This window comes from Hibiscus syriacus, unplaced genomic scaffold (genome assembly GCF_006381635.1).
Source record: "Hibiscus syriacus cultivar Baekdansim isolate YM2019G1 unplaced genomic scaffold, ASM638163v2 tig00111213_pilon, whole genome shotgun sequence".
NCBI lineage: Eukaryota > Viridiplantae > Streptophyta > Magnoliopsida > Malvales > Malvaceae > Hibiscus > Hibiscus syriacus.
This window is the reverse complement of record NW_024063022.1, coordinates 6,467,104-6,536,674: the sequence shown is the minus strand read 5'-3', so window position 1 is coordinate 6,536,674 and position 69,571 is coordinate 6,467,104. Positions and strand designations below refer to the sequence as shown.

At 33.7% G+C, this 69,571-nt stretch overlaps 6 protein-coding genes and 1 pseudogene across 6 annotated transcripts in view; 5 read left to right on the top strand and 2 right to left on the bottom strand.

The window, feature by feature from the left end:
- LOC120156140 (APETALA2-like protein 1) overlaps positions 1 to 941 on the top strand; it is a 2,269-nt gene extending 1,328 nt beyond the window's left edge. The window contains exons 5-8 of the mRNA XM_039167550.1: positions 1 to 65; positions 152 to 313; positions 397 to 586; positions 678 to 941. The exon at positions 1 to 65 is cut by the window's left edge and continues 81 nt beyond it. Coding sequence (XP_039023481.1) covers positions 1 to 65; positions 152 to 313; positions 397 to 586; positions 678 to 926 — 666 coding nt within the window. The 3' untranslated portion in view covers positions 927 to 941. The remainder of the gene's footprint in view (positions 66 to 151; positions 314 to 396; positions 587 to 677) is intronic.
- Positions 942 to 11,181: 10,240 nt separating this feature from the next.
- LOC120156072 (nucleolar complex protein 2 homolog) lies at positions 11,182 to 16,128 on the top strand. The gene is made up of 14 exons (XM_039167484.1): positions 11,182 to 11,225; positions 11,305 to 11,437; positions 11,584 to 11,644; positions 11,780 to 11,885; positions 11,979 to 12,030; positions 12,117 to 12,223; positions 12,512 to 12,580; positions 13,141 to 13,656; positions 13,937 to 14,239; positions 14,413 to 14,736; positions 14,834 to 15,040; positions 15,248 to 15,337; positions 15,427 to 15,524; positions 15,699 to 16,128. The coding sequence occupies exons 2-14, from the start codon at positions 11,329 to 11,331 to the stop codon at positions 15,799 to 15,801; spliced, it is 2,145 nt and encodes a 714-aa protein (XP_039023415.1). The 5' UTR covers positions 11,182 to 11,225; positions 11,305 to 11,328; the 3' UTR covers positions 15,802 to 16,128.
- A 9,885-nt stretch (positions 16,129 to 26,013) lies between these two features.
- On the top strand, positions 26,014 to 28,818 carry LOC120156252 (elongation factor 1-alpha-like). Its single transcript, XM_039167640.1, has 3 exons — positions 26,014 to 26,097; positions 27,113 to 27,594; positions 27,686 to 28,818. Exons 2-3 carry the CDS (start codon positions 27,133 to 27,135, stop codon positions 28,565 to 28,567), a joined length of 1,344 nt encoding a protein of 447 aa, XP_039023571.1. The 5' UTR covers positions 26,014 to 26,097; positions 27,113 to 27,132; the 3' UTR covers positions 28,568 to 28,818.
- Positions 28,819 to 30,332: 1,514 nt separating this feature from the next.
- Positions 30,333 to 35,734, top strand: LOC120156145 (annotated as a pseudogene).
- A 1,319-nt stretch (positions 35,735 to 37,053) lies between these two features.
- Positions 37,054 to 48,046, bottom strand: LOC120156034. The gene is made up of 5 exons (XM_039167453.1): positions 47,844 to 48,046; positions 47,475 to 47,764; positions 46,101 to 46,970; positions 43,822 to 44,991; positions 37,054 to 40,264 (listed from the first exon to the last, which is right to left on the bottom strand). The coding sequence occupies exons 2-5, from the start codon at positions 47,659 to 47,661 to the stop codon at positions 37,299 to 37,301; spliced, it is 5,193 nt and encodes a 1,730-aa protein (XP_039023384.1). The 5' UTR covers positions 47,662 to 47,764; positions 47,844 to 48,046; the 3' UTR covers positions 37,054 to 37,298.
- A 13,991-nt stretch (positions 48,047 to 62,037) lies between these two features.
- Positions 62,038 to 63,946, top strand: LOC120156061 (probable serine/threonine-protein kinase PBL7). Its single transcript, XM_039167471.1, has 5 exons — positions 62,038 to 62,188; positions 62,365 to 62,546; positions 62,699 to 62,888; positions 62,983 to 63,374; positions 63,618 to 63,946. The coding sequence occupies exons 1-5, from the start codon at positions 62,041 to 62,043 to the stop codon at positions 63,876 to 63,878; spliced, it is 1,173 nt and encodes a 390-aa protein (XP_039023402.1). The 5' UTR covers positions 62,038 to 62,040; the 3' UTR covers positions 63,879 to 63,946.
- A 923-nt stretch (positions 63,947 to 64,869) lies between these two features.
- LOC120156062 (rhomboid-like protein 19) lies at positions 64,870 to 68,243 on the bottom strand. Its single transcript, XM_039167472.1, has 8 exons — positions 68,135 to 68,243; positions 67,896 to 68,020; positions 66,740 to 66,800; positions 66,482 to 66,648; positions 66,132 to 66,237; positions 65,822 to 66,024; positions 65,599 to 65,736; positions 64,870 to 65,185 (listed from the first exon to the last, which is right to left on the bottom strand). The coding sequence occupies exons 1-8, from the start codon at positions 68,144 to 68,146 to the stop codon at positions 65,083 to 65,085; spliced, it is 915 nt and encodes a 304-aa protein (XP_039023403.1). The 5' UTR covers positions 68,147 to 68,243; the 3' UTR covers positions 64,870 to 65,082.
- Between the last annotated feature and the right edge of the window lie 1,328 nt (positions 68,244 to 69,571).

Here is a 69,571-nt window from a genome sequence, read left to right as displayed (position 1 = left end):
AGAGGCGTATCGTTGCATAAAGGCGGTCGATGGGAAGCTCGAATGGGACAGTTCCTCGGAAAGAAGTGAGAATCCAGTTCACCGTGCCTTTCTTACTTTGTAACATTTTTTATTGTAATTGTATTGTGTATTAATCGGTCACTGAGATTAGGTTTTCTATGATCATAGTATTATGTTTCGAGATATTCGAGTACGGTTGTGATTCGGTTTTTGGATGCAGGGCTTATGATATGGCTGCCATGAAATGTAATGGAAGTGAAGCTGAGACCAACTTTGAGCCAATTACTTACGGAGGCAAGGCTACAGACAGTGTATCTGCAGATTTCTTTTAAGTTTTAAAACAAGTTTTTGATTGTGCTTGATCTTGAATTTTCTGTTTTCTGATGCACTCAATGCAGGCAATTGTCTTCACAATCTTGATTTGAGCCTCGGGATTTCGGCACCTTCCGTTGCTCGAAACGGGAGCAACGATGCCGGCAGTTCTGCTTCTGTGGGCGTACAACCTCAACACGGTCCAACAATTCTAGCTAAGCACCCTCCGATGTTGTCCAGTGCTTATCCGGTCGCTCTTTTCCCACACGACGTGGTACTTCCCTTCGTTTCATCGTCTCCTCTAATCGCTCGTTGTTTCTGTGATCGTTGAACATAACGATTGAACGGCGTTTATGATATGACAGGGAAGGGCAATGCCGAAGAGAGCCGAAGCTGTTTCATCGACCGGATTCCCGAACTGGGGATGGACAATGCAAAGGTATGGTAAAATCGCCCCAACCCCGGTGTTTCCTATAGCAGCATCATCAGGATTCTCTTCTTCCAATGCCATTGCTCCATCGACCACGCTTAACGATCCCGGCCGGAACCTCTACCCTGCGACACCCGCTACAGCCGCCAATAACACTTCCCATTACTACAATTACAGGAGCTGAAATCAGCATGGCTTTACAAACACAAGTGAACCTGTGGCAATTGTGTATTATAACATTTATATGCCTTTTAAAATATGTAATATAAGATTTTCATGTCCTTAGGGTTTATGTTCGGTTCAAGTTCGAGTTGTAACAGAACTCGAGTTCAATCTTCGACCAAGTAAAGTCCGAGAATGTTTCAAGTTTCATTTTTTAAATTCAAATCAAGTTTCATATTTTAGTTTTGAGTTCAACAATTTTAAGTTTGCGAACTTTTTTTTCATTCAAGTCAAGCTCACTTAAAAATTTCTTCGCTTCATACCCGGGGGCATTGACGGTAGAGGTGGCAAGGTCCAAGCTTGATGCCCCAATATACTCAAATAAAAAGTTGGTTCGTTGCAAGTTGCAAAATGGTCCTCAATTTATTTATTTTATTTTAAAAGAGTCCCCTACTCCAAGCTTCCTCATTGATTACTCTGCATTAAATTCAACCTGCATGGCCCAACTTGCATATCCAAAAATCTGATTGTTCAATGAAGATTTGATGGCTATATGCAGGCCTTATAACATGCATCCCTAAACCCAATCAATGCTAATTTTCTAGGATTAATTACCCCATTCACACATGAAGTATACCAAATTCTCAGTTTCATACATAATGTTAAAAAATTCTCGTTTTCATACATGATGTTTTATACCGTTAACAGGTTCATCCATTTCCGTTACAGAAGGTGACGTGGAAACCTTAACAAAATGCCACGTGGAACTTTGGAAATGGGTGACGGGAATGCCATGTGCCACATGGCACCCATTTAAAGTGTCACATCTCCTTCCGTGACGGAAATAAGTGAACCCGTTAACGATAGAAAATATCATATATGAAATCGAGAATTTTTAAACATTATGTATGAAACAGAGAATTGAATATAGTTCATGTATGAATGAGGTAATTAACCCAATTTTCTATTTAGGCACAATGCCAATATGAATATTTAATTAAAACATTTATACTAATAATCAAAAATTGGGTAAAGTAAATTAAATTGCACCATGCCTATAAGACATTTTTTTTGTTAAGTCTCCCGATTATGAAAAGTTACAAAATAATCATATAATTATTCATATGTTCCAAACTCGTCTTTTTTCGCTAAAAATATTGACGTCTGAGCTGTACGTTAACCTCCTATTTGTGATATTGTAAAATATGATCTAAAAATTGTTTGAAATGTATTTAGTGGATCGAGTCTATGTTTACATTATGTAAGCCTACTGACTCGACTCGACAATATAACGTAAACAGAGACTCGATCCACAAGATAAAGCTCAAACAATTATAAGACCATATTTTATTATATTCTAGTCAACAAGTTTATGTATGTATCAAACAATCGTCAAACACGACAATTTTTTGGGTAAACTATCTATTTGATATCCCATCTTTTTTGTATTTCTCATATGCATACATGAATGTTTAAAAAAAATAATATTTATAGCCAATTTCAACTTAAAAGATATTTAATCGATGTGTATGCATAGTTGGTATGTCGAACTAGGACGGTAAATGAGACGAGACAGATCGCAAGCTTCTTCATTTTCTTATTCTTTCTATTCCCTATCACAAGATAGAAAAAACTGTTTACCATCTTTGACAGACCATCAGTTGTTGATCTATCGGTCGTGACCTTTTATCCTCACCAGAAGAAGTAAATCGTCAATCATCACGACGTAAATGTTACCATCAACAAAAATATTACCTACTAATTGCAGAGTTACAAAGTATGCTAAAGATATTGTTTAAGAATGTGTTTTTGAGTTTATCAACTTCATCAACACCGAGTAAGTGTAATATGAAGTTGTATGCTTTACTTGTTCTTCATCAGGAATGGACTGAGAGGAACGTGTGGGGTAGTCGCCCAAACTTTAAAATTATTATATATTTTGGATTTTTATGTATATTTTATTGAAAATCTATTCTCGTTCCCTAGAATTTTATAAGTTCATCATTTTTTTAATTTAAAAGTTCGTCCCCTAACATAAAATCATATGTTTGTCTATGCGCTTCGCTATATCTTCTTGTTGTTCTTGACTTTGCTTTTTGAACACTTGGTAAAGAATCAAACTGAATTATCATGATCTTATGCTTTTGTGGTGATCTAATCCTGAGGTTTCTTTGTCGGATTAAACTCTATGGGCACATATTTTTAATGTATATTGTTATCATAAAATATGATATAAATTAAGTGATTAATTATGTTATGAAAATAATATGGTATTAGAAGTATCATTAAAATAAGTGTATATATTATTAAAGTGTTATTTATAATTTGATGTGGGACATAATTATAAATACAACAAATAATTGATTCTTAAATCATCTATACAAGGGTCTATGGTCCCAAAAAAATAGATTATATCGTATTTTTTCTTATCCCGTGACTCTCGTTAAAGAGTTTATACTCAAGAGAACTTCATTTTCTTGGAAGATCACAATAACAAAAAAAGAATTAATGATTTCAACCTATCGATTAATTCAGGTACGACTTCATAACTAGTAATTTATTTTTGATGATTTAATATGATTAGATAATGATTAATTTTTCATATTTATTATGGTTTGATTCTAACATTTATATCCAATAATGTCAAACTATCATGTATTTTAAATATTTTTTATATTTTATATTAATAATATGTTTTTATCATCTAAATGTTTATAAATTCATACCCTTTTAAAGTTTTAGAAATTTACCACATACATAAAATCTCATCCTCGTCTATGTATACATGATCATACAAGAGATGGACATGGGACCCGAATCCGACGGGTTTCGACCCAACCCGACTCAATAAAATCAGGTTCGGGTTAGGTCATGTCAGATTTGAGTTTAGGGTGAAAAATACCCGATCCGAAAAAAATATAATTTTACCTTATATATATAGGAATAATTACAATAATACACTTCTATATATTATTTTTTTCAATTAAATAATTATTTTTATTAAATAAAAATAATATTTTTTATTATTTCGAGTTGGGTTGGATTGAGTTCGGATTTTATCTAAAAAATTCGGGTCGAGTTAGCCGAAATCCGACCCATGCCCATCCCTAAATTCATACAGGATCATTGAAGTAATCTTAATTCCCAGGTAATATGTTGTTGATTAACGTTTCATTAAGCCATCTAAATCGATCACATGTTACAGAGGAAAGTGGGGCTGTGGGTACTCATCTTGATTCGTATACCACCCAATGCTTGCCAGTCCATTACTTCCCAGTATGACATATGGCAGTGCGCCTGTCCAGACAAATTGATAGCTAACACATTTGATTGTCTGAGACCAACATCATGTCCTTTTACTTGCATGTTTTTATGTCCATGTGTTGGGCATATAAGCAGGCTTAGTTATACTCATATTAAGATGGATACAGGACCCGAATCCGATAGATTCTCATCAGATTTGACCCGATCGGGTCGGAGTTTTTTTTTTAAATTCGGGTTCTGATCGGGTTAGATTCGGATTTATGGTGAAAAATACTCGATCCGACTTTAAAAAAATATAATTTTACCTTATATATTTAAAAATAATTACAATAATACCTCTCTATATATTATTTTTTTCAATTAAATCATTGTTTTTATTGAATAAAAATAATATTTTTTTATTATTTCAGGTCGGTCGGGCTGATTTTGGATTTTATTTCAAAAAGTCGGATCGGATTCGAGTCGGGTGAAGGGCATATATTATATAGGTCTGGTCGGATTTCAAGTAGATGAGTCATTGTTCTCAGATCGGATCGAGTGAACGAAAAAACCCGACCCATTCTCATCCCTCCTATATCCTATCCCAATTATTAGAGATATGCGGATGTGAACCTATATAGTTATATTAAATATTTAAATATGCAAACTTATAAAATTTTTAAAAATGTAAAATTAAATCAAAAAATATATAAAAAAGAATTTAAATTATTAATAATTTGAAATTTTTTATCCAAATTATTTTAGTTGACTCTTTTAAGGAAGTATTTTCAAATAATTCATTTTCAAATAAAAAAATTATATTTAAATAGTAATTATCGACTTAAATTAAAATACTGGAAAAACGATGCTTTTGTGTTGAAAAAATTATTTTTAAGAAAATATTCCCAAAGGAAGTCTAGTCAGGTACTTGGACTTGTTTTCTAAATTTGTTATATATTGTATAATTCATATTTATAAATTCGAAAAATATTTTAGCTCTACAAGTTAATGTTCGAAATATCTATTCTGCTTGGTGCGTTTTACTTACGGGTGAGTAAAATTCGATCCGATTCGAAAATTTTTAAATTTAAATCGAGTTGTAAAATACAACTCGAATAACTCGAAATTTTTAATAATAAGTAAATTGATTTTCATGTTTGAGCCGAGTCCCTTGACTTTGTTTGGTATATGTAAATCAATTGTGAAAAAAACACGAATATATATATAAATCATTATATTGTATCTGGTTATAAAATACCATTTAAATTAGAATCAAATAGTGTGATAATATTGTAAATATTTACAATTAAATTTAAATAGAAACTCAAAAAATTGACTCAACTCGACTCGAAAAAATTTCAAGTCAACTTCGAGTTATAAAATAGGACTCGTTAACCAGAATAACTCAATTTTTTTGACTCGACTCGATTCGATCAAACGCTCACCCTTAATTTTAATATTTTGGTTGGTTGGGGACTGATTGTTCTCTCTAAGGGTGTTTCATGAGTTGAACATCTTGTGAGTTGTTTAAATTTAATTTGATTAAAACTCGGTCAATGGTTATTAATTCAGATTAATTTGATTTGAACTCGACTCGAGATCTTAACGAATTGAGTTAAGTAATGTCCAACTTAACTGAATAAATCCACGAACAGTTGATTAATTTTTTTTATATCTTTTAGTATTTACCAGGTAATGTGCACATATATCCCACGACGCGAGCATCATTTGTTGGATGCACGAGGCAGGGCAGCTCACTCCCTCCCTCCCTCCACACTTGGTAAGCTGTCTCTAAAGGGTAGATATGCTTGCACGGATGGACATGAGATTCAAACCCAACGGGTTCTGACTTGATTGAATTGGATTTTTTTTAAAAAAAATTTGTTTGAGCTGGGTCGGGTCAGATTTTTTTAAGTGTGATATTCGGATCGGTTTCGGTTTTAGGGTGAAAAATACCCGACCTGACCCGACCCGACCCGAAAAAATATATAATTTTACCTTATATATATATTTAGGAATAATTATAATAATACCCTTTTCTATATATATTTTTCAATTAAGTCAATGTTTTTATTTAATAAAAATAATTTTTTTATTATTTCAAGTCAGGTCGGGTTTCTGAGTTATATATCAAGTCGGGTGAAACTTTGTTTTGGTTGGGTCTCGGGTGGAGGCTCCCTTTTTCTCGGGTCGGGTTGGGTGGACAAAAACCCAACCCGACCCATGCCCATCCCTACATGCACTAGCTTAATTTAAGATTAGCGAACGAAAGGAATAGACCTAACCGAAAATATTATAAGAATTTATAATATTTTTTTTGTTGAACGAAACCTAAAATATTAATATTTTTCTATTTTTCTATAACCGTCGTTCCTTAGCCTTAAAATAGACCGTCATTCTTTAGGTTCTCCCTCTCTCTCAATCTTCATTCTCTCTCTACTGTATCTAATCTCCTTTTGTCTACTTGCCAGACTTGTCACCCTTCCCTTCTCTCCTCAATCATATTTGTAGTCGTGGACCTGATCTTAATTCAATTAACATTATCATAAATAGAGTATAATATGGACTCTAGCATCCCAATTCTTTCTTCTAATGATATTTAAGTCCCTAATAGTTTTAGGATTCATCGAAAAATATGAATTGTACATGATTTATGAAATAATGAAATTTTCTGGTTTATGAGTTATGGTTACCTGAAATGTGTTATATGGTTTTCTGTTTTCAATGGAAAGTATGAATTATTCATGATTTATGGAATCATGGAATTTAGTAGGAGTGCAGGTGGGTGTAAGGTTCTGTGGAACCTACACATTATGGAGTGTTGGTTGGAGGGAATAATATGATTTTTGATAAACGTTTTATGGGAGGGTGTTGTTGGAGGAAGTTATTGTTACTGCTGGCTCTTCTGCTTTGTGCTCAGGGTAAGTCCTTACTTGGTGTGTAGGTGGGTGTATGGTTTTGGGGAACCTACACATTATGCGTTTGGTTGGAGGGATTAATATGGTTCTTGAATAAAAAATATGTTTTTAAACTGCTACTGTTTAAAAAGAAAAGATCTGTATCTTTATACAGATTTTACGGGAACACACTAGATAACCTATTCCTATGTCATGAACTCAGTTATTCGAACTATTTATCTAAACTAAAAGCTCGTTGTCCGTTACCATCTGAAATATTAGTAGGATCTCTAATCAACATAAAAATCTGTAGATATTCGGAAACAATAAGACAATATATGTTTATATGTATCTGCACGTTCTTCAGCATCATCTGGTAGTTCTGTATTACTGAGTTTTCCGAAGCTCACTCTATTACTCAACATTGCAGGTTACAAGAATTGTACCAACTCAATAAGAGATCAAGAATGAAACTTTGATTCCAAAAGAAACGAAAAGATTAACATTATTGTAGTAAAGGATAAGAAAATGAGATTGACCCATTAAAACTACAGCAAAAACAAGCAAAACCCACAAAATTTCAGTGAAAAATCATAAATATTCAAAAAAATGAAAGTCATATCTTCCTCCATAATGAAGTCGATTGTCACCTTCTTTCCGATAGCGACACAATCAGATGATCAGCGACGAAAAATGGAGTTGTTTTACATCAAAGGTCGAAGTGAGTCAACTGGTGAAGGCTAGTCTTGATCGGCTACCGACAATGGCGACCGACGCGATGGTCACCGGTGATCGATTAGTGGATCGACCTAGAACCTAATGGAGCAACAATGCCTGAGAGTGAAGAACACATGTAGAAGGGGAAAGAAATAAATTAAAAAATTATTAAAATGGTGATACATATTTGCTTCCAAAACTAAGTAGTTTTGGGTGGTAGAAGAAAGAAAAAAGAAATCACAACTTCAATCCTCTAAAAAAAATCACAACTTTAGTTCTCTGCGTAGAAACAGTTGGTGTCCACATCAGCAGAACATAACAGTTCTGTTAGTCAAAACGGTCAACGGTATAAAATGATGCAATTAAACAACTTCAAGGATAAAATTGATACAAAAATATGATAGGGGCGAAATTAATAAATTTAGTATACTATAGGGGAACCTCTGACCCTTAAGGCAAAGAAAAACAGTTAATTATACAAATAATTTTTAATTTTTACTAGGATTTTTATAGCCGTCTTTAAAATAATATTTATAATTTAATAACGGCTAACCATTTTATCAAAATTTGTAACCATAACCATAACCATAAGCTTAACCATTAATCTTTATTTTTAATAGTTTGGTTAACTGAAACCGTTTAATCTTAACGGTTCGGTTAATTAACCTATAAAATGTGACAGCTTCACCGGTTAACGATTGTTACAAGTTAATTTGCACACCCTAAATATAATTGTTTAACGTTTTTAATGTAGGGATGGGCATGAGTTGGGTTTGGGTCGAGTTTTGGTCAATCCGATCCAACCCAAAAAATTATACATCTTTCATCTGACCCGACTCGACCTGAAAATATACATCCTCCATCCAACCCGAATCTAACATGATTTTTTGAGATAAAATTTTAACACAACTCAACCCAAAATAATATATTTATTAAAAATATTATTTTTATTCAATAAAAAATAGATTTAACTGAAAAAATTAATATATATAGGGATATTATTATAATTATTCCTAAATATATAAGGTAAAATTATATTTTTTAGGTTATCTCCGATCAAATATTTTTCACACTAAACCTGACTCCACCCGAATTTAACCCCCAAAAAATCGACCCAAACCCCATTTTTTTAGAAATATATATATAATTCGATTGGGTCAAGTCGAAACCCATCAGATTCAGGCCCGTGTCCATCCCTATGTTAATGTAACCACTTAAATTGTTTAGTCAATTACGATCATTAAAAAAATTCACTAAAAATCAATCAATTTGTGTTTGACACGTGCTTTAATTTTTAATTTTCTGTAACTTTTTAAAATAAAATTTATAATATTTAAAAAATTCATTTAAATTTTTAAATAAAAAATTTATAAACACATCACATTTTGAGTGGATGACAATATTTTTAATGGCCCATGAAAAATTAGACTTCATTTTAAAAATTATAAAATGAAAAATAGACACCTAATAGGAAAATAGGCAGCACTTTTTTGTAATTAAGCCTTCATTTTATTGATTTATGAAAAATTATAAAATAAGAATAATATTTAGGGTAAATTACACCTATAACCACGTAATTATTGAAGGATTGTATTTTTGATCTTCGACCTTTTATTTTTTTAATTAGACTGTTTAAGAATCAAATCACGTATTATTAATATTTGGTGTGATAGTTACAAATATATATATATATTCAATCTATTTAATCTTTATTTTAATTTAATAAATTTAATTTTCTAATTATACAATAACTCATTTTATTTTTTATTGAAAGATAAAAAATAAGAAGAAATGAGGCCAAGAAATAATACATATTATTTTTTTATTTAATTTTCTAATTATACAATAACTCGTTTGATTTTAAAAATTTTATTTAAAAATTAAAAATTAAAAGTATTATTATATTTTACAAAAACCCCCCAAAAATTTTGAAAAACTTTAAAAAACTCAAAACTTTGAAAACCCTAATTTCAACCCTTAAACATATGCCAAATGTCGTATTTTGTCTTGATGAACTTTCACACGATCTCACCTCTAATCGACGACCGATAACCCCATGAAAAACCACCCGAACAGGAACTAATCGACGAACAATCAACGTGTGTACCCTAAGCATTTTTATAACATTTGATTAAATATGTGTACCCGAGATTCTTGATTTTTAAATATGTGTGTAAATATGTGTATACCCTAAGCATTTTTATAACATACTTTAATCATTAAATCCAAGAACATATTTAAATATAATTTACAACATATTTATATGTTTTTAATTTTTGTTAATGAAATAAATAATTATTGATTTTTTGTTAACTATTATTTACAACTTTTTTGTATGTTTTATTTGTGTTAATGAAAGAAATATTTTTATTTTTATTTATCAATTATAATTTAATAGTTATATATAATATTAAGAATAAATTATATAAAATATGTTGTGATTTTATTTATCAAATAATGTGTCACCACATTATTGGAAGAAATATAAATTGGATTAAATAAATATAAAATTAATGAAAATATCCTCCAATCAGGTAATGGCACGTGTCACTGTCTGATTGGAAATTAAATTTAACGGACAATGGCTTAATTCAAACATTTTAATAGTTGAATGATCTAAATCATTAAATCGAAACATCGATGATCAAAATAAAATCTGACAATAGTTAAGTGGTTACCAGTGTAGTTTAACCCTTAATATTTTGGTATAAAAGAATTTTAGTCACTAAATTTAACAATTTTACCAATTGAATCCTTAAATTTTGTTTTCATCCATATTATTTGGAAACAATTTTTTATTTTAATCCTTTTATGTTGTGACATTCTAAATTGTTGTTTTTTTATGTGTGTTTGTATCATTAGAATGACTAAAAATTAATAAAATATCTATGTTAAAGGATCAACATAAACAAAAGAAGTTGGAAAATTAAGTTGGAAAAATATAAAATTTAGGAACTAAAAGCTACTTTACCCCAGTATTTATAGGGTAAATTATATATTTAATACTTTAACAATCACTTTTGTTTCATTTTGGTCACCAACTATTTTTTTAAATTATACCTAACATCTAATTTTGGTTTCATTTTAGTTATATGCCGTTAAAAAATTAGCGGTGATGTTGATATGTCATCGTAAGTTAATGCCACATTAGCATTCATGTTACTTGGTAGATGATTAAAATGAAATCAAAATGTAACATTAGGTATGATTTTGAGGGGAAAAAAAGAGTTGGGTGATCAAAATGAAACAAAAGTGATAGTTAAGGTACTAAACATGTATTTTACCCATATTTATAAACACTATTTATTTCTCAAATTATAAAATGTCCCCCAAGTAATTTAAATTTAAAATATTGGTCCTTTTATCTATCCGTTTTACTTAAAAGCCCTAGAAGAACTTAACCAACCCTCCGCCCCCGCCCCCGCCCCCAAAACTCAAAAAACACAAGGCCGCCATTGTTGCAGGTCCGCAAAACCCCCCGTTTTTTCTTATTGAATTGATAAAATTGAAAAACAACTAATTTGTATTGCCTTCTAATCTTAGGTGTTTCTCGAAATATTAGAGAAAATGGGGAAATTAGGGAAAAAAGCGAGGAAATTCGCGAAGAAGAATCTTCAATCTGTGTTGAAAAGGAAACGGCAGTTGAAATCCATGTTCAAAAGGAAGGCTTCTAAAAGTAATTTCTGTTTCTTTTAATAAAATAAAATGCGTTGCTTTGTCTATGAATTTTTTTTATTTCGAACTGTGGTTTGCTCATCTAGTATTGAGTGTAATAGTTAAATTTGTTAACGGTAACTCTTAATTCTGGTGAAAATTTTACAGGAGATAAGAAGGAAGCGGCGGAAAACCTTGAAGAAGATCAAATAGGGAAGTCGAATGAAAGGTAAAATTTGGTTATAATCTTCTGTTTCATTTATATTCTCTCCTTTGCTATTTAATTTCTGCTTCTATTAGTGCTTCAACGATGCTGATAAGTGATAGTTTGCATTTTCTTAAAACATTTAAAATACGTTTTCAGAGGCCTCGAAAGCAAAAATATAGAGGATGTTGAGCTTGATGCGGTATTTGGTGATGAGAGCGATGCGGTTGAAGATGATTCCGGCAGCGATGGATATTTATCCGAGGTTTTGAAATATAAAACTCCTTAAAATCTTCAACTGGCTTTCTTTTGAGGGAAGAAAGGGTTTTTCATATTGATGTTTGAATATATTGATCAGGACTCGAGCTGTCCGTCTTTGGATGAAAATGGAACTGAGATTTATCAAGATGGTGAGGCACTATGAACAGATATTCCTCTGTGTTTCCCCCTACTGTTATTGAGAATATTTCCAATTCATTTACCTGTGCTTTCATAGATATGGATGTAGACAACGGTGGTACTGGTGATTTGTTGGAGCAGAACACGGCAATTCATTTAGAGCTTGCACAGAAGAAGAAAAAATTAGAGAGGTTGCAGAAAAAGGTATTAGGCCTTATTGACATCGAACTGCAAATTTTGTGAGATTATATTGTGTTTCGAGAGTCAAAGATTGGTTTGTTATGATGCCAACTAGGAGTTAAAGATGAACTTTATGCTGATATACAAATGAATATCTCATTAGAACTGTATACTGCAAATAATACTCGAATTAGTTACTTCATACAAGTGCTTAGTAGGATGTATTGGCTTGTAAGTTTGTTGTTATATAAAGTTCACAAATTGTTGCTACTATATTTATTTCATTGAGAATTTCTACTATGTTAATCTCAGGATCCTGAATTTTCTAATTTCCTGGAAAGCTATGAGAATGGCCTTGGGAAATTAAAGGACGAGGAATCTGTAAGTTCTGTAATGTCTTTTTTTTGCCAACTAGACTTTGTCTTAATTGTTATTAGATCAGAAATTGCATCAATCTTTTTAGTTTTTGTTTTCTCAGTATCATCTGCTCTTGGTTTGCACTTAGGTTACAATAGGAAAGAACCTACAAGTTTTTCTAACTTTGATTCTACTTTTCTGTGTCAGAAGTTTATGAAATTGTAAGTCTTGGGGTGAAAGCAATACTTACAATTAATAATTAGTGTTGCTTGGTGCGAATTAAAACCAAAAAAAATTGCACCGCCAAGGTTAGATACTGAGATGTATGATGTATCATGTATGGAGAAAAGGGAATATATTGACATATTGTATTTGTGCTCCTTTCTTTGCTTGAGATATTATGGTTGCATGCTAATGTAGCATGTTATTAAAGAATTATGAACTCATAATCATTTGCTTGTATTTCAGAAAAAAAGAAGGAAAAGTAAGCAGTGGAATTCTTTGATTCCTCCCTTATGCCCTTATTTTGTCCATCTGATGGCTGTGCCTTTCTGAACTTTTTATTTTTTGACCTTTTGTAACAGTATTCCGATGAGGACAATACTAGTGAAGATGGCACAGAAAGTCCTGAGAAAGGCACTGTAAATTTAAGAAAGGACAAGTTGTTGACTAGCTCTGCGATTAATTCTTTGTGCCAACTAGTCAGAGAGCATCATAGTATTTCTGCACTTACTAGTTTATTGAATGGGTATAGAGCTGCATGCCATTATGATCTTCATGATGTTGCCTCGTGCCATGGACATCTAGACAGCAAAGCCCTTTCCAAGATTTTAATCTTCATGCTTCAGGAGGCTGATAATATTTTTCGAGAAATGCTCGGAATATCATGTTCTAGTTGCAAAAAGGAGGCCATTTTAGAGTTGAAGAATAGTTCAAAATGTAAATCTATGAAGCCACTAATCAAATCTTATTTGAGAAGTACACTGTTTCTTCTGAATCAAGTTACTGACTCGGAGATACTTGCCTTCTCCTTGGTTAAAATCAGAGCCTCGGTAATATTTTTTGCTGCTTTTCGTCCGTTGCTGCACAGACTAATCAAGGTATTGTAATCCATGAGACATGACACTTGATATATATATATTGGCCAGTTTTGTTAGTACTAGTAGTTTTTGGATATAGAGGAACGTTAATATTGTTTATATTATCCAGTTGGTATATGTGGGAATTAGGAGAATGCAAGACATGAGGAATCTTGTAATGGTTCTTATTAACTTTCATTTTTTGTTCTTATATTTCCATCAATACCTTCTTGCTATTGAATATCTATCTAATTATATTACTTTTTTCATACTCAGCAATAACTCTTTAAATTGATTACAGATTGCAGTTCATTTATGGGTAACAGGTGAAGGGACTCTAGCATCACATTCTTTCCTGGTCATAAAAGATGTGGCTTCTGTGTTTAGCTCAGTTTGTTTCGACTCATGCTTGATTAAAACATACAAGGCCTTCATTGGTCACTGCAAATTTGTCGATCCAGTTTCTTCCAAACACATTCAGTTTCTGCGCAATTCCTTTATTGAGCTATGCTCTCAAGATGTTCAAAACTCATCCAAAAAGGCAATGGTCTGTGTTGAGCACCTTTCTAAGATACTGCAGACAGGTCTACAAACAAAGAATAAGGTATTCATGCTCATATCTTTGGCATCATCATTTAATTTGATGAGACAAGATTGGACATTGTTTCATTGTTCTTTTAATTTGATCCTATGGATATATGTAGTTCATTATTACTCTGATGTTATTAGGCAAGGCCAAGGTTTTGATGTTGCTTCTTTGTTATTGCTTGTAAGCAGGAGGCTGTAAAAAGGATATGCAGTTGGCAGTATACAAACTGCATTGATCTCTGGGTTTCATTTATATCAGCAAACATACAAGATTATGATCTTCAGCCATTGTTATACATTATCATTCAGATTATCAACGGAGTAGCTGTCTTGTTTCCTGGACCAAAATATTTGCCTCTAAGAATCAAATGCATTCAGTGGTTGAATAACCTTTCTAGTGCAAGTGGGGTTTTCATTCCTGTTGCATCATTTGCTATGGATATTTTGGAATATAAAACTGGAAGGGTCACTGGGAAACCTGGAAAAGATTTCAACTTCTCTTCCACTATAAAGGTTTGGATTTATCATCATTGTTACTCTGAATTGAAATGTCCTTTGCGCGCAAGATCTATGTATTCTTGCTATAATTAACCTGGATGTTTTGGTGCAGTTGCCGAAACATTTGCTAAAATCTCGGAACTTTCAAGACAAGTGTGTTTCATCCGTCATTGAATTACTTGCAACGCACTTTGCTCAATGGAGCTATCACATAACTTTTCCTGAGCTGGCTACTATTCCTCTCATCTGCCTCAGGAAGTTTGTTGAGACCACAACGACTGAGAGTTACCGGCGTGTGGTGAAGCGATTTATCAATCAGGTAACGATTTTAGGAACTTTTGAGTTGTATGTTGTCTGAACCAGATCTGCCTTGTTAGTGTTGACTACATAGGAATAGAAGAAAGTAATCTCGAACCTCCCCTCTCTGAAAAGAAAATGCAATCTTTTAAATCGTGCTACGAAAAAAGAAAAAATAAGTGAAAATAGGAAGAAGATAATAAAAGTTTAGTTCTTTCTGGTGTTTTAGGTGGAGCAGAACATTGAATTTATACAGAGGAAGAGAGATGAGGTGGCATTTTCGCCGAAAGATCATCAATCTGTCGAGTCATTTCTTCAGGTTTACCTTCTTTTACCGCAAAATTATACATAATTATCTATAATTGTAGTGAAGGAATTTCCTGAACTTCATAAATGGTTGGGATGCAGTATGAAAAGTCCAATGCCAACGCTCCATTCACACAATATTACGAGAGTATAATCGAGAAAGCTGCTTCCTCAAAACCGGTTATGAATCAGAAGATAAGGTGCCCTTCTTTCTCTCTTTCTTGGCTCTCATCTTTACGCTTCTTCGGTTTTGGGGTGTGGAAAGAGGGGATGCTTTATGATTCTGGTGCCATTTCAAGTTATTGTTTAGCAACATCATGAATGCCGAAACACATCGATGTTCGTTTAGAACTAACTTGTCATTGGTACTGCAGTTCCTTGCCTCAAACGAAGCCAAAAAGAAAAGAAAGACAGCTGCCAAACGATACCATCCCTGTGAGTGTCATTGATGAAGTTTTGGAGGGAAATAAAGTGTAGATGTCCACTACCAATGGAAAAGTCGGGAAAAACGAGCAATAAAAGGAAAACCTAAGATCGACACCATGTCATTGCCTCCGTGTACTAATACTTACGAGTAAGCAAACTTATTCTTCATTTTATAGATTGATTATTCAATGATTTGAGTTTGTAATGCAGAAATGCGAAGGAAAATTTTGTTAGCAGAAGTTAGGTTTGAACATCAAGAAAAACAGGTTTTGTATGCTACATTAGTTATAGGAGAATCAAATCTTGGGTTGTCTGTTGGTTTAGATTCTGTTGCTGGTGTTCTTCATTTATCGGCAACGACGATCGGAGCGGATTTTGCAGTTATTAAGATGAAACCTTTATAATTGATTTATGGTTGGTAAGTGGTGAAAGTTGTGTTTTAGTGGAGACGAGACGACCCGCTCTTGCTTTCCTCGTAGACGAGACGACACCAGTTTTATTTGATATATTTATTGGGCAAATTACACAGATCATCACTCAACTTTTTTTCACTCTTATTTTGGTCATTAAAATTTAAAAAAATTCCAATTTTAATATATATATATATATATATATATATATTTATAAATATAGATAAATTCAAGGCACTATATGTTCAAATATATTCTATAATCATTTAATAATAAGCTCATACCTCTGGTATTTGTAGTGTTTGAACCCGAAACTTCAAGAGATGGCAAGTATTTTTCATAGAATGGTGTGACATGCCATTTTAACGTGGTGTTTTTTCATTTATTTCACTTTTCAACTTTCTAATTATATACATATATATATTAAAATTAATTTACAATTTAAATAATTATATAATATTAAAATTTATGTGTTTATAATATTTGGAAGATATAGATTTTAAAAAATTGAATTCTATATATTCAAATGTTAATATTGATATATCTTTAGCCATATTTAATTAAAAATGATGTTTATCTCTAGAAATCAATTTGTATTATCTATTAATATCAATAATCATTCTTTCATGGTGCGTTTGGTTTATGGAATGTAGTATTTCCTCTTAGAATAAGGTTATCGAATGTAGCATTATTTGACGCATCATTGTGATTGTAGTATTTGGTTAAAAGAATAAAAAATTACTGGAATATATAAATGTATATTTTTACCAAATTGCCCTTGTTATATATTTGTTTTTTAACAATGAATTTTCAAATGAAAATAATTATATAATAATTCATAAGAAAATATATTATTTTATTATTTTTAATTCAAATAATTTTTTATAAAATTTAAATTCATAAAATTTGTATTGTTTTATAAAATTTAAAAGATAAACGACTAGAATAAAAGTGTAAATATATTATATATTGTTTTAATATTAATTTTTATATCAATTATCTAAAAATATATTAAAATTTTACATCAACATTTAAATATAAAAAGATATGAAAATTTTAATAGATGAATCATTTTACTCCTATTGAAATGTACATGGGTTGATTTATTATTTTTTCAGAAATTATTTTTAATTTATTGATTAAAAATAATAATGATTTTATTTTTTAATATTCAAAATCATATAATATCGATATTATCTAAATCTTTCAAAATATTTCTTAAACTTTTATATATGCAATACCAATTTAATATCACCTTTACAGAAATCACTGTTGTTGACAGTAAAACAAATTTTAATATAACAGGTTTGAAAAAAAAAATAAAGATAGCTTGTTTAAAAAAAATAAATTACCATAACAAATATGTGGGAATTGATGAATAAAGAAAAGGGTATTTTAGAAATAATTATTTTCAAAATTTATCAATATTTCAAGGGTATTTTAGTTCATATTGATGAGAATTGATGAATACCTAAATCGTATGAGGGATTAGTATTTCTGGTAAAGTATCCCAAATTTTTACCGTTGATAATATTTTTTTTATTGCGAATCTTTGCAATCCAAACCAAGGAAATAGATTCTGGAAAAATATTTTTACTTCGATAATCATCTTTTCCACCATTCAAACAGTCCCTTAAGAGTATTTATTGTTCAAGATAAGTGACATCACCGAAAGTAAACCAAACTTTCGGTGGAAATTATTTGGTGGCAGCATTTGTTGACATTTAGAAACGGCTGCAGAAATTGTTGATTTTTCAACAATGATAGAACCTCAATTTTAGCCATTGTAAGTTAAGGTATTTACAAATTAGTCCTTAAGTTTCAACTATAAATACTCTAGCTCATTTAGCTTCAATACCATCCCAAAGCATTCTAGCTTTCTTCCAATACTAAAGAGAATTTAGAGAGTTTTTTAAGAGTTGTTTTCTCCTTTTTATCAAGAGAGAATTATCATTGTTTTCTCCTTGGTAGATCGAGAGAGGTTGTAATTCCTATTTTCTCATAGTGAAATTATTCTACCGTTGCCCGTGGTTTTTACCCTATATTATTTAGGGGTTTTCCACGTAAATTTTGTGTCTCTTTTTATCTTCATTTTTATTTTCTCAAATTATCAGTTGCGATTTTGCTCTATCCGATAGCCGTCTTCCGCAACATTTATATCCCCTAAAACGGATTTAACGAGAAATAGGTAATATAAATGATTTAATTTTATATAAATTTATCTAAATAAACATTTTAATTGAATTAAATTGATTCTCATTGAATCCTTGACGAGGTAGGTAAATATTATAGTTTATAAATATAAAATATTTAAAATAAAAAAAAATCACATTGTAATTTTCATAGTTGCACAATATTAAAAATAATATCAAGTAAAAGTAAAAGTATATTATTATAACTATATTATTATAAAAAAATTATACATATTTGTTTATTTCTATTTTATATTTTCCGACAGAAGAAATTATTTAATTAATAATAATATATAAAGTGAATGAAAACTTAAATTTAGTATGAACATTAATAAAGTTAACAATTTTTAATTGTATCAATATTTTTTTTATTTTTTTTTCTAAATTTTATTGCGTTATCGTTAAATATCGTTTTTGAATTTTAATTTTTAAAATAATACAAATCAATATATAAAATCAATATCTCATTAAAATTTCGAATTTTTTTAGAGTTTTCGATGAATATGAATCTGTATCCCATTCCAAGTTAATTTCAATACAAAGGACAACAGAGACTTACCCTTAAATCTGGCTGTCCAAGCAAGCTCCGAGCCCCACCCCTAACACCTCTACACTGCTGGCACAACCGAAGAAGAAGATCCCAAATCCTCTTAGAGCCAAAATCCATCCACATTCGAGCCAAAATCGATGAGCCTATACTTGGTAGGCAATCTATCAAGCACCGCCATCCACGCTATGACCGAGTGCTTTGAAATGTTCCCCGGATGCCACACCAACTTGTCCCACGAAACCTTGTCATTCCTCAATCGGACCTCACCCCAAATCTTCGCAATTGAAGAGAGGGAAGGCCCCAATAGTCCCTAAACAGTAGCAACACTCTCCCTATTATGTAACAAACTCCTCCAGGTCCGGCTACACCCTTGGGTCCCTCTAACATGCCTTGAGGACTCGCTCTTAAGCACGCACGAATAAATCCAAGCAATCCATATCGACCATTCCTTCAAAAGAACCTTTCTGATTAGCCAAACAAAACAAGCCTGGTTCCAACTCGCAAGGCACCTAAGCCCAAGACCTCCCTCCGACCTAGGACTACAAACCACACTCCAGCCCACACGAGCACCCTTGGCAGGTTTGTCACCCCCTTCCAAAAGATGCGATCACACATTTGGTTAATCCGCTTAATGACAACCCTAGGTAAAAACAACTGCCTAGACCAAAAGTTCTGATACTATAGAGAATAGACTGGATCAGCTGAAGTCTCCCAACATATGATAACGGTCTAGTAATTAGCGGAATACCCAAGTATCTAACCGGGAGAGTACCCTGTCGAATCCCCGTGGCCTCATGAACCAGTCGCAAAGTACCATTCTTCACCCCAGACAAGAAAATCTGTGATTTGACCAAGTTCATTTGCAAACCGGAAAAGCCATGAAATGTCCCAATCACTCTCCAAACCCCAAGGATAAAATCATAAGTGTCCTTAGTAAATACCAAGAGGTCATCCGCAAAGCAAAGATTCATGAGCCTAACTTTGTGACACTTCAGATGGAAGCTAAACACCCCAACTCAATAGCTTTATCCAAGAGCCTCGATGGCACATTCATCGTAAGAACAAAGAGATAAGGGGAGTGGATCCCCCTGTCGTACACCCTTAGCCCCTTTAAATAGCCCACCAAACCCCCAATTCAGAGAAATAGAAAACTAGGGTGTGGTAATGCACTCATTAATCCAGCCAATAGACATATGAGGCAGCCTTGACGCCTCCAAAATTGTAACAAGGAAACCCCAGTCAATAGAATTGAAATGCTTATGTAAGTCGATTTGAAGGGCACAACGAGGTGAAAGAGAGGATCTGCCATAAGTGTGTTATCAATAATAGACCTCCCCGGAATAAAAGGGCTTTGACTACTAGAAACAATCTCAGCTAGATAAGGCTTAAGCCTCCCAACAAGGATGCGAGTAATACACTTATACAAAAACAAACAACAAGAGATTGGTTGGAAATCACGCATATGACTAGGGTTCATAACCTTCGGAACGAGTACAAAAGTAGTAGCATTAAAAGCTGGCAACATACTAGACGATTCAAAAAACCATATGATAGCATCAGTAAGATCTTCACCCACAATGCTCCTAGCAACTTTAAAGAAATAAGAAGTCATCAGGACCAGGTGCCTTATCTGAGCCCTGCTCAAACATGGCTTGCTTGACCTCATCCTTCGAAACTCTTATCTGCAAAGCCCGCTTATCATCCTCAGAAAAGGTAAATCCAAGAAGCTCCTTAAGGGGCACCTAGTAACCGAATCATCCCTAGCACCAAGAAGATCCCCATAAAACTGAACCGCCTTCGTTGTTATAAGGTTATAATCCTCCAACAAACACCCACTATCATAAGTGATAACCTGGATAACACGCTTGCTTTGTTGAATATCGATTATAGAATGGATTTTTTTTGAATTCTGGTTCACCTCATGAATCCAAAGTACCCTAGACTTCTGCCGAAAGAAATTCCCCTCTGCAGCCTCCAAAAAACTCAGCAGCCAAGGCTCCCTTCTTCTCAAGAAAGTCATTGGATGGGGCACCAGCTAAAACTTCCAGCTGAACCTTATCCAGCTCAAAACGTTTATCCCTGACACGAGCACTCAAATTCCTCAATCATTTTTCAATTGGCAATTGAAAAGAGTAATAAACATTCGGGAGCTGAAACGTTTTAGAAGAAGGAACACCATTGGAGGAATTAGGAGCGATCGGCCGGTACCGTGGAGGGTCCATAAAGTCAAGGGAGGCGTCGTGAAGTGGAGTAAGGGGTTGAATATGATCAGGGTTTCGTCCAAGCGCTGGACAGCAATGTAGAAGGGGAGAGAAAGAGTGAATCGTCATTAGGAAGAAACTTTCCTGGAAAAAGAATCACAGTTCATCGACGCTATGAAGTCTCAATCTTTGTGGATAATGTAAGTAAGCGAGTCAATCAAAACGCTTTAAAGGAACTCTTCCAAGAGTTTAGAGTAGTTTTGCATATTGGAACCAGAAAAGGAAATCGCGGAGCTTGACTTTTGCATTTGTCCGGTACATAAATGTAGTTGAGGCTAAGTTTGCTGCCAAAATAAGTGATGGAAGATGGATAGACATGCATCGTATAAGGGTATGCTTTAAATGAAACAAGGAAACGAATGTGCCAGTTTCTCGGGAGAGAATTACGTTGTTGAGGAAATGGAATCCAGACCTAAGGAATCGTAGGTCATTCAAAGAAGTTTTAGTCAGCTCAGATAATCCTAATTTCGTTAGCGAGCGAAGGTATGCTTTGTCCAGAAGAAGTGGTTCACGTAAGAGAAGTTGATGGAGTTTCTTCCAAGCCAGAAGGGCAGGACATAGTATCAATCAAAGAAATTCAGCTCAAGAAGGATGAAGCGGAATGGAGGAAGCGTAGTCTTGTCGGACAGATAAAAGTTATGTACAATATTGATTGTGTTCAGGAGATGTCCGGGATAGAGGGAACTAGTGTCAAAGTTTGTCAGTGGCATGGGCTGTTGGTAGTGCTGATTTTTGAGAATATGAATGAGCTAGCTAAAGTTTGGAGTAGTAGAGATGCTTTCATGCAACCATGGTTTGATGTGTTGGAGATGTTAGAAGGTTTTGATGGTAAAATACTGGTCAAAACATGGGTGGTTTTACAGGACGTTCTATTACAAGCTTGGAATGCTAGGTTTTTCTTTCAACTTGGAAGTAGATGGGGCAACGTACTTAAAATTGATGATGACACCTCAAATCAAAACCGTTTTGATATTGCTAGATTGTTACTCTCGATCTAGAAAATGTACAGAATCCCTGATAGAGTAAATATAATTATAAATGAGAACATTTCGGACATTATTGTACGGACTGAAGAGTTTGAGGGAGATGTCTTTTCTTATATGGAAGATCCCCATTCGAAGTGGAGGAAGATGGAAAGTCGACTGCTTTAGTGGACCCCCTGACCAGGAAGAAGAGTTAGGAGAGGAAGTCTGGAGTAGCTCAAAGAGTGCAAGCAGGGGTGGTTTCAATGGTGTAGGCCCTCCAGCAATGGGATTGGATGTTTCTGAACCTATAAGGTCTGAGGAGAGGCCAATGCAGCTGAACCTGGATGATACTACTGCTAATGGACTTCATGATGTTACAGTCGTATCTGGTTGTGACTCTCAAATTACTGGTCCAAGTTCTATAACCGGACAAGTTAATTTGGTTATCGATTCGACCTGCAGTATTGATTCGGTCTCTAATGATGAAAGACTACAAGATGTCCAGGTTGAGGTAGTTAAGAGCTTAGATTTTGGTCGGGAGAAAATCTTTGAAATTCCCCAATCAACACCTAAAGTTAGGATTTCAAGTCAAGACGGTATGAGGAAAAACAAGAAGAATACAAACATTCAGGCGGGTGGCAAGAAAAAAAAAGGAAGACATCGAAGAAGAATGCAAAAGTAGTAGCGGGGACCAACATTCCAATTGAAGAAAGTGTGGAAAATGAGAGTGTGAGGAGAACTGAGGCTAGAAAGACCTTCGAGTTAGGCACTGTCCTGGGCGTTGAATTTGCTGATTTAAAGGAGGCTGTCATTGACAGGCTCTAGGTTCTCAAGGCTGGAAGAGAATGCCGAAGGTGGTGGGTTGTAAGGAGTGAGAAACCTTGAGTGTTCTACTGTTCTATTAATTTTTAATTCATGAGTCTTACTGCAATTTCTTGGAATGTTCGAGGTCTTGGCAAAAGGGAGAAGGTAAGAGCAGTTAGTCATGTTCTAGCCCAGAGCAAAGCCAGAGTTGTATTTATTCGAGGATCTAAGATGAGTTCGGAGAATAATGGTGTACTGAAGCGGCTACAAGGGAAGAATTTTAAGTGGAAGGTTGTTTACCTCGCGGCTACAAATTCTACCTCGTTTTGTAAATATAAACGGTTGTGATCAACCCATCAAAGTATCACATGTCCCATCCAACAATTAAAACCACAACCGCGTTTCATGTTTCCAATCACCCTTCGTTAAATCCTCTGTTAGACCCTAGCCGTACTTCCTCTGTCTCTTCCTTCTCTTTGTTTACCTGAGAATATTTAGAAACTAAAACTCAGATTCAATTCAAACAAGTATTGGAATCGTTTTTGTTTAATCTTCTTTTTATTTTTCAAAAAAAGGAGATAGAAATAATAGTAATAAAGAGATAAGTAGTGTTTTGAAAATCGGACCGGATCGACCGGTTCAACTGAGAATCGCTGTCTAGTTCGGTTTAATCTATATCGGTTGAACCGGTCGGAATCATTGAACCGTTCGAACCGGATCGGTTGAAAACTGAAAAAAACTGTCAATTTTGTTTTTTTTTTTAAATTAAACCAAACGACATTGTTTGTTAAACGAGCCAAGTCGAACTCGAGTATTGCTGAGCTCGACTCGAACTTGAAAACTTTAAAAGTAAACTCAACTCTAATCAAACTCACGAGATAAAAATTATCAAGTTCAACTCGAACTCGAAATATAATATTGAAACTTGAACTCGAAAAGGCTTGAACTCAAAAAAAATTTAGAAACTCGATTGAAGCCTAAAATTCAAGTTTGATTGAAGTGAAAGAATAATTCACTCAATGCTCACCAAAAGGCTCTATGATTTTGAATGTCAAATTACTCTATTATTTATAGAAGTTAGTTTGGATGTTCTTCTATGTTTCTTATCCATGTGGGATTATTTTGTTCTCATATTTTTACTCTTTAGACTTTTGGGATGCTCTTCCATGTTTCTTAATCATGTGAGATTGTTTTTAAAAAAAATTAAATCAAACAATATCATTTTATTATGATTTTTTTAGTTCCAAATTTATTTTTTGATTATATTTATATAATTATATTTTTTATTTAATATGTTTTACCTTAAATATTATAGTGTATTTAATTTGAATTATTTTGTTTCACTTGATATTATGGTTTTTAACTTATATATGTTATGACTTGCTTTAAATATGACTTGTAATATAAAAAATTATTTTTTATTAAATATTTTTAGTATTTTTATTTAATTTTTTAAATAATTATGACGTCGTTTGATTCTTTTGACCAGTCAAACCGATTCAATCGATTAAACCAATTAACCAATATCATGACCGATTCGTTAATCGGTCAGATTTTAAAAATCATGGAGATAAGGATGCTGCAAAATAGTGGTTCGGATTCGCAAGCACCGGCGCAACCTTCGCAAGAACACAACCAACGCCAACAACAACCGCCACAATCACATCCGCAGTGGTTGTCGATGCAGTATCCGGCGACAGCTATGGTAATGCAGCATCAGATGATGCAACCGCCGCACTTCGTGGCGCCGCCACCTCCACCTCAGCACTACACGCCATATCACCCTCGGCACCATCAGTTCCAGGCGCAGCAGCAGCAAGGATCCAACGGTGGCGGAGAGAACAAAATCATTTGGGTTGGTGATTTGCATCATTGGATGGATGAGAACTACCTTCATAGCTGTTTCGCTTCTACCGGCGAGGTAAACAAAATCTCTCATATATTAGAAAAAGGGTAAACTACTACAATGGTCACTGATGTTTGGGTATGTTTTCGTTTTCACCACTGATGTTTTAAAAGTCACGAATCGGTCACTAATGTTATCGTTTGTTACAAATTGGTCACTCGCCGTTAACAGGCGTGACAGAAAACATTACACAAATAGTTCATCTTATTTATAAATTCTTTCAATTTAATTATAGTTTTAATAAATTAAAATATATTTATTTTTAATTCTATAAATAATGATATATTTTTATACAAAATAATTAAATATTTAAGTCTAACAGGTTTAAAAAAAGAAAATCAAAAATTTAAAATTAGTTATAAAAACAAAAAAATTAACGTTTTTTTAATGGTAGGGTAAACTACTTTTAAACTTACCCAAGACTCGTGATTAATTTTGATCTAATTTTTATTTAAAAAATAAATCAAAATTATTTAGATTTATTTTTAAATAATTTTAGATTATTTAAACAAAGTAATTCAAAATTTAAGTTAATTTGAATTTTTATCTAATAACAATTCAAGTATCATCACAATTCAATCTCTTTTCTATAAACCACAGATGAAAAGTACAATGATATTTTCATCCTTAAACTTTTGAAAAAAATCATTTTAACCCTTAAATCTTTTTTGCTTTTAGTCCTTAAATCTTTTTTTTAAAATAAAATGAACCTTCTGATTGATTGTATCATAATCTTGAATGAATCTTATAATCGTAAATAAAAATATATATTTAAATAATAAAATAAAAAAGTAAAACAATTAAACCAAAATATAATTTCCAATTGTTCTCGAAACCTCCATTTCCTTTGTCCCCAAGTATTGCCTACGTGCCATATAACTTTTCTATTTACCCACGTCATCCGGGTCACTAATCTGGTAACAACCCGGGTCCGATACCAAAATAAAATTAATCCCACTCTCAAATTAAGCGCGTAACAACACATCACCAATAACAGCCGTTTGTTCAAATCACGCCTATCGTAAAACGCGTGCACATGAAAGCCATACACCACTGAGAAGCCGGAGAACTCATTGATAAAACAAATATAAAAAGGGCATTTCAGGAAACATAAAATAGGGAAACCCGACTATAAATAGCAATGAGAGGCACACTCGAGTTCCCTATTAAACTCACTCGAGTTCCCTATTAAACTCGCTCTCGTTCTCTCTTCCCTCGACTGTTTCGGCATTTGATCCCTTCTCTACTCTTTTGAACAGGTTCGATTCTCAGATCCTCAACTTCATGTTTGTTTTCGAATTTTGTTTTGGATTACCGATCGATTTGTTGTTCTGTATTTCTCGATTCTGATTCTCATGCATAACTTTCTGTTTATGATATTGTTTCTGTATTTGTTATGATTTCGAAGATCGGTTGGCTCTGATTATTTGATGCGAATGCTTTCTTTTTTGCTTCGATTCGGTTTTGTTATTTGCATATTCTGTTTTTAGATATGACGATACGAATGAAATTTCTATGTCAATTGTTTTGATTTTTATCTTTAGATATGTTTATAGCATGAATAATTAAAAATTTACAGTTAAATATCTCGATTTTTGTTTTAAAGAAAATTATCCAGTATATTGTTGTGATTAAGTCATTTCTGTGAGAATCTCTGTTTTATTTTTGTTTTAAATCCGCGAATTTTGTGTGGATCATTTGTATCTTTATTATTATGTGAATTGTTCTATTTTTTTTTTATCATAGATATATTTATAGCATGAATAAACCATGAACAGTTATAAATTAAATTACATTATAACATCGTGATTTGTGTTTTACATAAATATTATCCTGGATTTTGTTGTGATCAAGTCGTTTCTGTGAGAAATCTTCTTTGTTTTTGTTTTAAATCTTTGACTTTTATGTGGAGCGTTTGTTTGTTATTTTCATTTGATTGTATGGAGTTAATGTATTATTCTGGTTTGATTTTTTTTTTCAGAAGACATAAATTATAACTGTTTATATAGGATTAAAATAATAGTATGTTTGATTTTTAAAACAGTTATTGAAGGAAATAATGAAAAAGAAGTTAAAAAAAAGGTTTTTTGATATTGTACGATTATTGTATTTGTTACTTATATATTGCTTTGAAATCATTGAGATGCAATAATAGGCAAATCTGGAACTTTGATGATAAATTGCATGGGAGTGGTTGTATTTTTTTTCTGATTGTTTTATCTGTTGATTGTTTGTACATGATTTTTGTTTAACCTTTTATATTTGTTTATGCAGTTCCTAGCTGATACTCCGTAATGGGTAAGGAAAAGTCTCACATTAACATTGTGGTTATTGGCCATGTTGACTCTGGAAAGTCAACCACCACTGGTCACTTGATCTACAAGCTTGGAGGTATTGACAAGCGTGTCATTGAGAGGTTTGAGAAGGAAGCTGCTGAGATGAACAAGAGGTCATTCAAGTATGCCTGGGTGCTTGACAAGTTGAAGGCTGAGCGTGAACGTGGTATCACCATTGATATTGCCTTGTGGAAGTTTGAGACAACCAAGTACTACTGTACTGTTATCGATGCCCCTGGTCATCGCGACTTCATCAAGAACATGATTACGGGTACCTCTCAGGCTGACTGTGCTGTCCTTATTATTGACTCCACCACCGGAGGTTTTGAAGCCGGTATTTCCAAGGATGGGCAGACCCGTGAGCATGCTCTCCTTGCCTTCACTCTTGGTGTCAAGCAAATGATTTGCTGCTGCAACAAGGTTAAATTTTGCTTAACTATAATGTTATATGTTTCAGCTTAGTTATTGTTTTATTGGTTCCGTTCTAATGTTTCTGTTGATTTCTGCGCAGATGGATGCCACAACCCCCAAATACTCAAAGGCAAGGTATGATGAAATTATTAAGGAAGTTTCTTCCTACCTGAAGAAGGTTGGTTACAACCCTGAGAAGATCCCGTTTGTCCCCATATCCGGTTTCGAGGGTGACAACATGATTGACAGATCCACCAACCTGGATTGGTACAAGGGTCCAACCCTCCTTGAGGCTCTTGACCAGATCAATGAGCCCAAGAGACCCTCTGACAAGCCCCTCCGACTCCCACTTCAGGATGTCTACAAGATTGGTGGTATTGGAACTGTCCCAGTGGGTCGTGTCGAAACTGGTGTCCTCAAGCCTGGAATGGTTGTTACATTCGGTCCTTCTGGATTGACCACTGAAGTCAAGTCTGTTGAGATGCATCATGAAGCACTTACAGAGGCTCTCCCCGGTGACAATGTCGGGTTCAATGTGAAGAATGTTGCTGTCAAGGATCTCAAGCGAGGATACGTTGCTTCGAACTCCAAGGATGATCCTGCCAAGGAGGCAGCCAACTTCACCTCCCAAGTCATCATCATGAACCACCCAGGTCAGATCGGAAATGGTTATGCACCCGTCCTCGACTGCCACACCTCCCACATTGCCGTCAAGTTTGCCGAACTCCTGACCAAGATCGACAGGCGATCCGGTAAGGAGCTCGAGAAGGAGCCCAAGTTCTTGAAGAACGGCGATGCCGGTATGATCAAGATGGTTCCCACCAAGCCCATGGTCGTCGAAACCTTCGCCACATACCCTCCGCTCGGACGTTTCGCTGTTAGGGACATGAGACAGACCGTCGCTGTCGGTGTCATAAAGAATGTGGAGAAGAAAGACCCAACTGGAGCCAAGGTGACCAAATCTGCGGTGAAGAAAAAGTGAACCTCGAGGGTTTTGGTTGATTCAACGAAGGTTTATGATGGTTACTATAATAAAACATTGGTTCAAGCTAGCAGGCGCATCATGGGATGCTTAGTTACATGTTTTGATTGTTCACCGTCGTGTCGAGGATACTGTTCGCAGAACTGGGTTCTTGATAGGCGGTGGAGAGGCTTCATCTTTCACAGTCCTATTAAATGTTTTTAACGAGTTATATAAAACTACAAGGTCCGTTCCTGGGCTTCTTTCTTGAATCAATCGGTATTTAAGCTTTCTATATTATCCAAGTTCTTGAATCAATCGGTGTTTGAGTAGGGATGGCAACGGGACGGGTTCAGGCCGGGTATTGGTCCCCCGTTCCGTCCCCGTTTAAAAAACCCGTACTCGTCCCCGCTTAAAAAACTGCGGGGATTTAAACGGGGATCCCCATCGGGTAATCGGGAAAAACCGCGGGGAAACGGGTATCCCCGTTTAGCATAAACGGTTATTTAAACGGGTATCGGGCCGGGTATCGGGCCGGATATATATATATATTCAAATTAAATATATAAATATTATATATATATTTTAATTTAAATTAAATTTATTAATATTATATATATATATAAATAATTATTTTTTAATATTTATCGGGTCGAGTATCGGGGCGGGTAATCGGGGCGGGGATTACCAAACCTGTCCCCGTTTAGCATAAACGGTTTTTTTCGTCCCCGTTTAATCGATTTTCGGTTTTCCCCGTCGGGTTCGGATTTTTTTGTCATCCCTATATTTGAGTTCAATTAAGTACTTGAATTTGGTTTATTGGTTTAAATTGGTACTTAAACTTTATTACTTGTATCAAAGTGGACCCTGAGGTCAAGCTTAGGTATCTTATTGGAACCAAAAAAAATTAGGTACTCAACTACACGTTAAATAGTAAAATATATTTTAAAAAATTGTATATATTTTTAATTATCTTTTTCATTATACTGTTACAAATGTTTCAAAAACTATAAATATTAAGTTTATTTATTTAAAATTTAAATCGAATTAATAAATTTATAAATGCCAAAATTTTAATGTATTTTTCTATGCAAATGGAAACCCTTAATTTTATTAAGAAGAATTCAAAAATTACATTAAGGTTTATAACCATAAGTGTAAATTAAACACATAATTAAGACATTTACTATAACCAAGACACAAGAAACTAGTCCAAAGGAAAGATTAAGGATCTATTAAAAAAAATATAGAAACGAATGTATAGTTGCATCAATAAATGAGTTAAAACAGGGAATTAAACTATTGAAAGTTCACCGTAAAAACTATCTTTATACAAATCAAACCAATCTAAAACGTGTCAAAATACAAAGAAAAATATGTTATAAACAGAAATATCATAAAGTCAGAGTTATTAAAAAAAATGATACATAAAAATATATAAATTTAAGAAATATCGACGACGGATGATTAATATGCCAGCACGAACCAACAAAAGTACAAAACAAAGCTAGAGTTCAATATATTATTTTATCCTAAATCATTTCCATTTATAATTTGATGGCGAGTGATAAAATAACAATGTATAGTAATAATAACTAAATTGAAAAGTATTTAAAATTGGATGATTAAAATAGAAATTAACCAATAGTTTGGTGACTATTCATAGAGTTTGCTCTAAACTAAAATAGCGAAATGAATCATTTTTCAGCTTTTACTTTCACTTCCAACACTTGAAAAAAAAAACAGTGAACGAACAAAGGCGAAGATCATCCGAACCCGAAAAGCTTGAAGGATTTTTCATTCCTTTCTTCATCATCATATCCGGTAACCCGTCTCTAATTTCATCTCTTTGGAGTTCATGGATTCAGTTTCACCCCCATTATTTGTTTAAAAAAGTGGAATCTTGAATATTGGCCAACTGGACATTGAGCTTTTACCTTCTTATGATGAAAACCCAGGAGTTATTTGATCTGGGTTTTCTTCATTTTTGTTTAATAAGTGTTAAAATGACATTTGTTTTCCCTTTTTTGGGTAGAAAATGGAAAACCCAATGGCAAATCAACTTCCTGAAGTGGATTCATTGCCAGATGGCTTTGTTGAGAGTCCTTCAGATCCTTTGGCCCCTAAAACTCCAGTTTTGGAACAGGAAAAACCTTCTGAACCTGATTATAAAGAAGATGGTTTAGTTGCCAATGAATTTGGAGCAAAAAAGGGCCTGAAACAGAGAACTTTTCCTGTGCCATTGTCTGAAGGGGATACTTTTGATAGTTATTTGGACTCTGTTGAAGGTAAATTAGTCCGTCACGAGGTGTCCAGCAGTTCCATTCCTGAGGCTGTAAAGGTTGAGGCGACAGAATTCAGTGAGATGAAAGAACTTAAAGGGGAGGAGTCCCAAACTACAGAAAGATGTAATTTTTCTTAACCTTCAGATGAATTAGTGCATATTTAGGCGTTAGAACCAGGGGTTTAAATTGCGGTTAAGGTCGCATTTTCAGTTGCTTTGCGTTTATCGTGATTGTGGTAGTAGAGGGTGCTATTGCATTTGTTGAGGGTGTCGCGGTCGTATAATAACTGTTTCGGACAACACCTTTACCACTATATAATGGCCGCTATTCCGATAGTGGACCACTATTTAAGTCCATGGTTAGAACTCTTATATTGCATGAGAATCGAGATCTGAAAACGAATCTCTTAAGAAGACTGTGTATGTGTGCTTTTGTGTGTATGTCTATCCAGTGTGTGAGTGTGTCCAGTTGATCTGCAGACTATAAGCAAATTTTCTTTTTCTATGCAAGGGTTTTTTCCTATAGTTCCATGTTCTTTGGTTACCACTCAAAAGTATTGAGAAGCAAAGAGTTCGATATTATCATACTATTACTAGTAATGATGGCATACCTGATTAAAGAAAAAAAATAAAAGAAATTGAAAACAACTTCTATGAAGTGTTTTTCTTTTCATAAATGTCTTCGTACTATGTTCCTGGTCAAATCTGCCTCATCCAAAGGGATATGAGGTGATTTTGTTATCTAGTGCCGAAGTGCAATGCCTTCGTACTACTGCTTCAATTTTAAACTTGGATGGTTTTTAGGTTTTCTAGTGCTCATTGGTGTTTTGTTTTCGCAGCAGGTGAAGGAGGATCAGAAATTAAATCTACTGTTTTGAAGGAAACGTATTCGTCGGAGAGTGTGGATTCCGTGAAGGGCAAAAAAACAGTTAGTAGATCATAGCACATCACTAATTTCTTTTGAATTGTTATGTTTGTGGAAACATCCTTTCTGTAATTTGTTTTTATCCCGAGGCTGTTAGTAACTTTTGGCTGGTACCATACTTTTTTTTTCTTTGCTGGAGGATAATCTTTATAGCAATTCTAGATGATTAAAATAATGTTCGTTTCGAGGATAATAGGAAAACCATTTGACCATGCATTTTAGAAGAGCTCTTTAGTTGTAATGCTGATTGTTTATAACTATGTCAAGTTGCATTTTTCCCCAAGAGTATGACAATCTGTTCATTGACGTTCACTAATTCAGAGTTCACTTCTATATGCTTATTTTATATCAGTTTCATCTATATAAGTGAACTCACCGGTTTATTTCTTAGGAAACCACCGAAACCAAACGCAAGAATGCAAAATGTACATTAAAATCTGAAAAGGAATTTCTCGAGTTCTCTTTCAAATATCAAGAAGTTCTTGCAGAAAGAGATTCAGGTAAGTTGAATTAACATTTATGATGCCCAAAAAGGTCACTATTCTCTGTATCACATGATGTGATGAATATGTTGGTTTAGTTTACCTAAGACCAAAATTTTTCGACCCTTCATCACTGTGCGAGTTATTTTGCTGTGAATATACCTTTTGTTGCCAACAACGAATAATGATACTTATCCATTAAGTTTGAAAACTGGTTTTTATTTCTGCTATATGCGGTGTATACAATTTCTGTGTGTTCAGTTTGCAATTTTTTTTCTAAAACCTGTATAAACGCCGTTTAACGTTACAGATTCTTTCTTCTTTTGTTGAGTGAGGAGAAAGTCTTTTGACCTCACTGCACCCAGTTATGTCCATTTCTTTGGAAATTTTGACCAGCTAAATTTAGAAGCTATAGCTGAAAATTAGGTTTTGCATGATATGAGCATCGAAGAGGCACATATGATTCATCGGTGAATATTATATCTCTCTCTATATCTTTAACATCACGGAACTGATTTTTGTTTCTTTGCATACTCATGTAGCTATTGCTGTCCGAGATAAACTTGAATCACTTTGAAGGGAGTTACAACGGCAAAACAAAATGTTAATGGTATGTTCTCTTTGGATGCTTTGTCACTTTTTTATTTATTGCATTCTACTGAGTATTTGTTCTTGATACACTTTGCACCGAGTATGTTGACCTAACAATTATGTTACAAACCAACCATAAAATGATATAAATGATAGTTCTGATCTCAAATGTACTTCTTCTATAAAGTTGTACTTGCAAACATTTTTTGAACCTCTGGTTTCTTCTGTAAGCGTTTTACTTTTAACCAAGTGATGGTAAATCTGAAGAACAAATTTAATTGAGGAAAGCAACACTCCTTTAGTTTTACCCTTAATTTTGATATATTTGAGATCGTTAATGGTGATTTTTTATCACCATCTTTTAAAGACCTTCATTTTCCATGTCAAATATATTATATATACTTGTCCTTTTTGAGCTATTTGTCTTTCTTTTATGAAGCTGCTGATGGGCTTGTTCATGATTTCACAGGATGAATGCAAACGGGTATCAACAGAAGGGCAAGATATAAGATTAGATTTATCAGCGAGGTTCCATAATGCGATCAAGGTTCGATGCCCCCGTTTTGATTTTGAAAGTGATCTTGGTGGATAGACTGACCTACATGCTGACTGGTCCATCTCTCTGTAGTTATATTACTTCCTAAGATCATTGTCTTAACTGCTAGACATGATTGATACCATGAAAAGGGTTTGCATAGCATATATGTAGCATAGGTCAACAGAGATGATATGTTAAAAGCAAGATAAATTGTAAAGGGAACTGTGTCGTAACTCTTCAAGATAGTACTGCAAGTCTATTAGTTGAATCGAGAGTTGAAAACTGCATCTCATGTTGGATGATTCTATATTAATAGGACTCGAGTTTAAGTGTCGAGTACCGAAAGAGATTCACCCTAAACATATTTTACTGGTAGTTTCTTAATCTTCTTTTTTCCCCTTCATATAGGATGTGACCAATAAGATGGAAGAGCAGAAGAATGAGTGTCTATCTCAACTGAAGGAGAAAGAGATGTAAGAAACAGGAATTGCATGTCTAATTATAACAAATATTGTCCTTCAAGATTGGTAACATCAAATTACAAATGCTTTGTATTCTGGTTCTTCCCCCCCCCCTTTTCCCAATGATCATTTGATTCGGACATCTGATCTTCTTACTTTAGGGGTTTTCAAATATATTGGCTTTTCCAAGTAAATTTCTACAGAGTTCCTGCTATCTGGGAAAGCATCGTTGCACTCATATCATTTATTTTGATTTAACGGATTGTTTTACTTCCAGTTTGTCATTACTCATAGAACTTTGGAATTCTTCATGTATAGGTTAAGAGAGAAGTTGAAGCAGTTTGCCGATCAATATGCTCTCTGTGAACAACATTTTGAACAAAAGGTACGGGTTAAATTTACCGGTATAACGAAGGTTTTCCATCTCAAAATAGAATCAAATTGTGTTGTCTAGGACCTTGAGCTTAGCCTTATGTTGTGGACATTCAACACAGCTAAAGCAAAAAACACTAGAATTAGAGCTTGCTGATCTAAAAATTAAGCAACATGAAGAGAAATTGGTCCAAGAACAAGTGCAGATGAAAGTATATGCAGAGCAAGTGTCACAGTTATTGGCAACTGAAAAGAACTTACGCATGCAGTTGACAGCCGATGGAGAAAAATTCCAACAGTTTCAGGTCAGATTCTTTCCATGTCATTTATCATTTCGGTTTTAGTGGCAGTTTTTTCTTTTTTTTTCCTCTTTAAGCTGATGAATACAGATATTAGGTATTGAGTGCTTATATCATTCGTCTTGGATGGCTGACATCGGATTTCAGTTAAGAGGTCTAATTGGAAGGTTTGTTGTCACATGCACAATATCATGATTCAGTAGGAAACTACAATCCAAGTGATTTTGCTAACTAAAAACTAGTGAAGTATCTATGTCTAATACCCGTTTCCGATGCATATCCGGATGTAGATATGGATACGGCTCTTCAAAGATCCTACAAACACATGAAAAAGCTTTAAGAAGTTGTGCTTTCGTTGTAGGAATGATAGTGGAAAACTTTTTTAATACCTTTGTAGGCAACTAAGAAGTCACTGATTGTATGCACTTCACTGCTCCGACATCCTCTGCATATCGAATGCCGAGATGCAGCAATGCTGAAATCTGATTAGTGTCTCCATGCCCTTTTTGTCGCACCGTTGGTATTTGGACCTATCTCATCTTCATTATGTTCAAACTCTGCTTAATCTTGCAGGATGCCTTGTTAAAGAGCAATGAGGTATTTGAAACATTTAAGAAAGAGATTGAAAAGGTACATTATTTTCCTTTTACCTTTCCTTATAGCTCAAGTTTTCTAAGTTTTTCGCACGGCTTGACCCATGCTATGTCGGTCCGGCTCTTCATATTTCTTGAAGTACCCATGTCCAGACATACGTACAGCGATATGATGATCTAGTGACTCTTGAAATACATGGAAACCTGTAAAAAAAAACGAATATATCAATGTCTGATACATAATCACGTTACACATTTGTACCCGAATCCAAGTCCCCATGTCGTATTATGATTTCTGTTCAAGTCACCAACTATTTTCCCCCCTTTTGTATACAAATTAGATGGGAAAATCAATCAAGGAACTGAAGAAGGAAAATGTATTCTTGAAGAGCAAATGTGACAAATCCGATGTTACTCTCGTAGAACTTGTGGAGGAGGTACACAGTTCAACACGTCAGTTTTGAGCTTTGATTCTTTAGGAACCATAATCTGTTTCAACAAGAGTTCATCTGCTACTAATTGTTACTCATCTTTGCTCGAGCAGTGCGAGCTGTTGAAGAAGCAATTGGAGAAGACGAGGAACCAGAAAGAAAAGCTCGAATCATTGTGCCGATCTCTTCAAGCAGAGAGGAACCAACCTTGATGCCATGACAGTTTGAATGTAAACATGTTATTTATCCAAATATGAATGCATGTTTTTTTTTTTAAAATTATGGTTTAAATTGACATCTTTCATGTTCATCAAAGAAAGAAAATTGATATCATTCTCTTACTAGTTTTTCAAGCATCCTATTTCATGCATTCTGGCTATGAGCTTGTGTTTTATTTTGGTTTATGTTGCTATTATATTCTAATATTTCTTTTCTCTCATAGTTTTATAATTGTTTTTTTTCTAACAAAATACTTGGAAATGGGATAAAATATTTCTGACAATTTTCTAAAAGGCTTTTATTATATCAAGAAATGAAGTTAATTTTACGAATGGTTTATATATATGGGTTAGGGTTCACTTATATCATGTTAAATGTTTTCAGTTTTATATATATTTAATATCGTTGGATGGATAAAAATAAACAATCGGAAGTAACCCGTTTTTCTCTGCGTTTCTTATGTAGTTTTGTATAGATTTATGATTGTTGGATGAGTAAAATTAGATAATTAGGATTAACTCATTTTTTCCTGTGAATATCTTCTATTTTCTTACTGTTAATATCAATTATTTATTTTCACTCATCTATCGATTCTAATTTTTTTGTAAAAGTAAAAATTTTACATTGTGTAATTGAATCTATTCATATATATATATATATAGTTAAAAATTACAAGCTTATATTTAATTTTACTAAAATTTATCCTTAAAGTTGATCTTTTCAAATAAAAATATAGCAAAATGTTTGTTTTTAATTATTTTCGAACCTAAAAACGATTTCGACACATTACTTTCGCCCTGGGGTGATATTTGGTTATTCTTTTTAATCTCTCTAATATTTGTCCTTTTTTTCATTGCTCTCCTGATTTTTAAGGCATTACCTTTGATTAATCTAGACTGACACACATAGTACACCTAATTTTGATGAATAAATCCCTATGTAAAAAATTTTTACATACACAAAAAATTAACCTTAAAACCCGCTTAAACGATATCAATGGCATAAACAAAGATTCTTTTTGAATTTTCCATTTGTTCCATCCACTTAAGTATAGGTTAAAATTCACTTACATAACATAAAACCGATAAAAATATATTATCAACAATATATATATATATATTCAATCAATCAAAAAATAATAATAGTGTTAGGATAAAAATTTATAAATTTTTTTGAGATAAAAATATATTATCAATAGAAAATTCAAATAAACTTCTAAAATTGAATTCTAAATTTCTATAAAGCTGAACTCGAATGACTTGTGAACAAAGTATCTTTGTCTACAAGAAACAGCAAAATAGCAGTATTGCCCCCTAAACTTTTGACAGATTATTTTTGTGTACTTTTCCATCAATTACAACAAATACAAAGACTGCTGCTGCAAATATTACAAAGGCCACCTAAAATGTTTTCTTTCTTACCAGAAAAAAAAAAGACTTTCTGGACTTGACTGCTTGCCCTTATCATCGTGATTTTCATTAGAAACAAATACAACAAAAAAAAATATTATACAGTGTGCAGCAAAGAGTTATTTGCTGCTCAGGAATTTGGTTTCTGCTACCTGCGTATGTCCATGTCCCCATTACCTCTCCACGACGATGACTCTTCCCTCGTTCTGCTCCCGTTCTGCCCACCATATGGTTCCGCTTTCGCAAACTGCATCCTGAGCACCGCTACGGGATCAGAGAGATTTGAGCACGAGCCCCCTACAACGACTCCTCCAGTCCCCACTACATTCATTCCAACCATTCCCCTTCCCTGCTGCTGTAAATTCGAGATTGCTTCCAAGCCATTTTGTCTTTGAATCTCGGAGAACATACCGTGTTGCTGCTTTACATCTGCGGTAAATGGTGCTACCTTGGTACAATCATGGCCCCTGTACGCTTGATAATCCATCACAGAGCCGTTGCTGTTTATTTCCCTTCGAGTAAGAACTGAAACGCCATTCAAGTTTCTGTCGATATTCCGAACAACAGTCTGTGATGCCTGCTGCTCCATTTGAGATGACGATGAAGGGTAATTAACAAAAGCAGCAGGATACTTTGCCACTAAAATAGCAGAGTCTGGCAAAGATGACAACCCAGTTTGCATCCTGTTGCCATCCCAGAAACCATAACTTCTCTTGGGAACATTTTCGGGTGCAAAAATGATGTTTTGGTCGAATTTTGGCAAAGATCCATTTTCATCAACATTTCTACAATCTGTCAAGTTCAAATCTGAATACTTCGCCCTTTGTTTCGAGAAATGGGCCACCTTTTCATCGTCTCGGGAGCTTGAATTGAGTATCTGACCAAACAGCTTGACATTCCCATTCCTGCAAGGTTTTTCTGTATCCGACAGACTCCGAAAATGGGATTTCTGCCGACTGTTTGCTTGCTCTAATTTTGGTACCAGTCGTGGAAGCTCAGCTGCTGGTTTTGGACCATTGCACTTATGAAGATAATCATGAGCCAAAAATGAACCAGTAACACCCCTTTCCAATGGTGAAAGCCTTTTAACTTCAGGCAACTGACTACGCCCTATATCATCATTTATTGCTTTCAAAGTTGAGATTTGCAGTTCAGCAAGATTCACCAAGGGCTTTCCAGAATATTGCTCAGACACATGCCCACTAACAAATTTGTGAGAATGTCCGTCTTCCTTCTCCGGAAGAGCAAGTGTCGATGACAACTTATCTTGGTTGCATATGCTCTCACATTGAGAGGTATCGGAATCATGTAATGCAGAAATTTTAGCAAAAGAGCTTTCATCAGGAGTTAATATGATAGAAGGCTTTCCAGCAGAACCCAAGTCAAGAGGGACTTGATGCAGAACTTTAGCGTCAAATTTTTTATCAATGGACTCATCACCAGTTCTATTTGAAACTGGCCTACATATAATTTGTCTGCCAGTCTCTGCACTGCATTTTGCATCACATTCATTCGTACCATTTTTAGACGACGATATTTTCTGTGCCTCCAAATTATTTCCAAACCCCTCAGTAGACCAAGCAGCATCAGATTTAGGCTCAACCGAAGCATCTAAACTAGAAAGACAAGGATCGGCTGAACCCCCATGAGATGCAGATCCAGCAAGAGAAACATCCCGTTCAACAACGTGCTTTCTTAGGGTACTTAAATTGGCCAAAGCAACACTTATCTGAACCTGCAGTGATTCAGCCTGTTTGCTCTCAACATCCATATCATCAGTACCACCTTCAGGAATTGGCCCAGTTGGGTCTACATCAGAAAAAATAGCTTTCACTGCCTCAGGGTTTTGGTCATCTACTAGCCTCCCGTCATTTCCCTCTGACATGATCAGATCAGTTTGCAAACTCACTTCCCTGGTAGGATCCGATTCATCCACATTCATGCTCATGATAGTGGGAGGTAAGTCGTCTTCCGCATTAGATCCCAACTTATCACCACAATTAACCGAGCTCTCTTGGACACAAGCATCTTCTGTATCAGTCCCACCACCATTGGCATCATCACTCATGGGAATACAAGTGTTTCTTGCTGTTGGGTGTATCGAGTCAAGTCCAAGGCATTTACGAGCCTTGCTAAAGAAAACCTTGCACTGATCCCTGGATCTTGTACTAACATATCGTGAAATCATTTCAAAATCCTTACTATAAGATGAGACAGCCTGTATAAAGATGGATTTTTCCTCATCAGTCCAATGAGCAGAAACCATTTCCCCACAACTCTCATCTGAACAAATATCCTCATCGACATTTTGCAAGACATCAGATGTTGAGGGCTTTTTAACCACAGACTCAACTTTGTGGCACTTCCGGTCATGATGGTAGCCCTCTCCAGGGCCAGCACTAGTGATACAGGAACTCATTGCCTCTGAAGAGAAAGAACCGCATATACCAGCTAAAACATCAGCAGCAACGGTATCTTCATCACTTCCAGCAATATCAAAATTAGATGACCTTACAGCAAAGCTATCATCAACTCGAGAATTTTTAGAAACAAACCTCCCTCCTAAAAGGATCCTACCAGAAGATTTATGCCTGTTTTGAATGCTACTTTCGGCATGAGAGGCTATAACAGGAATTGCACTGAGAATATCATGCGATGCTGCATTTTCACGGCTCCGTTTTTTCCCAGATGTCAACAAGTAGGTATTTACATCAGACTTCCCCTGCTTACTGGGATCATTCTTGTTCTTTGTTTTCTCAAAACATTCAGACTTGTGATTCTTGTAATAGAACTCAACACAGTCTGCAGTAGTCTTGTGATCAAGAAAGGAGGCAATCTTTCTGAAGTCCTTCCCAAAGGCAGCCAACTTATCTATAAAAATTTCCTTCTCCTCTGATGTCCAAGGATTGATCAAAGCTTTTCCCTTCTCAATAGTTAATGGATCTTCAACCAATCCGTTACTAGAGATAAACCTTGAAACCTTCTTCTCTTTATCATCCAAAATTAATGCGGGCATTTTCAAATCATTCCTGTGAGTCCTGCCATGGGAATCTAGAAGTAGTTTGCTGGTAAAATTGATCATCTCTGCACTAGGTTCCAGGACCAGATTTCCATCTACAAAAACAACCCCAAATATTATTTATACATCATCACCAATAAATTCATCTTTAAGAAACAATTTTCAAGAACATAAAGCGGAAAAAAAACAAATTTAAAAGAAAATCCAAGTCAAAAGCCACATGCTTACTATATTTACTAGGAATAAAAATAATTGTGAACAGTTACAATCATTAGGAATAACAATTTCTTAGATGAAAGCATTCAGTGAAAAACAAAATATAGGAAGATAATACATACATGTGCTTTTTATCAACTTCCACCAGGAAAATTGAAGCAGTCAAAGCAAATCCTAGCTATGATTAAAACATCCAATTTCAAACAATATGATAGATCTTGAAGACCATGATTCTTTAAAAAATGTTAGCATATACATCCTAGATATGAATTTAACTGTCAATCATTTGCAGAGGTAATAAATTCAACCAAAACAAATATTGTGATCACAATATTCTTGAAGACAAGCAATCCGTGCTAACAGCGGATAAAATACATAAGGAACTGGGGAAGATACAAATCCTACAATTTACCAAATATACATTGGAGGGGAATGCAGTGACCCCACATTAAAAAATTCCAACTTCCAAATATTCATAATAAGTGGAATGAGTTTCACCAGACAGGTCAAAGTATGGTTATCTTCTATTTACTCGAGTTATTCCAAAATCTCCACTAAAAACCCAAAATCTCTAACACCATTAATGATTGGTTATTTAAGTAAATGCATATAAAGAATTTGTCAAAAGAGATAACTAGAAATGATAAGAAAATAAAGAGATAACTAGAACTTAGTAACATGTCGCATAATGCATCTTCCACAATAAACTTCATAATATAGAACAATGAGCAGTCTCCCAGTGCTAGCGTTGTGCAATTCTTTATCAGAAAAGAATTGTCATGGAAGTTTTTGTATGCCTTGATAGTGTTGATTACTATTTGATTCAATAACTGAACACAATTCTCTCTTTTTTTGATAAGATTAGAAGGCCTCATTAAAAAGCTCTTCTTGATTAATGGATCTTGAAAAGAAGCTCTTTAATCATTGGAAGGAGGAAAAGAGCGCCTTAGATTTTCATAAAAGAAAATAAGATTACAACCTCGATAAATCTCTTCGAAATAACCCTTACAACAGTCTATAAATCCCGCCCGAACAGGAATCAAATGCTAAACTGAAACAGCAAACAACATAAAAATTAGCCTATTCCAGCCTTTGCTAAAGCATCGGCGTCCATATTAGCTGACCTAGCAACCCAATTTATAACCCCCCCCAAAGATCTAAGATTGTCAACTATATCACTAACAATGAAAGCATAAACAACTGGGCATGAATTGACATTATTGATCCAGTCTACTGCAACTCTGCTATCACTCTCAACAATCAGCCTATCTTTGACCCTCCCTTGAGCAGAAGCATATAATAAAATACCCCTCTGAATAGCTTTAAGTTCGATCATAGTCGGAGGACCCGGACCAGCTAACTCTTGAAAAGAACCTAGGATTGAACCTGAATGATCCCTCCAAATACCTCCTATACCTGATTTCTTCCAGTCACTACTAACGGCTGCGTCCACATTCAATTTAAAAAAATCAGAAGGGAGAGGTCCCCAAGGGAATGAGGAAGACTTCATAGAGCTGTAGGGCGAGTAGGAATCTGCTAATGAAGGATCCATAATCAAGGAATCCTTATGAATAGAAACGTCCTTGTGCTTAGCTAGAAACCAAGAAGCCAGCCTAACTCGTGATAAGAAAAATAACTCTAACTGATCAAGCTTTCCCCCTTCAAAGACAATAAAATTTATGGCCTTCCAAATGGTCCAAATGATAGCCCCAGGAATAAAAGTCCAAATAGAAGAATTTGATTTCAACTCATCCCAAGCAGTAAGAAAGGTTTTTGCATCAGCAGGAAACACATAACTAAATCTCCAAAAATTATATAACTTGTACCACAAAGCCCATGCAACCGAACATGTAAAGAATAAGTGCGTGGAAGTTTCCTCAACCAATTTACAAAGAGGGCATAAATCATCCTCGATACCTTGAACCCCTCTTTTAATCAGTTCGGATTTAACAGCTAGCTTGCCAAGCACAACCTGCCACATTAAAGATTCAACTCTAGGGGTACCAAACCTCTCCAAATAATGTTATTCCAGAAGCAAACATCATCTGATCCTGAAGCACAACTTTTAATACAACTGACTGAAAAAACACCATCCCCACTGCCTTTCCAAAGTAAAATATCACTGGAATCTTTAGACAAAGAATAGGGAGAGATGAAGCTCACCAAGTTACACCATTGTTCAACCTCTCAATCATTTAAATTTCTTCTAACTTGAACATCCCAAACCCAGCCAGAAGGAAGGAATTCCCCAAACTCACAAAGTTTACCAGATCTATTAGAAGAAACCGAAAACAATCTAGGAAAAAGAAACTGAAGCGGATAATCTGCAGCCCAACTATCTTGCCAAAAATGAATAAGCTTACCATTTCCAACATAAAAACTACACAAACTTCAAAACTTAGGGCCAAAGGAGTCTTGTTTGTAATGATTGTTAACCACCGATCTCCAAAGCCAAGAAGACTGAGGAGGAACCTTGCTATCAAACAGTAACCTTGAAGAATCAATGTTGTATTTGCTACAGATAAAATTCCTCCAAACAGAGTGTCTCTCATTTGCAAATCTCCAACACCATTTCCCTAGCAATGCTCTATTCATACTAGTCAGATTCCGGACTCCCAGACCACCCTCGTTCTTAGGTTTACATACATCATCCCATTTAACCCAATGAATCTTCTTTGAACCATTTCCCCCTCCCCCTCCCTATAAAAAATTAGACATGATCGAGTTTAGAGCCTTAAGGATTGAAACTGGAATCTCGAACATAGACACGAAATACGTAGGCAGTGAGGACAGAACCGATTTGATCAAAACCAGTCTCCCTGCTAATGAAAGTGTAGCAACCTTCCAACCCGCTAATTTAGTATGAAAATTCTGCACCACCGGTTCCCAAATAGCAGATGCATTCTTAGTTGCCCCTAATGGGAGACCTAGGTAATTAAAGGGGAAACTCCCAACCGAACAACCAATAGAAGTTGCCCAGGTCTGAACACAGTTCTCTTAAACTACGTTGATCTATACCATATATTCAACATCTATTTTCTTGGGATGACAGATCTAAACCTAGATTATCCACTTCTCTATTCACAAAAGAAACCTACCTAATAGTCTCCTTTTTCCATTCAAGATTTACCTTTATTTCAAATACTGATTTCCAATAACACTTCTATATTAAGTTCATTTCAAATAAAAATTGAAAAAAGAAGGGGCATCACAGTTTAAACTTATGATAAATAATCCTTACGAATTTACCTTCCATGCATTCAAGGAGACAAATGATCAAAGATAAAAGGTAATTGAAAAGGGATAACAGATGAGAGAAGAGGAAACAAAATGAAGTGTTACATAATCTGAAATTATGCCACTCAAACCACATGCAAAATCACAACAAACTGGCATCAGATATAAACCATTCTAAACAGGAGGCTCAAACAATTACCAGGAGAAGTGACTCGAGAAGGAATGGAGGACTGATGCTTTTGGTAGCCACCATGAATTGAACGTAAACTTAATTCATACTTCTTCTGAGCCTTCACACGGCATTGTCTCATCGAAAGCAAACGCATGTCTTCCTTCCGTGCATTTTGAAATGCTTTAAATTTAAGTGCCAAAACTCTCTCCTTAAATCTTAAGTAATGTTTCCTCATTGTAATTTTTCCCCTGATTGTGGTATCAGACTGCATATGTGCTACATTAGCAATTTCAGAAATTGCAACACCATAGAAATCTTTTGGCAATAGTTTATTAAATACTTCAGAAGCTACATTAGCCAACTCCTTATTAGCAGCCAATATTGTTTTGTACATAACATTCTCTCCACCAGCATCAGAGCTTGAAGATTCAGAAACAGGTGCATCATTATCAATCTTTCGAAGCAGACTGCCTTCCACAGAAATGGTCGCCGCAGTCCCTTCATTACCTGAACCAGTAGCTAAAATCACCTCTGTTGTCTTCAATTGAACAGAACCCAAATCACCGGAGCACTCGTGGAGCTTCACAATATCAGACGGAGAAACTGCTTTCTCCAAAGACGATGGTTCCACAAATTTAGATGTTGCTGTTCCAGGACTATCAATATCCTCATCTTTAACATCATTAACTTCTTCCAGGACAGCATTACAAAGGGGCAGGTTCTTCACAAGAGGATCAGCACAAGTGTCAATCTTCAGAGGGGCAGGTCGAGGGATCATACTGGATGGAGCCTCTTGTTCCCCACATGCTCTCCCATGTTCCTCAGCAGGAAGAGAACTAGATGTTGCTGGGCAAGGACATTCACTTCTAGAATCACCTTTCAACCATTTGAATTCATTTTCAAGCGAATCAATTTCAGATTCAGTCATCTCCAAAGCCTTTAAAACATCACCTTTCAGTAGTAGCAACTTGTTTATTGCAGTAGAGCGAACAAAACTAGAATATACTGTCCAAGGATCATCATGTTGAAGCAAATCAAGTGAAGAGCCCATATTAATAATAATTGAATTGATATCCAAATTCTCTAAATTAAAAGATGATCCTTCTAGATGAATTTGAGACCCAATACTTAGAGAACCGCATAAATTAATATCATTGTCAATATTTGCAGCTTTGCCAAATGATTTTTCTTCCACACCTGCAACAACCAGGACCATTGCGGGAATAAATGAGAAAAGCATCGTCATCACAATCGATAGAGGGTGAAAGGGAATAATTTAACATTCAGCAATTTGAAATTCTCCTAATAATTTAAAAAAAACTAATTGACATGGTTTGTAAACTATAGGGGCAAACATCCAATATAAAACCAACTGTCAATGAGTGGAAGGACCCAGGTTAAATATAAGACCACAAGAAACCCAATTCTGAATAGATGTGAGATAAAACCACTTAGCACCCCAGATGTAGCTCCACAAAGGCCTCCATGTAAACTCCACTGCGTTCTGGAGTTATCAACCAGACATAGAGAAAAGAAACAAGGCTTTAATACCAAGTTAAACACCCAACATATAGAACTGAGGCTTTGTTTCACATTCTTGAACGCCCAACCGATTCTTAATTAGTGGGATAACACCATTTAAGAATGTGAAACTTAAATAAGAAAACAACTACAGAAAAAGTTAGACAAAAAGCAATGAATGCACAGAAAACAGAAGTTTCTTCTAACACATGATTAGAACATGGGTCAAATTCTCAAATGGGAACAACCAATCTAGCAAGATATGTGACTTTTCCATCCTTAATAACAAGGCCCTATAATTTGATATAGGCAGGCTAAATGGGTTGATAACTGAAACCTAGGAACTGATAAAAGGAAAATTGCTATCACCTCATAAAATCATAGAGTACACAGATAGAGTTTGCTCTAAGTGGGAATAAGAGAGTCAAGAATCACATAACTGTTGAACTTTTCGATGGCCTTAAAAAGGTGTATGTAGAACGTAGAGCGACTACCAGTGTTCTACGCATAATTTCATTGGCATGCAGACCTGCTAAAATGCTTGTGAATACTTTGGACATCATTCAACCATATAATACTCATGGTGTTAAAAAGGCCAGGTAGCCTTACAAGTGATGAATCAGGAACATATTATCAAACAGTGGTGCTGAGTTATTGCTTCTATATAATCGAACAAGACCGTCAAATTATTGTTGCTATATAAAGAGAATAGTCATAAAAAGCACATCTGCTTTAGGTAATATGCTTAAAACTGAATAAATATACAAGAGAATCTAGTATTTTACCAGGCGAGGAACTGCAAGCAACAGATGAAGGAGTTGCAGGAGAAGCACAGTCAGAAAATCCAAGGACTCTGGGGCTCTTATCTACCAAGTTAGAACTCAGAGAATTGTTAGACTCTGTATTACAGACGGAAATCATAGCCCCACCTCTGTCTGTGATTGTATCAGGGCCTTCAACTTTCTTTTTCTCATACTTGGCCAGACCCTCACCCCACGCAAGGCGTGGCTTCTTTCTTGACATTGTCTCATCAGAAGGTGTAGCAGATGTGACACAGGCTGCTGCATCTCCGGAAGGAGACTGGACAGGGGTCAAATTTTTCTGTTGCAACTCATGTTTCCCTTCACCAGAATCTACACCTCCTAAGCACTTTGAGCTACCTGAATGGCTAAAGCCCGAACCCCGTGAAGACAAGCTTCCAGAGCGACTCCACTTCAGAGGCTTCCAATCAACTGAGCCTACTGAATTCTCTTTCTGACATTTTTGACCTGTGCCTAACCCATTTACAGCACCTGTCTTATTATCATGCTGGCCTTTTTGATGTTGATCCCATGTGTTCACAAAGTCGGAATGAATATGAGAATGGTAGGATGACATATCATCCATGGACCTCCGCTCATTATTGACATGATGAGGCCTCCCAGGCGTGCTTGGGGACCCATTGCAGCTTTCCCAAGAATGACCTCTCCAATCTCTCTGGCTATAAGACCCTCTGTAGTTTTCCCTACTGTTTTGACCATATTTCCCATCTACACGAGAATCTGACTGACGGAAATTCTCATCATCCAAGATCTTGTTACCCGATCGTGATGGAACATATCCATGACCGCCATTTTTCTCAGCAAACAGGTGCCAACTGCCCTGCCTACCATGACCTTCATAAAAATTAAAGAAACAAAGAAAAGGTAACAAATATTAACACGTGCAATGTATATTTACATTTCAAATCCCGGTGAGGAAGGGGAGATATATGTTCTTATATAACCCAAGACGGAAAAACAATATTCCTATCCCTGACAAAAGGAAAACACTACCCAGAAAATCAATTTCTTAAATAAAGCAAAACAAGAAGGAAAAAACTAGCGGAGAATAAAGAAAATCCCCATTAAGTAGAATGAAGGTACATACAATCTCAAATCAAAACAAAACATAAGAAAAAAAATCAAATATTCCCAAAAGAAACTAAACCAAAACCTTAAAACCCACGGATCTGACCAGTCCTTAATTCCCAACGCCAAAATTTTAAAAAAAATAAAATAAACCCGTCCCGCAATAATTCATGTCGGTAAAATACTTGCAATTAAATAATGAGTATTAAACTTCAAAATAAGCGACCGCGGGTGGAAGAAATGGCATAAAAAATTATAGAAAGAATTTACCAGGAGGAGGACGGAAATCAGCGGATCCCCAACGAGTAAATTCTCTAAAAGACCCATTCTGATAAGGCGACATCGAAGAGTCTCTCCATCGTGCCGTCAGTAGCTGCTGAGGCAGCGACTGCGTCCTCTCGTGCTTCCTCTCCTTGTAAAAATCCTTCCGATCCCAAGGAAACGGTTCAGGCGGCATCAAATCGCATGAGGCGGCATCACCCCCAACAAAACGCCACCGTTTTTCTCCTTTTTACCCGAATTATCAAACCCTAAAATAACCTACGGCTTCTTCCAATAACCTAAGAACAAAGACAATAAGGTTTCTCACTTCCACAAAATTTGAATAAACCTATGGCGCTTTTTCTAAGACAAACTTACCATGCCAGATTTCACGGTCTCAGTGACGGATCCGACTCCGTTAAGACGGCGGTGGTTTCCAGCTTCTGCAACGTTTTCTTCAATCGGTAGAACCGAAGACTTGAAATTTTCTATGATTTTCTCGGCGTTTCTCAGTCCAGGGCTTGTTTGGAAAAAAAAATCTAAGGCGAGAAAGTGAGAACATGAAGAAGGTAGCCGATACGAGACAAAGAAAGCCCTCGAGAGAGAGATAAGCATCGCAACCGTAACCCAACGCTGCTATTCAACCAAATTTGAACCAATTTTCACGTCCAATAAATTAAAATATTAATTTAAACTGTTAAAAAACTTTATTTTTTAAAAATTAATAAAATGTATACACGCTTTAACTTTCTAAATCACATCTTTATTTTTTTATTCTTACTAATTACAATTTGATTTATTAAGATAAAAAAATTTATTAATATGATATAAACACAAGACAATATATATTTATAGGTAATATTGTCTCGTTTGACATTGAACAAGAGATCGTTTACCAACTTAATCTGAGATAAACTCTTATTCCATTCACATTGTTAATAATTTTTGTGTTCGAACTCGAAATCTCAAAAATAACAATAAATTTTTTTATTATTGAGATTCATTTGATTCATGTTTAGTGAGATAAACTTTAAATCTTCAAATAAGAGTATAATTTTTTATTTGCATTATGAATAAAAAATAAGTTAAAAAGATTGTTTTTAATAAATTTTGATCTAGACTAAGGTGGTGTTTGTTTTTGCAGAGGTAAAAGGTCAGTAGTCTGCGGATCACATCTGCAGGCATTTGCAGTAGAAGAGGTGGACCAAAAGTCTGCAGTCTGCAAGAAGAAGATTGTTTGTTTTTTAACGTCTGCATACTGCTAAAATGAACTAAAATATAAATAAACTGAAATATAAATAAACTGATTTTTTAAACTTAAAAGAGTTTTGCAATACTGAGATTTAAATAATTTTAGTTTTACAATACTGAAATTTAAATAATCCATACAACTACAATAATAAATTATTTAAAATAAATCAATCGATATTTTAAAATAAATCAATCCATACTAATAAATTATTTAAAATAAATCAATCAATACAACTACAATAATAAATCAATCCATATTTTAAAATAAATCAATTCATACTAATAAATTATTTAAAATAAATCAATCCATACAACTACAATAATAAATCAATCCATATTTTAAAATAAATCAATCTATACAAATAAATTATTTAAAATAAATCAATCTATACTAATAAATTATTTAAAATAAATCAATCCATATTTTAAAATAAATCAATTCATATTTTAAAATAAATCAATCCATACTAATAAATTATTTAAAATAAATCAATCCATATTTTAAAATAAATCAATCCATATTAATAAATTATTTAAAATAAATCAATCCATACAACTACAATAATAAATCAATTCATATTTTAAAATAAATCAATCCATATTTTAAAATAAATCAATCCATATTTTAAAATAAATCAATTCATATTTTAAAATAAATCAATCCATACTAATAAATTATTTAAAATAAATCAATCCATACTAATAAATTATTTAAAATAAATCAATCCACACAACTACAATAATAAATCAATCCATATTTTAAAATAAATCAATTCATACTAATAAATTATTTAAAATAAATCAATTCATACTAATAAATTATTTAAAATAAATTATTTTAAAATAAATCAATCCATATTTTATAATAAATTATTTTATAATAAATTATTTTAAAATAAATTATTTTAAAATAAATTATTTTATAATAAATTATTTTAAAATAAATTATTTTAAAATAAATTATTTTAAAATAAATAACCTTATTAAATTATTTAAAATTATTTTAAAAAATAACTATATTTTATAATTATTCTTGAAGAGGTTTGAAGACCTTTGAAGACATAAAATCAAGTCTGCACCAAGACGAGCTCGCGCAGACGTTTGAAGAGCTTCTGTCTTCTAAAAAACAAACAGTCTGCGAAGCCTAATGTCTGCGCATGGTCTGCGCGACGCAGACATAAGTGATTTGAAGAGCTTGTACAGTGAAAACAAACATCACCTAAGAGTGTTAAATTATTCTGAGTGTAACAGATCCAACTTAATTGTATAAAATCATATTTTAATAAAATTTAATACAAATCAAATTATATTTTAATTAAATAAATCAAATATTGATAAATATATACAATTTAACATTTTAAGTAGTCATTTTTACCTATTACTAATCAATTTAGTGACATAAGCCTTAGATTCTTATATAAAATTATAGATTTAAATAATAGAAATTAAATTAAAATATCATTTAAAAAATGTTAATTTAACTTAAATTTAACTAGTTAATTTGAATGATTAATGAATTACTGTTATTTCTTAAAATTTCGATTTAAGAGTCACGTATATAAAAGTGTATGAGTGTTTAATGTTAAATGATTGACAATCTTTAAATAAATATCATCTTATATTCACTACATATTAATAAGAAAAAAATTAATTACATGGTTCATCACTTATCTTTATATTTTAGCTACTTTTACTAACTCGTTTCAAAAATCATAATATATGGTCAATTTTATTTATATTCAATTAAGATATGATCATTTTCGTTTTTATTGAATTAAGATGTACTCACTACGAGTTAACTGTCGTTAACAGTTAACATATTAGGTGACATGATATTTTGGTATAATAATATATTTGGTCCATGTTATTTATATATTCTCTCAATTTAGTTATATTTTTAATAAATTAAAATAAATTTAATCATTCAATTGAATGATACCACGTGTATTTGGTGTTGCGTGTCACTAGTGTCACGTATCACCATTCGATTGGAGGGTTAACTTTATTTTAATTTAATGTATTTAATTTCCACCAATACTTTGAAAAATTAGTCCTCCAATCGAATGGTGATACGTGACACGACATGTGGTACCAATGGCACGTGTCATCATTCGATTGGAGGATTAAATTTATTTAATTTATTAAAAATATAACTAAATTGAAAGAATATATAAATAATATGGACCAAATGTGTAATTATATCAAAATATTTAGTGACAATTAAGTCATAGTAACCATATCTTAATTAAATAAAAACGAAAGTTGACTTATATTATGTTTTTCGAAATCAATGAGAAAAAATAGACAAGCATAAACATAAGTGATCAATCATATAATTATCTTAAAAAAATAAATCAACATCAACTTTATAAAATTAATTTTTTTTATAAAATACATTTAAATAATATTTTAATTAATAAAGTAATTAAATATTAGTAATAATTTCATTTTAAAAAAAACTTTTGGAAATGGACCAACCCTCATTTATTGCTCCAAATCGCCCTGGGATTTGAGTGAAATTTACGAGGAGAAAAAAAGTTAAGGTGGTGTTTATTTTTTCAGAAGTAAAAGAACTGCAGTCTGCTGACTACATTTATAGCAGAAGAGGTGGATTAAAAGTTTGCAGTGTACAAGAAAAATATTATTTATTTTTGTACGTCTGTAGACTGCTAAAATAAACTGAAATATAAATAAACTGATCTTTTAATAAATTTAATAAGTATTTTATAATTTTTTAAACTTTATTGACGAAAATATTTATTTGTATATAACTCAACGATATCTAATATACTTTATTTGAAAAAATATATTAAATAAATATTATACGAATTTTATTATTATAAATTATTACATCTACGGACTATTAGATTTTGGTTTTAATATTATATATCATTTTAAAAACTATTATTAAATCAATCGATAATGAAATCAATTTGATTTTAATTCAATCTGTTTGTTTCGGTTTAAGTAATTGTTAAAAAAAATTATATTTTAATTCTCAATTATTATCGATTCACAAATATATCAATACTTGATTTTATAATATCATTTAAATCATCTTAATTTATTCTAGTGGTACAATCCGATTCTAGTAACATCAAAAAATATATATAATATATACTACATATAATATACATCAATTACTATTTTTCTATTTAGAAAAAATATATTATTTGTTATTTATTTATTTTTTGTATAAAGAGACTTTCGTACTTTACCAGAATTAAATGATAAAAATCAAAATTTTCAATAGTGTGAATATTTTTTTATTAAAATATTTATTTTGTCTTTTAATGCTAATACTTGTATGTCCCCGTGATTTTCTAAGTTTTTATATAAAAAAAAGTTTACTAAGTTTAATTGTATAATATTTTTTACTAAGTTTAATATATTTTTTCAAATAAAGTATATTAGATATCGTTGAGTTATATACAAATAAATATTTTCGTCAATAAAGTTTAAAAAATTATAAAATACTTATTAAATTTATTAAAAGATTATAAAATTATTAATAAATTTATCTAAATACTATAAAATAATTATTATATTATCAAAATTTTATAATTTATTACAACATTATAGTGACTATTTTGTAATAATTTATTAAATTTAATGACATTTTATAATTTTTAAAAAAATAATAGCAAAAATGATTCTTTGAAGATGTTAGAAGACGTCTGTAGACATAAGGCTACGTCTGCGCCGCTCAGACCACGCTCAGACGTTAGAAGAGCTTATGTCTTCTACAAAACAAACGGTCTGCGAAGCTCAATATCTGCGCGTAATCTGCGCGACACAGACATAAGAGCTTTGAAGACCTTAAACAGTGAAAACAAACACACCTCAATTTCTCAGTTACTTCCTTTTTCCCAATTGACTGATTTGCCCTTGATAGATTTCCACAATGGGAACAGTTGCATTTCTTTTTGTTGTCTATCAATGGATAAATCATAGTTTGTCCCCTAGACTTGGCCCTTTTTCTCTATTTGGTCCATGAATAATTTTTTATCTATATTATTTTCAAAACTTGATAACTTTCTCACCCTGGTCTTTTTCTTTTCTAAACAAAGAGGCCGTTAAGGTGGCCTATTGATAGGGGTGTTCATATTCGGATACCTAAAATTTTAGATACTCAGAATTTATGAGTATTAAATTTTCAACCCGTGACTCGGCTCATAATAATCGGGTACCCGTAATTTGGGAATCCACAAAATTCAGGTACCCGACATTTCGAGTACTAGGGTATTCGATTTCTTTCCGCTCAAATATTTTTTTTTCAAAAGCAACATTATGTAATACAAGCAAAATTACCTAATTAACATAAATACCCAAGCAGGCAAAATCATGTAATGCAACTCATTTGTAATACAAGCAAAATTACGTAAATTAACAATATGCAATACAACTGATTTGTAATACAAGTAAAATTATGTAATATAACTCAGTTGTAATACAAACAAAATTAAATTGCATAATCCAAACATAAAATTTAAAAGGTTAAATAGAATGTAATTAAAGAAATATAGTTCATTGTTCCGAACTTCGTTTAGCTCATCAATGATAATTATTAGTTGTTCCGAAGTTAAATCTTACATTTTTACATAAAACATTTCAAATATACGTTAATAACAATAATATATATTCCTACATATAATTATTTAAATATTAAACTATGTAAATAACTATTACAAAATTAAAATAATGAATTTAAAATCAAAAGCTAACCTTCTTCTGTTCTTTTAATGCTAGCAAACTCTCCTCTATCCTAATGGTGTCATGAGAAGCATAGATCTAATTTTGAGTACAAATAAGAGCTTCCACCAACTTAGGAGTCAAAGGTGCGAAAGGAATCAAGAACATGTTCTCCTGTGCTAAAAGTAGACTCCAAAGCAACAATGGAAACCGAAATCACAAGTATATCACGTGCCATGCTCATAAGAATATGATAGGTATTTGTTTGCACATACCACCAAGTTAAGATATCAAAATTATCATTATCACGAATACATTTATCCCCCAAATATCTGTCTAGCTCACTTATTGTTTCAGAAGTATCATTCAACTCTATCTTGGTCACATAATCTTTTCTCAAATTTGTTCCTTTTAACTTCCTCACTTCTCCATCACCACCATAACCACTAGAATTAGGACCCAAAAAGAAAAATCTTGTTTGAGTTTATGAAGGATGCGAAGAAGCATAGAAATCAAACAATGATGTCAAAGTATCTTTAATTCGTTGACACAAGGCATAAGAGTCATTCGGACCATAAGAACGACGAACGATACACTCAACATACCTCAACTTATGCCTAGGATCAAGAACTAAATCAATAAACATCAACACATTATTAATATTCGCCCAATACTTGTCAAATTTCAACTTCATTTGACATGCAATACTTTTAGGCTCATCATTTAAGTCATGAACATAACAATTGATTGTATACCCAATATCATATATTTCTTCTATAAAGGTATTATCGGTCACATCTCTTGATTCAGAGAAGTTCAATGTAGTCTCATAAAAGATTTCAAGAAAAGGCAAGAAAAATGCAACTTTATTCCAATCTTCATCATAGATGCAACTTTATTCCAATCTTCATCATCAGTAGCACCACTAACCTTCCTAAGCTCCTTTATGTAAGGAAGGTACTTAGTTTTCATGTTTTTGAATGCCTTCCTAAACACCAAAGCACTTTTAAGCATGGAATAGGTGGAATTCCACCTTGTTTCATGTCCAAGCAAACAAGAGATTTGGAATTTATATTCTCCTCTTAAGCACAAGCTTTAAATTTTTGAAACCTTGCAGGAGAAGACCTCACATATTTTACAGGAGCACAAATTCTTAGAACAGAAACATCATCTTTTAGCTCATCTTTAACAACCAAATTCAAAATATGTACGACACTTTCACATGTAATAATTCAGCATTCAACACACTACCATCCCACATGTTAAGAATTTGCTTCAAATACTTGATCGCTAGATCATTAGAAGTAGCATTATCAACTGTTATATTCATTATCCTTTTAAGACCCTATTCTAGTAGACACTTTTCAATAGCTCTACCAATAAGCTCCCCATAATGACCGTCAATTGGACAAAAATTGATTATCATTTTATGCAATTTTCAATCAACATTTATGAAATGAACAATAAGACATATATATGACAAATTTTGATCAAATGTTCATATATATATATGTGGTAAGACATATCCTAGAAGACAAATCATTGAAATAATTCTTCAACTTCTTCCTTTTTTTCAATAAACAAAGCATAACAGTCTCTAGTAATGGTGGAACGTGAAGGAAGAACAAAATTAGGAATGACAATCTAGCAAAAATAACGAAATCCTTCACGTTCAACAAAACTAAATGACAACTCATCAACAATAATCATTCTAGGAAGTGCTTTTCTGCTCTCATCTTGATCAAAATGTCATAGTCTAGGAACACTAACAGTTTCAATAGTCCCATCAGCATTGCACTTTGTCTTGGACTCAAAATCTAAGATTATTTGTTTTGTATCTACATTAAAAGGGATTTTTTAACGCCCACTAGTGTGACGCTTCATGGCTTTATTTCCATTACTAGATGCATAAAATATTTTTTTAGAATAATATATGCATTCATCATGATTCTTTTCCCCCTGAACTGCTTTAAAATGATTCCAAACAGAATATTTTTTACCTCGTTTACTTGTAGCTTCAACAACCTTTTTCCCTTTCCTTTTATTTTTATTTTTTCATTTGTTGGAGTTTTCACCACTTTTTCAGGTTCCTTAGATGATTCAGCCGAAGAAGATATTTTTCATTTGTTGGACTTTTCCCTATCATTGACATGATCTGAAAAAAGGTATATATATGTAACTAAAGAGTAATGAGTTTACTACTTAGGCTATGAAGTGTTGTGTTTAAATCAATAATTTATATGCCCCTTTGTTAATGAACATTGCAAATTTAGTTTTCATCGAGAACACCGTAAGAAAAAATATAAGCTATTGACACCGAGTCCAGCTATTATAATATGTTGTTCGACCAAGAAGAAATAGTTTTCCTGTTGCACTAGAATCAAGCTTGACTATTGCACAGAAGCACAAGGTAACAATCAAGGATTTAAATAGCGTTCACGATCACGTCTTCGGTCGTGTCGCGTTTATCACGTTTGCGAACATAACGGATGTCATTGAACTCATTACGGGTGTCGCGGTCGTTAATCCTTTTAAATGTCGCACAACTTACCCTAAAATGACTAAATTAAATATAATTAAAATAAAAATGTAAAATTTAAATTGCAGAAATTTAGATTACTGAAATTAGGACTAAATTAAATAAATATTAAAGTTTACATTTTAAACTAGGAATTAAATTATAAAATTTAAAATGTGGGAGGGGTGTCAAATTAATATATCCTTTAAAATTATATTTAAAAATAAAAAAATAAAACAAATGTGCCAACTACCCCTCCCCTTCCTCGCAGTGGCGGGGGCCAAGTGCATCCCATTATTTTGGAAATGTGGTTAAATTTAACTTAATGTGTTAAGAAAAAAAGAAAGAAAAATTGCAATTTTTTGCATACCCATTTTTTTAAGAAAAGAAAATTAAAATTTTGGATCCCCATTATTAAATTTCTGGATCCGCCACTGCTTCCTCGGCCTTTCATTGTCTCAACTCCTCCTCCCCCTTGACCTTTCATTTTTTGAAACAAAGAAAAAAAATTTCAAGTTTCATCTTCTACAAAGTGGAAGCCCGTCATTACTGCTCAACACGTAAGGTTTTAGTTTTGCCTTTTTTTCACAGTAGCGGTAAATAACGGGAACGGGAATAGCGTCCCGTTATCAGCGCTATACAATGTTACCCGTTTAATTGAGGGCACAACTGACCGATATTGACATGATTATGTTACCCACCATGATTTTCCCGAATATCGGATTTAGAATGTGGCGCTATTGCGAAATAGCGACCACTTTTACAATTGTGTTCCGTTATTTGAATCCCCGGTTACAATTCGAAAAATTTCTCTAGTGAGCCTACAAAGGTGTGTATCAAGGAATTCTATTTATTCTATTCTCTACCACTAATTCATTTCTTCAGCTTCTTTATCTTAACTGCTGCAGTTTAAGCTTAATTTTTTTTAAAGCATAATAAAGAACATACAGCTCCTATTGAGAACCTACCTGAGATTGCCTTTAAAAATGTAAATGCCTCTTTGTTAATAATTTTGTCATGGTTCATATAAAGGTGTACTTCATCGAGAACACTGTAAACACAATATTACTTAGCAATTCAAATGTCTTTAGAAATTTAAGCTTCTTACATGGAGGTTCAATGATTAAATAAGCTTTAAGACAAATTTGAATGAACTTTAAACAAAATAAAAAATTATAAGAAAAATAAATAAAAACAGAATTATTCCAATTCAAATCTAAACAAAGATTATCTAAAAGGATTAAGAAGTTCGTTAATTCAAATTGAATAAATTGAAAAATCATTATATATCCATGACTGAAAGTGAAAAAAACTTGAGAAAAAAATTTGAAAACTCATTACGTATTTACCTGGAGACGGAATTGATTGACTATGGACCTCTGAGTTGGCTATTAGTGAGTGATGGTGGTGAGGGTAATTGAAGAGTGAAGACGAACGAGGCAACAAGGTGATGTAATTATGGAGTATGGATCTGATGAGTGATCGATCGAATTGAGGAAGTGAGGCTGAAAGAGATGCAAAAACGGGAAAAAATTTAGGCATTGAGATTTGGGGAAAACTTAAACGGGAGAGTATTTGTTTATTAGTAAAATAATATAAAAATCAAATAAAAAAGAAATCATGTACCGAGTAATCAGGTACTCAGTTAAAAGATATTTTTTTGACCCAGATCCGATCCAGAAACCTAAAAAAAGACGGTCGAGTATCCAACCCGTAAATTCGGGTAATTTCATTATAAATACCCAATAATTTTGAATCGAGTAATCGGGTTAGGTTGTTTAAATCGAGTATTTTTGAACACTTCTACCTACGGGAGCCTAAGCATTCTTCAAGTACAATCGTGTTGATAGCAAGTGGAGTATACCAGAACCTCCTTCCCTCAAAATCACCATGCACCGTACAAATTGTTTGGTCCATTTCCTTATTGAGTAATAGAGAACAAGGGGGGCTCTCGCGCACTGCCGCCGCCGTCCGTCCATCTCGACTCGGCTTAGCTCGTGGTCGTAGTCGTGGTCATGGTCGATACGTGTCTTCGACACGTCCGCGCGGATACTATCTTTTTAGAGAAAATTCTTGAGGAATTTCTCTTTGAAAGAAACAAATGGAAAATGTGAAAGATATCAACTGATATTTATAGGCTGCTGAGGACTGTTTGAATTTCAAATAATAACAGCTAAATTATTTGTTATTAGAAATTAAACAGTTTATTCCTAAATTAAATCAGAAACGTTAAGATGTACCTGGACTGATTTATAGCTTTGTACAGAGGAGACAAGCTGTTAATATCAGGAGTTACAGGAGTTATTTGATTTAATTCCAGGGGTTACATGATATAATTTCGGGAGTTATAACAGCTGAATAATGATACAATGAACCTGGACTATTTCTGAGTCAGGTTCGTCTAGACGTTTCAGCTGTTACAAATAAGAGATTTAATCCTGAAATTTTATAGACGATTTTAATCCTATTTCTAGCCTATAAATAGAGAGCTATATTCAGCTTCTCAACTCATTCAAAAACATTCACAATTCACTTACAAATTGTTTTCTAAAGTTCTCTCTGTGAGTTCTCTCTGAGTGCTTTCCGATCAGAAGTACAATACTACCAGCAGTCCACTCCGGTTTCGGGTGTACGAAATTCGGAGCGACCGTGTTAACCTCGGGGGACGGTCCGCCTACTGCAGCGATTACACACATCAGGGCGAATTCGTTTCTAAGGCAGTGGTTCTTACCACGACACGGTTTACGAATTTGTTCTTCTTAATTACTGTTTATATTTCCAGTCAGTGCTAACGGTGTAGTTTTGCAGTTCATATATCCAATAAGCATGATAACACCCACGAAATAGTGATTTCGTCGTCGTCCGAGTTACTCGCTATACGCCCAATTGTGCTCGCGACGGTCACAATAACGCCCTTGAAGGCCACAATCATGATAAACCCGAAATGATCAAAAACATAACGGCAATCGCGATTTGAAACTCTTCTCCTGAATAATGCATTTGTTCACCCCAAACTAAGATTGAGAAGCCTATATAAAAAGAATAAGGTCGTCCACAAAAAAATAGATGAGATAACCGAGGGCCATATATCGAAAGTTTGATTAGTTTCCAAGATCCATCATCAACATCTTTCTTGATGGATTGCACCAATCTCTCTATACAAAGAACAAAAATATAAGGGGATAAAGGGTCGTCATGACGGATTCTCCGAGTAGTCTTGAAGCTATCAGTCAATCCATCATTCTAGATAACTTGAAGCTATCGATAAACATGTCTGCAATGAATTTCCATTCTAGTCCATCATATGAATATTTCTTATATTTTCTATTGATGATTTAATTTTATACCTCTGAATTTTTATAATTTCGCGCTCCTTTAGTTTTTAATATACTCTTAAAAGTTACACTCCATAGAATCTTATGTTTGTCTATGTTTATAAAATAAGATACATTAAAAATATTGTAAATGTCCGCATGCTTTATTTTATATGGTATCATTTTGTAATTTGATAATATATGTTTCTATTTTGATATTATTAAATTTAAGGTAAACTACGTATTTAATACTTAAACTATCAGTTTTGATCTATTTTAGTACTTAAACATTCAATTATTTCAAAATTTGATCTAATGTTTAGTTTTTATTTCATTTATTACCCGTCATTAAAAACTTAACGTATTTAATACCTAAAATATTAGTTTTGGTCCGTTTTAATACCTAAACTTTCAATTTTTTAAACGTAGCATTAGATTTTGAACTTCGATATTAAATTGAAATAAAAACTAAAGTTTAGGTATGATTTTGAAAAAATTGAAAGTTTAGATAATAAAACGAATTAAAATTAATAGTTTAAGTACTAAACTGTAATTTACCCTTAAATTTATCAACAAATGTTATTTCGATCTATGTTGTACTGATAAAAGATATGATTCAAATTGACATTAAATTAAGGGTAAAGTACAAAAATGGTTCATGATTATATGGTGTTGCTTTATTAAATCCATTGACTATTAAAAGTTATAAAATGATTATCCAATTATAGAGTGTTGCTTTGTTAGATTTCTCGACTATTAAAAGTTACAAAATGGTTCACCTGACTATTCATTATATTCCAAACTCGTCATTTTTCGTTAAAAATTGACAATATTATGAGTTGAACATTAACCTATTGACTATGATATGATAAAATCTGATCCTAGAATCTCAAAGATTATTTCAAAGATTATCATATCTCAGTCATCATGTTAATTTCTAACTTAGACAAACACTATTTTTTAATGGAAAATGACGAGTTTGAAACATAATAAATAGTCGGGTGACCATTTTGTAACTTTTAATAATTGAAGAACATATCAAAGTAACATTCTATAGTTGTGTGACCATTTTGTAACTTTTAATAGTCGGATGACTCAATAAAGTAGTACACTATAATTGAGGGACCATTTTTGTACTTTACCCTAAATTAATCCACCTTAGTTTCTCTAGTTTCTCTCCTTTGTGGTGTGTCATGGATACTTTTTCTTTTCATAAGTCTGCCTTTATAAAATATTTTCATCTTTATTTTGATATGTTTTCGGTTGTTTAATTGTTATTTTTTATTTATCTTTTTTAAAAGTTTATTTGACATCTTCACGACTGATAAAATGATACTTATTTGTTAATTGATCTTCCCTTGTCCGGACTATGAAATTGAATTTGGATATTCGATTTGCGTTCGTGGATAGTTTTTTTCATATTGTTTGACTCTGATTTACGATTTTGTTGGTGGTCTTTCAGTAATTTGATCGGGTCGTTTACCTATGCGGTTAGATTTGTTTGTATTTATCCTTATTCGAGTTTTGGTTAGGTTTTTAATTTTTCTTTGTATTGTCCTTATTAGATCTTAAGTTACTGGTCTTCGTATCAATAATTTTAGAAAAATATCCTAATTATGTGTTTAATTTACGAATATATTTATAAATCTTCATTGTAATTTGAGATAATTTCTTTTTCTATAATACCAGTGACTTTTATAAAAAAACTGAAATTAAATTCTAAATTTAAATATTAATATAAATAATAAAAAGGGTCAAAATGAAAAGGGTAAATTATATTGGAGGCACTATGTAAAATGATATTCTTTTACCAGTGACCTTTCCATTGTTATAATATGGTGATTAAACTTTTTAAATGGTGCCAAAATGTTGATGTTACCCTTATTTTAATGTATTAAACAAAGAATTCTTTTATAACAAGGTTAGGGCTGACAGTTATCCATGGGTGAGTGGATTATCCACCCACCCGCCCCGAATAAATGGATGAAAATTCGTTGTGAAATGGATGATTGGCGGGTGATGGATGGATCGGGTGATAGGTCGGATCGGGTGATGGATGAAATTTTTTTGACCTATCACCCGATGAAAATATGTCTAATTTTTTAATATTGGTTTATCCCTATTGATACTAGGATGGAGATGATTTTTTAGAAGTGATAGTTTGTTGATAAAGATTTGAAGATTATATTTAGTGTACAAGACTATGCATGATGCATCTATTCACTTAAAAATGTATCACAAACATAATATACAATACTATATAAACTGTGTTCCATTTTATTTTTATTTGAATTTAATGAAAATTTATTATTCATGTTTTGAGTTCTATGAATGTTTGAGTATTAATGTTTAGTTTCTATGAACGTTAGAAGAATTTGAGCTTAAGATGTAAAAATAAGTTTTGTTCATAATATAATTCATTTCTCATCCGCTCTACTCGCGGATGATGAATGGAGCGGATATAGATGAAATTTTTTGTGAATAATAGATGGTGTGGATGGAGATTTAGACCACGGATGATGAACTGGATGAAACTCGACCCGACCCATCTCCGATCTATTGCCAGCCCTAAACAAGGTATGGTAGGAGACAGAGATCAGCTCTCTTGGATATGCGAAATATAGAGTCCCCACTTGCTTTCCCACTGCTTTTTTTTGTGTGTGTGTTTTACACGTAGTATGACCAAGTTTGGTCAAAACTATTCAACCGATCATTATATTTAATGACTAATTCTACTTTAGATTTGATCTAATTGCTTAAACAACTTGATGACCATGATCACCATCTCGTGTACTTTAACATGTTCCCTTCCTTTCCCCTATTTCATCTTCTTGCTAAAGGTTTTCAAATGGGTTGTTTCCCTTGCGGTGGAAAATCAAACCAAAATGGAAAGAAGGAGCTTCACTTCAATGACAACACCTTTGATCATCAGATCCCTTCTACTTCAGGTTCTTATAACTCTTATGTTCCCCTGAAAAAATAAATAATTGATTTGAGTTTGACCCATTTGTTTATTTGTTTCAACTTTTTTGTTGAATTTCTGGGTTTTCATTGCTTATTGTGATCTGATATAGGATTTTAAAGGTATTGACATGAGTCTTCTGTATTTTTACTGTCAAAGTAGAGAAGCTGAAGGTGAATTCTGGACCAAATGTTAAGAAGGATGGTGAGTCCGATCACATTGCGGTACGTACTTTTACTTTCCGTGAATTGGCTGCAGCAACTAAGAATTTCAGAGCAGATTGCCATGTTGGTGAAGGAGGGTTCGGCCGAGTGTATAAAGGGCTATTGGAGAGCACTAATCAAGTATGTGTGTTGTTGTATGGCTTTAATTTAGTATCGATGATCGGAGAAATGGGTTTGTGACAACTTTCTAAGTCGTGCAACCCGATTTCTCCTATGTACGATAGTACGAGTACACGAGGACTAAGCATGACTTTGTCCCTTGTTTTTCATAGGTTGTGGCGATCAAGCAGCTTGATCGTAATGGACTGCAAGGAAACAGGGAATTCCTGGTTGAAGTGTTGATGTTGAGCATGCTTCATCACCCGAATCTCGTCAACTTGATCGGATATTGTGCCGATGGAGATCAGAGACTTTTGGTTTACGAATACATGCCATTAGGATCTTTAGAAGATCGTCTACATGGTATAAACATCTTTGTACTGGTGTCTAGGATTTTGGTTTCTGTTGAACAATCGAATGTCATGCTCAGTCTTAGACTTCGTTGCTTCTATAACAGATTTGCCTCCCGACAGAAGGCCACTTGAATGGAATACAAGGATGAAAATAGCTGCCGGTGCTGCAAAAGGTTTGGAGTATCTGCATGACAAAGCTAACCCGCCAGTCATATATCGAGATTTAAAATGCTCAAACATTTTGCTCGGTGAAGCCTATCGTCCGAAGCTATCCGATTTTGGGTTGGCCAAATTGGGTCCTGTTGGAGATAATACTCATGTATCCACTAGAGTGATGGGGACCTATGGATATTGTGCTCCCGAATATGCAATGACCGGTCAGCTTACGTTGAAATCAGATGTTTATAGTTTTGGGGTTGTTCTGCTTGAAATCATTACCGGAAGGAAAGCTATTGACAACTCGAGAACAGGCGGTGAGCAAAATCTGGTTGACTGGGTAAGATACCTATCACTTGCTATGAGAATGAGATTTATTTGATCATTTAGTCTTAATGACATCCGTGTTCGAGCTTCGATGAGTACCGTGAGGGGGAAAAAGGACTTTTGAACAGCCATATTCGTCCTGAAGAAGAAAGTAAAACGAGAAAGAAGCATAATGATCCTTGCAAGTTGTTTTTTTTGTTTATTTTCGTATTCTGTAACTATGAATCTCTTATGAAATATGGATTTTGTTTTACAGGCACGTCCCCTGTTTAAAGATAGGAGAAATTTTGCACAAATGGCTGACCCTTTACTTCAAGGCCAATATCCGGTGAGGGGTTTGTACCAAGCTCTATCTGTGGCTGCAATGTGTGTTCAAGAACAGCCGAATATGCGGCCGCTTATAGCGGACGTAGTGACTGCACTCACTTATCTTGCTTCTCAAAAGTATGATCCCAAAACTCAGTCGGTTCAGGGTCCCCGTGCTGGCTCTTCAACTCCGAGAATGAGAAGGGAATAATGCCAGCAAAAGGGGACTAAGCACTATCGTACGGTAGAATCTAATCCATTGGCAGCTGATGATGACATCAAGAAACAAGAAGTTCATATGTTTGAGATATTACGGACAAGCCACCGTCGATAGCGGAATTTTGCGAGACGAGATGGCAATCACGACGTTCATCCTCACCATGTCTGATGCACCCGGTATTTTGCCCCCTGACACCCTTTTGTCATGTCCTCTTCTCGTCATTTTTGTCAAAATTCTTTTAATGTAAATGTATTTACTTGTCAATACGTGACATTGCTAACAATGCTAGATTATATAGTATGATTCGTCTACTTGCTAGCTTTTGCTTACAGAGAACTACAATGAGGTATTTATAGGTTTTTCCCCCAGAAAACTGGCAATCTGAATATATATATATATATATATATATATAGTATACACATGAATGTTATAAAATAAGATCTTCATTGCCATAACAACTGAGCCATCCAAGGCAGAGATTGGCAGATTACCTGTGCTTCACCTATATATTACATACATCTAGGCTTCATCACTCCAAATATACATATATGCATGCATACATGTCACTATGAAAGTAGTGTTAATAAGTACAGATCAAAGCTATGGCTGTTGAAATGGAAAATGGTGTGATGGCGTTGTCTCCTTATGTTATGTGACCTGATTTCTTCAGCAATCACGAAAATGAATATCGCTCTGTCGACAATGCCGAAAACAAAATCACTGACATGCAATGCCAAGAAGACGACATAGGTCGAATATCCAAATCCGCACATCTTCATATCCAGATTGCACCAATGGCAGAAATTCTTGCCAGACTGATTATTCTCAAGCATTTCCTTAGCATGTACCGTTTTGATTTTAAACTGGTATTAAATAGTTTAAATTTCATTTCGATCACAATTCCGATGAGTTCGGATCACGAAATGAACATAAAATGAGAAAACTATTATAAAAGAATGTTCACGACGAGGGCAAAGGACAATGAAAACGGTCCAAAGGTGGATTATACAAGCAATCAACATATAAGAGCCAATACATTTGAAAATAATGAATTTTGCATATATTATAGTGTTAAGGGTAACAACATGCTCTAGGATTTTGTCAATTGTCATTTCTAATCTTATAACGGGGCAAGGGCACATAATTCCTCATAAGTCATAACCTTTGTAGTTAATGAACAGGAATTTTGGAGCAATCAAACATGATCGCTTTCATCTACGTGTGCCTCTTCTGAATTAAGTCCTGCAACCAATTTATCAGCTGCTAATCTCTCCTCCAGTGCTCTAGCCCCTCTTTCCCTGCAAGGTCACCTAGAGGTTAGAAACTGATCTTTTTCTTTTCTCTCATAAGAAAGCCATTGTTTCATTCACGATAAAATAAAATCATTATTATCTTCACCTAGAGGTTTAAGTATTTGGACTTTAGATTAGTTGCAAAGCTAGTGCAAGTTAGGCATGTATACTGGAATTCGCTTTTCCCTATTCTTGTTCCTAAATTATAAAAGGCCAGTGTTATTCTACAAATTTCATCCGAATATGATGTCACTGAACCTTCTAAATGCACTGAAGTAAAGGCTGGTGCCATTTCGGCATTTGTCTAATATTTAAGGTCTCGGTTAACAACATTATATGTTTGCTCATTCTATGACGAATTAAGTTACGAAAACCATGTTACTTGAACATCTATGGAAGAATTAGACATAAAGAGGTACCTTCTCCTAGATGCCTCGATGGGATCAGAACCAAGTAACGGTGCACCGCCTAATGTATAACCCTGAGAATCTGAGGAGACTTCAGACTTTCCACAAAGCATCCGGTGAAATATTGATGCAACGGGATCAACGATCGGCCTGTAGCAAATCACAGAGAAACACTTGAGAGAAAGAAGAGAGAAATGAACGCATTTCATAAGCTAAAAGGAAAACCAGATAGTACCTGAGAAATTCAGGGAAGAATGTAAAGAATGCAAATTCTTCACTCGGATCACCCCTAAGCTTCGATTCTGGTTTTCTCTGCAGGTACCTGAGGTAAATCCAGCCAATATATGTCCCAAATATCAAAGTTGGAAGATATGTTGCAGACTCAGGGGTGAAGAAACTTATGGCAATTGAAAGCAATAGCACAAGCGATGGCAACCACTGCATGGCATAGGAAGCATCATCAAAGGGTGCGAGGGGGGAATTTCCAGCCAGAAAAATGTTTTATGCCAAATTGAATTAAAGGGCCTAGCAAAATAAATCTTTACCTTTACTTTTATCTTTAGGAGATGTAGCTCTTGGTCAGGTACGATTTGCTTGATGCCAACCAAGAAGCCCGCCAGCACCCCATGGAAGCCAGAAAGAGGCATGTAACTAACAATTATCAAAATGAACAGTGAAAATATATTAGAATAAATTTTGCAGAATATAGTTCCAAGATAAATACACCATTTCCTACCATTCAGTGAGAAAAAGAGGAGAAAAGAGTACTTCAATCTTATAACTCTTTTACTTCACGAAAAAATAATTGAGAATACTGGTGGGGGAAAACAGAACAGGGGAAGAAATAGACAAAAATAAATGCTTCTTGAACACATAGGAATGTTGAAGTACTCACAGGTACTTTTCCTCCATTGTCACATAGTACAAGGCAATAGCAGTAACAAAGACACAAACAGACGTCAGAAAGTTAATTATGAAGATGAACTTCAAGAATTCCTTAGAACCCCAAACAGGCTCAAGCAACTTCCCCATGAAAAGAAGACCAAGCGTACTAACAACCACCTGCAGAAATCAGTAACCATCAGGATGATTATAACAAGAAAAAAGATGAAGAAAAATTAGGTAAAATAAAGAGTCAGATGAATGTGAATACCCCATGTACTGATTGCTCAACATAACCAGCGGTTATGAGGTTCCAACCAAAAGGAATAGTTCTGCAAAATAAGTTTCAGATGGTATGAATATATATATATATATATATATAAGTCCGTGAAGTAAAATTGTATGAAGACAGTACTCTTTGGCGTCTCGAGGGAAAAGAATGTCCTAACATATATTAGTCCAACACGAGCGACTCTAAAGAATTGAAGTTACAGGAGCCAGCTTAACAGTACGTGCTAAAAAGAAAACATATCACAATTGGCAACTTGCATGGATTATGACCAGATTAATCAATTGTGATGTCTCAGCTGGCCATTTATTAATATCAAAGGGAATGACTTATAAACAGATTTCCGACCTCAAAATCTAAAACTCATTTTTTACAGTATCTTGTACTGAAGTTCCCAATTCATTCAAAATCATTGTTAGAGCTTTAATCCCAGAAAAAAAAATAACAAGCGGGATACTGCTTTGTAAATCTAGATAATAAATCCTACTAACAACTCCCTTTAGCCAAGCATGAAAAAAAAGAATCAACCCATCACACAGTAAGCAGCCATGAACATGAAGATGCTAAAAATAATGTTTAAAAGCAATAAATATTCTGCTTAACTAAAAATGGGTCCCCTAAAAAGAGCAAGCAAATTCAAAAAGAACAATAAAACCATTACATAAAGATCGCTCTGATAGTTTATTTCAAGTACCTAAATCCAGATCTAAGCATTCAAATGAAGAAAGAAGTCACTCCCTTTGAACAATTACAAAACATTTGCATTTCACTTAACTAGAAATTTGAAGGAAAAAGAACATCAAAAGGAAATGCTTACACTATTCCAAAAGGCCAGATCTAAACATCCAAACAACAAGATCTTAAATCAGCCCAACGAGGGTGTCGAGGCAAACTGAAATCGAAAAATCCAAATCCAAGAAAAGAGGGAAAGAAAGACAAATCTAACTATACGATTACTTAAAACCTGTGCAATCAGCAATGAAATCAGACAAAAATCCCACATGGATATTTCACAAAAAGAACAAGTAAAACAAAAATTTAATCATGACCCAGAATTTCTAACATCATATTGAATAAAATTAACACACATAAAGTGATATTAACAAATCAAAAGGGGGGGGGGGGGAAGAGAGAGAACCTGGCGGGAATGAGAGCAAGGTAAGTAACAGAAACAGGAAGAAGCTGAACCACAATGTGTCCACCGACTAACATTACAGCTAATCCCTTGCATAGCTTTGTAAATCCACTAAATATCCCACTTCCCTATAAATTCAAATTTAACAACATTTGGGGAAAAAAGAGCAAATCAATTCAAAAATTGCATATATTTCATTCTCGTTTTTTGGAATACAAAATTAGAGAAACATATTAGATTACCGGAGAGCTCATGGCGGATAATAGGAATCGCAGTAGTTTGATCTGTTGAGTGATCTATAGAAGTGGGCGATTTTCAATTTATTTTTTCTAGGTTTCTCTGTATTGTTAGATTTGATTTTCGGCCGTTTTAATGTTCTTCATCGGAGTAAGATGAAGCGAGTCAAGGCGCGTGATGTGGAGTTGATCAACCCTTCCCGAAGGAAAATAAAGGGGTAAACTACGTAGAAAGTCACCCAACTATCACTTTGGTTTTATTTTAGTCATTCAACTATTTGTTTAAGAAATCATACCTAACATTATATTTTGGACGACGATTAAAAACTAAGGTAAATTAAGTGGTTAATATTTAAATTATCAATTTTGATTCATTCTAGAACCTACACTTTCATTTTTTAAATTCATACCTAAAGTTTAGGTTTTATTTCATTTTAGTATTCGATCAAAATTTCACGTTAAGTTCTGAAAAGAATTGAAAGTTTAGGTACTAAAATGGACTAAAATTGACATTTTAGGTACTAAATGTGTTAATTTTTTAATGTCGGGGTATAAAATTAAATGAAACTAAACGTAAGGTGTGATCTTGAAAAAAAAATAGGTACTGAAACTAGTCAAAACTAATAATTTAGGTATTAAAACGAACCAAAAATTAAATAGAATTATTGATGTGGTAATTTTTTTAATGATGATGTGACATTACCTGGGTAATCAAAATGTAACTTATGTTGTGATTTTGAAAAAAAATGATTGTTGAGTGACCAAAATAAAATTAAAGTGATAGTTACTGACTAAATACATAGTTTACCCAAAAATATGTAAAAACTATAAAGTAAATTATTCTACAACTCACTTAGCTATTAGTAAGTTTATAAATAAGTCACTAAATTTTAAAAAGTTACAAACAAATAACTCAACTAATCCGTTGTTTCAAATGTATCACTCTATTATGAAGTGCGTAACGAAAGTTAATTTTTAATTAAAATTGAATGACGTAATTAAGTGATCTGTTCAATTTCGTTTTTTGAACTTTAATGATTCATTTGTAATTTGCTAATAATTGAGTGACTTGTAGTATATTTTACCAAAAATTATTAATTGAAGATGGAATTTATATAAAATGTTTTTAAATAGCTTGATTTAGTCATCCATTTTTAATTTTCTTTCAAATTCTAGCTTAAGTTATTTTAGTTGAAACCCTAGAAGATTAAATTGATGTTAATATATATATATATATATATATATTAGTCTTATATCTTCCAAGTAGTTATAGTTTCTTGATATTATTATTGATAAATTTACATGATCTATCAACGGAATCTATTATTTGACGGCTAGATTTATTTATTTTATCGACCTACAAATTCATATTACATTTGATTCGGTTAACAACGATGTCGAATCCACATTAATGTCGTTTCCTTTCTAACAAACTTAAGAATT

What these genes read in the sequence shown, in the direction of transcription:
- LOC120156252 (XM_039167640.1), top strand. Translation starts at nt 27,133, where the DNA reads ATGGGTAAGGAAAAGTCTCACATTAACATTGTGGTTATTGGCCATGTT. An exon ending in TGATTTGCTGCTGCAACAAG is followed by an intron (nt 27,595 to 27,685) that starts GTTAAATTTTGC and finishes ATTTCTGCGCAG; the next exon opens with ATGGATGCCACAACCCCCAA.
- LOC120156061 (XM_039167471.1), top strand. Translation starts at nt 62,041, where the DNA reads ATGTTCCCTTCCTTTCCCCTATTTCATCTTCTTGCTAAAGGTTTTCAA. An exon ending in TCAGATCCCTTCTACTTCAG is followed by an intron (nt 62,189 to 62,364) that starts GTTCTTATAACT and finishes CTGTCAAAGTAG; the next exon opens with AGAAGCTGAAGGTGAATTCT. An exon ending in TTTAGAAGATCGTCTACATG is followed by an intron (nt 62,889 to 62,982) that starts GTATAAACATCT and finishes CTTCTATAACAG; the next exon opens with ATTTGCCTCCCGACAGAAGG.
- LOC120156072 (XM_039167484.1), top strand. Translation starts at nt 11,329, where the DNA reads ATGGGGAAATTAGGGAAAAAAGCGAGGAAATTCGCGAAGAAGAATCTT. An exon ending in GTCTACAAACAAAGAATAAG is followed by an intron (nt 14,240 to 14,412) that starts GTATTCATGCTC and finishes GCTTGTAAGCAG; the next exon opens with GAGGCTGTAAAAAGGATATG. An exon ending in ACTTCTCTTCCACTATAAAG is followed by an intron (nt 14,737 to 14,833) that starts GTTTGGATTTAT and finishes GTTTTGGTGCAG; the next exon opens with TTGCCGAAACATTTGCTAAA.
- LOC120156062 (XM_039167472.1), bottom strand. An exon ending in ACAATGGAGGAAAAGTACCT is followed by an intron (nt 66,238 to 66,481) that starts GTGAGTACTTCA and finishes GATAATTGTTAG; the next exon opens with TTACATGCCTCTTTCTGGCT. An exon ending in TTCTTCCCTGAATTTCTCAG is followed by an intron (nt 65,737 to 65,821) that starts GTACTATCTGGT and finishes GATTTGCTACAG; the next exon opens with GCCGATCGTTGATCCCGTTG.
- LOC120156034 (XM_039167453.1), bottom strand. Translation starts at nt 47,661, where the DNA reads ATGCCGCCTGAACCGTTTCCTTGGGATCGGAAGGATTTTTACAAGGAG. An exon ending in TGATTTCCGTCCTCCTCCTG is followed by an intron (nt 46,971 to 47,474) that starts GTAAATTCTTTC and finishes ATTTTTATGAAG; the next exon opens with GTCATGGTAGGCAGGGCAGT. An exon ending in TGCTTGCAGTTCCTCGCCTG is followed by an intron (nt 44,992 to 46,100) that starts GTAAAATACTAG and finishes TGGTTGTTGCAG; the next exon opens with GTGTGGAAGAAAAATCATTT.